Source organism: Coregonus clupeaformis, chromosome 12, assembly GCF_020615455.1.
Source record: "Coregonus clupeaformis isolate EN_2021a chromosome 12, ASM2061545v1, whole genome shotgun sequence".
In the NCBI taxonomy this organism is placed as follows: domain Eukaryota; kingdom Metazoa; phylum Chordata; class Actinopteri; order Salmoniformes; family Salmonidae; genus Coregonus; species Coregonus clupeaformis.
Window position 1 is genome coordinate 61,191,612 of NC_059203.1, and position 52,710 is coordinate 61,244,321.

Consider the following 52,710-nt stretch of genomic DNA (forward strand, 5'->3'; position numbering starts at 1 on the left):
TTTAAACATCTCTCACCACACAACCATTGATTCAAAATACAAGTTTATTGTGAAATGTAATGAGAACATTGGTTTAATCACCAAAACACAACTTAATGATATCTTTTCAATTTAGTCGTTTTAACTACCAGTTAATCCAATAGCAAACAATGCAAGACAGATGTTTTAAATCGCCCTTAGAAGTGCTGAAACTACAACACTGTCAATTACAGTAGATTAAACAGTTTTCACATTAGACAATACACTTACATTACCCAAAAAAATGGACAGAAAATCTATAACTTCCATAATATCTATCCAATGTGTAATCAAAGGTGTGATCAATGAAGACATCCTCTACAATCATTCATGCAAAAAAAACATAACATTTTTCACATATAATTGCAACATAGGTTTACTGTCTGTAATCAAATGTAAGAAATTAAATGAAAAACTTAAATGAATGACGCATTACAAGTAATTTGCATCAAGCCTGTATTGAGCATTTAGCCATAAATTCTCATCCACATCACAGTGAATGCCCTCATTGTTCATGCACTGCGGGAAAAACATTTTGGCATGGCGAATCCCAGCTTGACATTGGTCTGCATTGACGTCGTCGCATGCCTCATCCATGACCAGAAGGCGGATGGCGCGCTCATGGGGATGGTGATCAGACACCTTCCACTTACATGCTGAATTTTGTTAATCAATAGGGTTGAGGAAAGGAGAGTATGGGGGCAGGTATGGGGTCACGAGTCAGGGATGGGCCCGAAACCATGCTTGAACCACCTCTGCATGGTGAAACCTGACATTGTCCCACACAATGACATACAGTGGGGGAAAAAGTATTTAGTCAGCCACCAATTGTGCAAGTTCTCCCACTTAAAAAGATGAGAGAGGCCTGTAATTTTCATCATAGGTACACGTCAACCATGACAGACAAAATGAGGGAAAATAATCCAGAAAATCACATTGTAGGATTTTTAATGAATTTATTTGCAAATTATGGTGGAAAATAAGTATTTGGTCAATAACAAAAGTTTCTCAATACTTTGTTATATACCCTTTGTTGGCAATGACACAGGTCAAACGTTTTCTGTAAGTCTTCACAAGGTTTTCACACACTGTTGCTGGTATTTTGGCCCATTCCTCCATGCAGATCTCCTCTAGAGCAGTGATGTTTTGGGGCTGTCGCTGGGCAACACGGACTTTCAACTCCCTCCAAAGATTTTCTATGGGGTTGAGATCTGGAGACTGGCTAGGCCACTCCAGGACCTTGAAATGCTTCTTACGAAGCTACTCCTTCGTTGCCCGGGCGGTGTGTTTGGGATCATTGTCATGCTGAAAGACCCAGCCACGTTTCATCTTCAATGCCCTTGCTGATGGAAGGAGGTTTTCACTCAAAATCTCACGATACATGGCACCATTCATTCTTTCCTTTACACGGATCAGTCGTCCTGGTCCCTTTGCAGAAAAACAGCCCCAAAGCATGATGTTTCCACCCCCATGCTTCACAGTAGGTATGGTGTTCTTTGGATGCAACTCAGCATTCTTTGTCCTCCAAACACGACGAGTTGAGTTTTGACCAAAAAGTTCTATTTTGGTTTCATCTGACCATATGACATTCTCCCAATCCTCTTCTGGATCATCCAAATGCACTCTAGCAAACTTCAGACGGGCCTGGACATGTACTGGCTTAAGCAGGGGGACACGTCTTGCACTGCAGGATTTGAGTCCCTGGCGGCGTAGTGTGTTACTGATGGTAGGCTTTGTTACTTTGGTCCCAGCTCACTGCAGGTCATTCACTAGGTCCCCCCGTGTGGTTCTGGGATTTTTGTTCACCGTTCTTGTGATCATTTTGACCCCACGGGGTGAGATCTTGCGTGGAGCCCCAGATCGAGGGAGATTATCAGTGGTCTTGTATGTCTTCCATTTCCTAATAATTGCTCCCACAGTTGATTTCTTCAAACCAAGCTGCTTACCTATTGCAGATTTCCCAGCCTGGTGCAGGTCTACAATTTTGTTTCTGGTGTCCTTTGACAGCTCTTTGGTCTTGGCCATAGTGGAGTTTGGAGTGTGACTGTTTGAGGTTGTGGACAGCTGTCTTTTATACTGATAACAAGTTCAAACAGGTGCCATTAATACAGGTAACGAGTGGAGGACAGAGGAGCCTGTTAAAGAAGAAGTTACAGGTCTGTGAGAGCCAGAAATCTTGCTTGTTTGTAGGTGACCAAATACTTATTTTCCACCATAATTTGCTAATAAATTAATTAAAAATCCTACAATGTGATTTTCTGGATTTTTTTCCCTCAATTTGTCTGTCATAGTTGACGTGTACCTATGATGAAAATTACAGGCCTCTCTCATCTTTTTAAGTGGGAGAACTTGCACAATTGGTGGCTGACTAAATACTTTTTTCCCCCACTGTACCCATGTTACTTTTACTCTTTATTGTTATTCACTGTGTATTTATTCCTCATCACTATTTCAATTTTTTATTTTATTTCAATTCTTTATTTTAAATCTGCATTGTTGGAAAATGACCTATAAGTAAGCATTTCATTGTTTGTCTACACCTGTTGTTTACGAAACATTTGAATTGATTTGAATGTATGCACGCAGTTATGAAACCTTGAGATGGAGAGCGAGAGGGAGGATTTAGACAGAGAGAATGAGAGAGAGAGGGAGAGAGAGAGAGACAGAGAGAGGTGTGGTCATGAGTAAATCACAGAATATCATTTCTCCCTACAGAGTTCCAGTACTATTCCGCTCTCATTGTGTCTCTATTACACACAGGTATCGTTTTACAGACCCTATGGAGTGAGAGAGGTGATGAAACCACACACACTATGCCGTCAACTATTCATAGGAGAGGCCCAGCCCTGTCACACCTAGTCCCCTAGGGCCCACTGGAGTCTGCTGAGAGCCCAGAGATTGGAGAGATGGCTACTGTATCTGATGTCTGTTTTATAGCCTACTATACTAGAAGAAAGGGTAGGTATCATGGTGGTCATATTGTGTAACACCCAGTATTAATGTATGAGTGGATTATTAATGTATTATAAATTATAGCATTACGTAATGTATTATAATAGTTAGTACATTACTTAGTAATAATAATAATAATATGCCATTTAGTAGGCGCTTTTATCCAAAGCGACTTACAGTCATGCGTGCATACATTTTTAGGTATGGGTGGTCCCGGGGATCGAACCCACTACTATGGCGTTACAAGCGCCATGCTCTACCAATTGAGCTACATGTGATATTAATGATTAATGTAGTTCATTCATGGTTTTATACATTTAATATGTACAAAACTACCACCATCCATGATACCATTGGGACTACACTATACCTGTAGGCTACTGCAGTTAATTAAATCACAAGCAAGTAAAAACTATTTTGAAAAGTGAAATGATAAAAAAAAAAATTCAACGTGGCTATTTGTTTGTTTAAAATGATGACGATATACATAATTAAAAGTAATAAAAACAAAATAGTAAAGAATCCATAAGGTGCCATTTCAATCATTCAAAAAATCTATTAATTAATAGATACAGTCACACAGGCACTTCTAACTGGAGCCTTTCTCAAGTACCATAATCACTACCTCATTTAATTAGTCATGATTGTACAAGGACTTGCCTGAGTTGTATCTAGTAGCATCAATACCTTGTATAATAATCATTATACACTTCTTCTCAATGAGAAGAATAATGTGGAATATTTTCATTGACACTGCCATGTAAACGCCTGGAAACTTAGTGTCTCTGCAGCCATTACCCCAGGATACCACGCCATAGACACGCCCCTCACACACCAGCGGGCCGCCGGAATGCCCCTAGAACCAACCACAAGGTACACCACACCCTCACTCAGTTTCCATGAAAACATGTCTCCATCTTTGGGGCCACCTCAAGGTAGACTATTGTATACACTGTAATAATTTGGAGAAAATAGGACATTTTACATTCAAAAGTAATTGTTTGGTTTCATCAAGTTGGATAAGGCAGGGGTTTTCAAACCTCTCATCGGGGACCAAGATTATCTATCCACCTGACAGGTGTGACATACCAAGAAGCTGATTGAACAGCATGATCATTACACAGGTGCACCTGTGGACAATAAAAGGGCACTCTAAAATGTGCAGTTTTGTCACACAACACAATGCCATAGATGTCTTAAGTTTTGAGGGAGCGTGCAATTGGCATGCTGACTGTAGGAATGTCCACCAGAGCTGTTGGCAGAGAATTGAATTTTACATTTCTCTAACGTTGTTTTAGAGAATTTGGCAGTATGTCCAACCGTCCTCACAATCGCAGACCATGTGCATGGCGTCATGTGGGCGAGCGGTTTGTTGATGTCAACGTTGTGAACAGAGTGCCCCATGGTGGCGGTGGGGTTATTGTATGGACAGGCAATGAACACAATTGCATTTTATCTATGGCAAATTGAATGCACAGAGATACCGTGATGAGATCCTGAGGCCCATTGTTGTGCCATTCATCCTCCGCCATCACCTCATGTTTCAGCATGATAAAGCACGGCCCCATGTCGCAAGGATCTGTACACAATTCTTCGAAGCGGAAAATGTCCCAGTTCTCCAATGGTCCGCATACTCACCAGACATGTCACCCATTGAGCATGTTTGGGATGCTCTGGATCGACGCATATGACAGCGTGTTCCAGTTCCCGCCAATTTCCAGCAACTTCGCACAGCCATTGAAGAGGAGTGGGACAACATTCCACAGGCCACAATCAACAGCCTGATCAACTCTATGCGAAGGAGATGTGTCGCGCTGCATGAGGCAAATGGTGGTCATACCAGATACTGACTGGTTTTCTGATCCACGCCCCTACCTTTTTAAAAAAGGTTTCTGTGACCAACTGATGCATATCTGTTCTCCCAGTAATGTGAAATCCATAGATTAGGGCCTAATTCATTTATTTCAATTGGTTGATTTCTTGATATGAACAGTAACTCAGTAAAATCTTTGAAATTGTTGCATGTTGCATTTATATTTTGTTCAGTATATTTGAACTACTCTAGAGCTAGCATACCTGATTCAACTTATCAACTATTTATCAAGCCCTTGACTAGGTGAGATATACTGAACAAAAATATAAACGCAACATGCAAAAATGTAAAAGGTTTACTGAGTTACAGTTCATATAAGGAAATCAATCAATTTAATGACATTCATTAGGCCCTAAACTATGGATTTCACATGACTTGGCAGGGGTGCACTGGGGAGCCAGGCCCAGCCAATCAGAATGAGTTTATTACAGCAGAAATACTCCTCTCTCCAGCTCATGAAACATGGGACCAACACTTTACATGTTGCGTTTATAGTTTTGTTCAGTGTAGTTCAGGGCTACAACAAAATTGTGAAACATCTGAGGAGAGGTTTGAAAACCACGAGGTAAAGGGATGAGGCACCAGCAGAGGCCCCTCATACATAGGCCAAGTTCCATTTCGATCCCTACTAGCCCCTTCCATGCACCCCTACCAGTTCAATAACTTACTGTAGTTCTCTCTCATAAAAAATGGTGTCAGCTCTATCAGGTCCAGTACAGTGCCTTGCAAAAGTATTCATCTTGTCACACCCTGGCTCTGGGACTCATTATGTTGAGCCAGGGTGTGTTCATTCTATGTTTTCTGTTTCTATGTTGGGTGGTCTAGGTTGTTTATTTCTATGTTTGACTGAGTGACTCCCAATCAGAGGCAACGAGTGTCAGCTGTGTGCTGGTTGTCTCTGATTGGGAGCCATATTTAACTGTCTGTGTTTCACTCTGTGTTTGTGGGTTTTTGTTCCGTGTTCGGTCATTGTCACTGAGGACTTCACGAGTCGTTTATTGTTTTGTTATTTCGTGTGTATGCTTTAATTAAATAAAGCAAGTATGTTCGCTACTAACGCTGCGCTTTGGTCCACTCCTTCATACGACGTTCGTGACAGAAAAACCCACCATACCAGGACCAAGCAGCGTGTCCAGGAACACACGCAGGAGGTGACTCTTGTGGATGTCCTCCTCGGTTGGGGGCAGATTACTGAGGAGGAGGCCGTCCGGTACCGGAAGGCGATAAAGGGGGAGACCCAGGCAGGAGAGGAGCAGCGGCGCCAAACGGGTCAACGTCGGACAGGCGAGAGGCAACCCCAATAAATTTTTAGGGGGGGGCACACGGCATGGGCGACTGGGCAGCAGGAGGCTGCCACAGGGCGAAATGGGAGACGAGGAGAGAAGGCCACCGGGTTACGGGAGCCATTGGCGAGAGGAGGGAAGGAAGTTGTAGAGGCACAGCGAGAGGTACTGAGGTGTATTGCCAGTCCGGTCCGGCCCGTTCCTGATCCCCGTTTAAGGCCAGTGGTGTGTGTTCCCAGTACGGTCCGGCCTGTTCCTGCTCCACGCACCAAGCCTACGGTGTGCGTCGCCAGCCCTGCCCGGCCTGTCCCTGCTCCACGCACCAAGCCTACGGTGTGCGTCGCCAGCCCTATCCGGCCTGTCCCTGCTCCACGCACCAAACCTACGGTGTGCGTCGCCAGCCCAGCCCGGCCTGTTCCTGCTCCACGCACCAAACCTACGGTGTGCGTCGCCAGCCCAGCCCGGCCTGTTCCTGCTCCACGCACCAAGCCTACGGTGTGCGTCGACAGCCCAGCCCGGCCTGTCCCTGCTCCACGCACCAAACCTACGGTGTGCGTCGCCAGCCCTGCCCGGCCTGTCCCTGCTCCACGCACCAAGCCTACGGTGTGCGTCGCCAGCCCTGTCCGGCCTGTCCCTGCTCCACGCACCAAACCTACGGTGTGCGTCGCCAGCCCAGCCCGGCCTGTTCCTGCTCCACGCACCAAGCCTACGGTGTGCGTCGCCAGCCCTGCCCGGCCTGTTCCTGCTCCACGCACCAAGCCTACGGTGTGCGTCGACAGCCCAGCCCGGCCTGTTCCTGCTCCACGCACCAAGCCTACGGTGTGCGTCGACAGCCCAGCCCGGCCTGTCCCTGCTCCACGCACCAAACCTACGGTGTGCGTCGTCAGCCCAGCCCGGCCTGTCCCTGCTCCACGCACCAAGCCTACGGGTGCGTCGCCAGCCCGGCCCGGCCTGTCCCTGCTCCACGCACCAAGTCTACGGTGCGCGTCACCAGCCCGGTCCGGCCTGTTCCTGCCACTCGCACCAAGTCTACGGTGCGCGTCGCCAGCCCGGCCCGGCCCGTTCCTGCCACTCGCACCAAGCCAGGGGTGCGAGTTGTCAGTCCGGCACAACCCGTGCCTGGGTCATCGGTGCCAATTTAGGTACCGCTCTACTGCTCCACTAAGGAGCTGAAGCCTACCGCTCCTGCTACGTCCAGTCCAGCTCCAGCCAGCGGGGCCAGACCGGACCAGGGGCGCTATGGGGGGTTTGTTGGAGGGTGGTGGGCAAGCCCGGAGCCGGAGCCGCCGCCGAGGAGGAATGCCCACCCAGCCCTCCCCTGTTTTGCTCGTATTTAGGCGCGGTCGCAGTCCGCGCCTTTAGGGGGGTGTACTGTCACACCCTGGCTCTGGGACTCATTATGTTGAGCCAGGGTGTGTTCATTCTATGTTTTCTGTTTCTATGTTGGGTGGTCTAGGTTGTTTATTTCTATGTTTGACTGAGTGACTCCCAATCAGAGGCAACGAGTGTCAGCTGTGTGCTGGTTGTCTCTGATTGGGAGCCATATTTAACTGTCTGTGTTTCACTCTGTGTTTGTAGGTTTTTGTTCCGTGTTCGGTCATTGTCACTGAGGACTTCACGAGTCGTTTATTGTTTTGTTATTTCGTGTGTATGCTTTAATTAAATAAAGCAAGTATGTTCGCTACTAACGCTGCGCTTTGGTCCACTCCTTCATACGACGTTCGTGACACATCTCCCTTGACGTTTTTCCTATTTTGTTGCATTACAACCTGTAATTTAAATGGATTTTTATTTGGATTCCATGGAATGGACATACACAAAATAGTCCAAATTGGTGAAGTGAAATGGAAAAAATTACTTGTTTCAAAAAATAAAAAAAATAACGGAAAGGTGGTGCATGCATATGTACTCACCCCTTTTCTATGAAGCCCCTAAATAAGATCTGGTGCAACCAATTACCTTCAGACGTCACATAATTAGTTCAATAAAGTCCACCCGTGTGCAATCTAAGTGTCACAAGATCTGTCACATGATCTCAGTTTATATACACCTGTTATGGCACCACAACAAACCTGCCAAGAGAGGGCCGCCCACCAAAACTCACGGACCAGGCAAGGGGGGCATTAATCAGAGAGGCAACAAAGAGACCAAAGATAACCCTGAAGGAGATGCAAAGCTCCACAGTATCTGTCCATAGGACCACTTTAAGCCGTACACTCCACAGAGCTGGGCTTTACGGAAGAGTGGCCAGAAAAAAGCCATTGCTTAAAGAAGAAAATAAGCAAACACGTTTGGTGTTCTCCAAAAGTCATGTGGGAGACTCCCCAAACATATGGAAGAAGGTACTCTGAGCTTTTTGGCCATCAAGGAAAACACTATGTCTGGCGCAAACCCAACACCTCTCATCACCCCGAGAACACCATGATGTTTTTCATCGGCAGGGACTGGGAAACTGGTCAGAATTGAAGGAATGATGGATGGCGCTAAATACTGATAAATTCTTGAGGGAAACCTGTTTCAGTCTTCCAGAGATTTGAGACTGTGACGGAGGTTCACCTTCCAGCAGGACAATGACGCTAAGCATACTGCTAAAGCAACACTTGAGTGGTTTAAGGGGAAACATTTAAATGTCTTGGAATGGCCTAGTCAAAGCCCAGATCTCAATCCAATTGAGAATCTGTGGTATGACTTAAAGATTGCTGTACACCAGCGGAACCCATCCAACTTGAAGGAGCTGGAGCAGTTTTGCCTTGAATAATGGGCAACAATCCCAGTGGCTAGATGTGCCAAGCTTATAGAGACATACCCCAAGAGACTTGCAGCTGTAATTGCTGCAAAAGGTGGCTCTACAAAGTATAGTTATGCACGCTCAAGTTCTGTTTTTATGTCTTATTGCTTGTTTGTTTCACAAGAAAAAATATTTTGCATCTTCAAAGTGGTAGGCATGTTGTGTAAATCAAATGATACAACCCCCCCAAAAATCAAAATAGGAAAAATGCCAAGGGGGGTGAATACCTTTGCAAGCCACTGTACCTTGCATGCGTCCTTCCCCCCAGCATTGTAGCCGGCACAGATCATGTTGGAGGTGATTTTCCAGTTGAGCGACTTGCTGCTGTTGCACCTGGCCGACGACACCATGGGCAGTTTGACCGTACGCAGAGTAGGGGTGACCTCAGAGAGAGGGTTACCCCCACCCCGACACCTGCCCTGCCATCACCCCGTACCCTGTCGAGGGAAGGGGGTCAGGGACAAGTAGCTACCCATTGCCATGGGAACCCTCAGCTGCACAGGGAAGAAGAAACGAGATAGAGTGGGATAGAGGGTGGAGTTGAATTAATTGAGTTAAGTTTTGTTGAGTTGACTTGAATTTAACTGAATTGACATGCATGTACTTACTAAGTTATTACAAGGTAATTACACATTTACTACAAAGGTAGTTACTCTGATACAAGGTCTAGTTATTATTATCACATGGCCCAATGTCATAATACTGCTGTATCCAATTATGTATATAAACATGAATATGAAAGGTAGGTAAAGGCTGTATCCTTTACCTTAATAAGCATGTGTTGTTGGTGGTCTTCTTGTACAGTGAATGGGGGATGAGTCTGTGAGGTTTGGAGTACTGCTCTGTTCCCTCAAACGTACTCAGCGAGTAGTCCCCTGCCACGATCATCATCTGCCCTGTCCTGACAGGAGAGAGACAACAGAGATACGTTCAACTGCACAAAGGGTTGATAACGTTGTTTAGAAAAAAATGTATCATCATCTGCTCTGTCCTAAGAGGGGGAGAGGAATTAGAGCTTTGATTAATAAAATATCCCCATCTGCTCTATCCAAGGAAAAATAGGATGAAACGTAATCCTGAGGTGCATTCAATTTCGCCAACGTTTGCTTTGCTGCACTGAGGTACAGTGGGGAAAAAAAGTATTTAGTCAGCCACCAATTGTGCATGTTCTCCCACTTAAAAAGATGAGAGAGGCCTGTAATTTTCATCATAGGTACACGTCAACTATGACAGACAAAATGAGAAAAAAATTCCAGAAAATCACATTGTAGGATTTTTAATGAATTTATTTGCAAATTATGGTGGAAAATAAGTATTTGGTCAATAACAAAAGTTTCTCAATACTTTGTTATATACCCTTTGTTGGCAATGACACAGGTCAAACGTTTTCTGTAAGTCTTCACAAGGTTTTCACACACTGTTGCTGGTATTTTGGCCCATTCCCCCATGCAGATCTCCTCTAGAGCAGTGATGTTTTGGGGCTGTCACTGGGCAACACTGACTTTCAACTCCCTCCAAAGATTTTCTATGGGGTTGAGATCTGGAGACTGGCTAGGCCACTCCAGGACCTTGAAATGCTTCTTACGAAGCCACTCCTTCATTGCCCGGGTGGTGTGTTTGGGATCATTGTCATGCTGAAAGACCCAGCCACGTTTCATCTTCAATGCCCTTGCTGATGGAAGGAGGTTTTCACTCAAAATCTCACGATACATGGCCCCATTCATTCTTTCCTTTACACGGATCAATCGTCCTGGTCCCTTTGCAGAAAAACAGCCCCAAAGCATGATGTTTCCACCCCCATGCTTCACAGTAGGTATGGTGTTCTTTGGATGCAACTCAGCATTCTTTGTCCTCCAAACACGACGAGTTGAGTTTTTACCAAAAAGTTCTATTTTGGTTTCATCTGACCATATGACATTCTCCCAATCCTCTTCTGGATCATCCAAATGCACTCTAGCAAACTTCAGACGGGCCTGGACATGTACTGGCTTAAGCAGGGGGACACGTCTTGCACTGCAGGATTTGAGTCCCTGGCGGCGTAGTGTGTTACTGATGGTAGGCTTTGCTACTTTGGTCCCAGCTCACTGCAGGTCATTCACTAGGTCCCCCCGTGTGGTTCTGGGATTTTTGCTCACCGTTCTTGTGATCATTTTGACCCCACGGGGTGAGATCTTGCGTGGAGCCCCAGATCGAGGGAGATTATCAGTGGTCTTGTATGTCTTCCATTTCCTAATAATTGCTCCCACAGTTGATTTCTTCAAACCAAGCTGCTTACCTATTGCAGATTCAGTCTTCCCAGCCTGGTGCAGGTCTACAATTTTGTTTCTGGTTACCTTTGACAGCTCTTTGGTCTTGGCCATAGTGGAGTTTGGAGTGTGACTGTTTGAGGTTGTGGACAGCTGTCTTTTATACTGATAACAAGTTCAAACAGGTGCCATTAATACAGGTAACGAGTGGAGGACAGAGGAGCCTCTTAAAGAAGAAGTTACAGGTCTGTGAGAGCCAGAAATCTTGCTTGTTTGTAGGTGACCAAATACTTATTTTCCACCATAATTTGCAAATAAATTCATAAAAAATCCTACAATGTGATTTTCTGGATTTTTTTCCCTCAATTTGTCTGTCATAGTTGACGTGTACATATGATGAAAATTACAGGCCTCTCTCATCTTTTTAAGTGGGAGAACTTGCACAATTGGTGGCTGACTAAATACTTTTTTCCCCCACTGTATGTGTAGAAGTGGATACAATGCTTCTTTGTGTGAAACAGAGACAGTATAACTGTTATCCTTTCTACACTGATGTCTGACATGTTGACAGCTAGCCGTGTAACACACACTAATGCTTGCTCACAGCCCATAACTCTGCAACATCCATTCAAGTTACATAACGCTCATCATGATTTGGAGACACCTAGCTTTGAAGACATCTGTTTGGACATCTGCTTGTATGCATATTGATATACAATGTTAAGTCATGCTAAATAACTTTATGAAGAGACAAATTACTCTGTATAAAGAAGCCCAGACCTAAACTGTGTATTACTTTTTTGCTGCTAACATGATCATGTTGTATCACCAATGTCTCATCAGTATCGACTGGACTTACCGTGTGTTACAGTGTGTGGTTGTGAACACCCAGTACTTGTGTACTAGAGATCCGCCACAGAAGTGCTATCCCTTGGTGGTCTGTAGAGTAACAATGTATTTGATGGAGTTGGGAGTCGGAGCGTAGCCTCCCACTATACATTTTACATTTTAGTCATTTAGCAGACGCTCTTATCCAGAGCGACTTACAGTTAGTGAGTGCATAAATTTTTTCATACTGGTCCCCTGTGGGAATCGAACCCACAACCCTGCCGTTGCAAGCGCCATGCTCTACCAACTGAGCTACACAGGACTATACGGCCCTTTATGAGATGCTGACCTGCAGGGGAAACATGGAAACATAAACAGAGTGATTATACATACGGCAGGGGAAAAACTGGTAGTTTGACAGACAAGGAAAACCTGATTATACTGTATGGAAATGGAAAAACCCTGCTCCCGAGTCCTGCTGGAAAAGTATGAAAATAGCGTACAATACAGTTCAGTACATATACAGAAGGTGGGATAATACTCTCTTTCAATAACATTGAAACATTTAAACTTGCACGACCCAATTCGGAATAGAGACAAAACTAAAATATTTGATTTCACTCTCTAAATAAAAAGATTCCAGATTAAAAAGATGAGTATGTACAGTGAATTCCAACATATTGAATTTAAATCAATGTTTGTGCCCAGGTTTCGGCACAAACAACAACAAAAATCAACCAGTCATGTAAATGAATAAAATGTAGAATAAGTTGTTCTTGAGTAAATTAACCGAAACCCTATTACCATATGGTAGGTTTTCTACTTTTTCTAAGTGCTTGACTTCGGATGAAAGAGGTGCAGGAGCTGTCTTTTCCAAGTTGGTCCATTAGACTGTGTTCACCAAAATGCAATGATGTTATGCTATAGAGACCTCTGATTATTCACTGTTAAGGGTTCATACATATTTTGACAGGTGGAATTTCATGACTTTTCCATGACTTGGCACAAAATGTCCATGACCAATAATTGACGGTGTCTCTATGTATACATGAAAAAGTAAGCATAAATGTGGTATTGACACTGAAAGGCTGCTGGTCTTTGACCCCATGTACCATCTCCTGCCGTCGTGCCCTTGATCAAGGCACTTAACCCCCCACAAAGTTAGGCTACTGTATAAAACACGTGGTCAACCCTCCATCTGGAGAACTACTGGATGAGCATGCTTTTGATCGAGCCCTGGTCAAACACACCCGAGTCAGCTCGGTCCTGTTGAGCAGCTGATGTTTACAATGTGGTGTGTTCGAGCGGCCCTGGAACAAAAGCCTGCACACCCAGTAGCTCTCCAGGAGGATGGTTGGCCACTCTTGATATAAAATATTGCAACATTACAACCAAATACTTGCATATCTTTATAAAAGAATTCCCTCATTAAAAGAATCTCAAATGTAAATCAAATGTAGGCTACTTCAAAGCAAGGTAGCTAACTAGATTAGATTAGAAAACGTTATTGTCCATTTAGTTAACACAGAATGGAAAATAGTCTTTGGCGCTCTGGCTTACATTAAAAGGATAAAACAGTCAAAAAAACATACACCACACACATTGAGCATTTACATGTCAGTTCGTCAGAGTCTTATTTAGGATTGCCACTGCGGAGGGGATGACAGATTTCTTTAGTCCATTCTTCCATGCGAGTGGCACCTTAAGTCTCCGACTGGATGGCAGCATTTAGAAGGATGCATGCAGTGGGTGCGTGTTGTCATTGAAGACCTGGAGTGCTTTCTTTGTCATGTTCTGTGTGTACAGTTCTTGGAGTTGTGGCGGTTGGCTGACAACTATTTTGCTGGCCTGATGACAACTTGTGCCAGTTTACTCCTGTTCCTGACCGAAAGGTTCCCATAGCAGGTGGATATGTTGAAAGTGAGAACAGATTAGGGATCAGGGATCTGTACCCCATTGTTAGTGTGTGTTAGCTTGCATTAAAACTCCTAAGCTTCCTAAGTAGGAAGAGACACTGCCTTGCCTTCTTGAAGATGAGGTCAGTGTTTTCCTGGATGTTAGGTTTGTGGTTTAAAATTGTCCCCAGGAATTTAAAATATGTGACTTGCTCCACATCCTGTCCTTTCGTTCGAGAGAGGGGCTTCCGTTATTCACCAGTAGTGTGTGTGGCCAAAGACCTCTATTTTCATGTCATATGACCATAGCACCGGTTCCAATCCAAGTGGCCTTCGAAAGAACAATGCATATGCAGAAAATACCTAATCCCTTTGATGTTATGGATCTTTGATGTTATGGGGCTATTTTGCTTCCACTGGTCCTGGGGCTCTTGTTAAGGTCAACGGCATCATGAACTTTACCAAGTACCAGGACATTTATGCCAAAAAAACATGGTTGCCTCTGCCAGGAGGCTGAAACTCAGCCACAAGTGAATCTTTCACAACACAATCACCCCAAGCACACATAGCAATTCACAAAGAAATGGTTAATTGACCACAGAATAAACATTTTGCAATGGCCATCTCAGTCTCCGGTCTTGAACCCCATTGAAAAGGGCAGTCCATAAGTGCAGATGAAGGCTATCAAGGATCTGGTCTGGAAGGATTCTGTATGGAGGAATGGTCTAAGATCCCTCCCAATGTGTTCAATTTATAAAACATTTTAGAAAAAGACTCAGTGACTCTATCCTCGTAAGGGGATGTTGCTGGAGTATTGAAAACAGGGAATCCAATAATTTTGACCCCTTTCTTTTTAGATTTTTTTGTATTACTTGTTAAACAAAGTCTCTTTCTATGTATTAGTATAAATGGTTTATTGGCCATATACCACACCCCCTCGGGCATTATTACTTAATTATCCAGGGCCACTGGTTGGATTAGATTTACTGTCCTCACTCAAACTCATGCACTCTCCTCCCCCTAAGTCTCCCAGACTTTTATAAAAACTAACGCGTCATCCCCCTATTCCCAGGTGAGTCTGCCGGACCATGGAGCTCTAGAGCACCATGCCAAAACACCTGCCACCCTGTTGTCAGCTATCAGCAGACAGTTCCCTGAGGAAGGATTCAACTATCAAGGCTTTATATTGTCACATTTGGGGGATGACCACCAAATGCAATAATGTTTGGCATAAATCTTTTTTTTGTAGGTTATAAAAAAAAAAACTATCAGCCTGTTCTTATTTTTACTAACTACTCTGGTAACTTAAACATCTGACAACATGCATACTTTCTCCATCAAGACAACAATTCAAAAAAGTCTCATGTCCATACATTTGAATACATTTGTGTGCCAACTAGAATATATATCCCACGCAATACTGAATAATAGGACAAATAAGCTGCGTTTAGACAGGCAGCCCAAGTCTTTTTTTCACTAATTGATATTTTGACCAATCAGATCAGCTCTGAAAATGATCTGATGTAAAAATAAAATAAAATCTGATGTGATTGGTCTAAAGACCAATTAGTGGAAAAAATATGAGAGTTGGGCTGCCAGTCTACACAGCCAGGGACAAGTGAATATAAGTCAGTTCCTGTGTTCGTAGCAGTTTGTATGAATTTGAGTTGTTACATACGGTACATGTTAAATGGCTACGAGACAGAGATGAGGAGACTCTTGCTGTAATCAAAGGGGAAGGTACCACTGAAGGCCCCCATATACAGTCAGGCAGCTTGAAGCAGACGTGTGTCACCATCCACGCCATTGTCACTGCATGCAGTGGCCCGATAGGGAGATGACAAATTCATTATGTACCTTTCGTCACCAAAGCCGTGTTAGCATTTACTGCACGTTGCTGAACAATCCAACCATTTTGTTAGTATTATTGATCTAAATGGGCAATTCACATACAATATCCAATTCATAAGCATGTACTAATACCTCTAGGGTCGTGTGGTGGTCTGGCAGGATGCTGCTTTCTAGTTATCTTACTCCCTCCACCTGAAATGCAATAACAAACACATGAATAACAATATGCCTAGTCAGTAACGTGGCTATCTAGGCTAATTAAACACAATGTGCACATCAGCCAAATGATACCCAACCAATACAGCCTACTAGTCTATTTGCAGTGAAATTGGGAGGGGCATTTTTCTTGCCAACTTTTTCAGTCACCAATTAATTAATAAAAAGGCAGTGGAATGAAGTAGTTTGACAAAGTGTTCAAAGGTCAGTAACAAGTCTTTCAAATATACCTAGCAAATATAGCTATAGTTTTTATTTTCTGCAAACCTAGCTAACATTAGCTACACTGCAGTGATTTACATTTTACATTTACGTCATTTAGCAGACGCTCTTATTACATTTACATTTTACATTTACGTCATTTAGCAGACGCTCTTATCCAGAGCGACTTACAATTTGGTGCATTCAACTTATGATAGCCAGTGGGACAACAACTTTTTTCTTTATGGGGTGATGGGGGAGTGGGGGGTAGAAGGATTACTTTTATACTATTCCAGGTATTCCTTAAAAAGGTAGGGTTTCAAGTGTCTCCGGAAGGTGGTCAGTGACTCCGCTTTCCTGGCGTCGTGGGGGAGCTTGTTCCACCATTGGTGGATGAACGTAGTGCCCTCGTTTGGGTGTAGGGTCTGATGAGAGCCTGAAGGTAAGGAGGTGCCGTTCCCCTCACAGCTCGGTAGGCAAGCACCATGGTCTTGTAGTAGATGCAAGCCTCAACTGGAAGCCAGTGGAGTGTGCGGAGGAGCGGCATGACATGAGAGAACTTGGGAAGGTTGAACACCAGACGGGCTGCAGCATTCTGGATAAGTTGTAGGGGTTTAATGGCACAGGCAGAGAGCCCAGCCAACAGCGAGTTGCAGTAATCCAGACGGGAGATGACAAGTGCCTGGATTAGGACCTGTGGCGCTTTCTGTGTAAGGTAGGGTCGTACTCTGCGAATGTTGTAGAGCATGAACCTGCAGGATCGGGTCACCACTTTGATGTTAGCGGAGAATGACAGGGTGTTGTCCAGGGTCACGCCAAGGTTCTTTGCACTCTGGGAGGAGGACACAATGGAGTTGTCAACCGTGATGACAAGATCATGGAGCGGGCAGTCCTTCCCCGGGAGGAAGAGCAGCTCTGTCTTGCCGAGGTTCAGCTTGAGGTGGTGATCCGACATCCACACTGATATGTCTGCCAGACATGCAGAGATGCGATTCGCCACCTGGTTATCAGAAGGGGGAAAGGAGAAAATTAATTGTGTGTCGTCTGTGTAGCAATGATAGGAGAGACCATGTGAGGTGTATAGACTTGGTGTATAGAAAGAATAGGAGAGGGCCTAGAACTGAGCCCTGGGGGACACCAGTGGTGAGAGTACGTGGTGCGGAGACAGATTCTCGCCATGCCACCTGGTAGGAGCGACCTGTCAGGTAGGATGCAATCCAAGAGTGAGCAGCGCCGGAGATGCCCAACTCGGAGAGGGTGGAGAGGAGGATCTGATGGTTCACAGTGTCAAAGGCAGAAGATAGGTCTAGAAGGATAAGAGCAGAAGAGAGAGAGTTAGCTTTAGCAGTGCAGAGAGCCTCCGTGACACAGAGAAGAGCAGTCTCAGTTGAATGACCAGTCTTGAAACGTGACTGGTTTGGATCAAGAAGGTCATTCTGAGAGAGATAGCAGGAGAGTTGGCTAGAGACGGCACGCTCAAGAGTTTTGGAGAGAAAAGAAAGAAGGGATACTGGTCTGTAGTTGTTGACATCGGAGGGATCGAGTGTAGGTTTTTTGAGGAGGGGTGCAACTCTCGCTCTCTTGAAGACGGAAGGGACATGGCCAGCGGTCAAGGATGAGTTGATGAGCGAGGTAAGGTAAGGGAGAAGGTCTCCGGAAATGGTCTGGAGAAGAGAGGAGGGGATAGGGTCAAGTGGGCAGGTTGTTGGGCGGCCGGCCATCACAAGTCGCAAGATTTCATCTGGAGAGAGAGGGGAGAAAGAAGTCAAAGCATAGGGTAGGGCAGTGTGAGCAGGACCAGCGGTGTCATTTGACTTAATAAATGAGCATCGGATGTCGTCAACCTTCTTTTCAAAATGGATGACGAAGTCATCTACAGAGAGGGAGGAGGGGGGAGGGGGAGGAGGATTCAGCAGGGAGGAGAAGGTGGCAAAGAGCTTCCTAGGGTTAGAGGCAGATGCTTGAAATTTAGAGTGGTAGAAAGTGGCTTTAGCAGCAGAAACAGAGGAAGAGAATGTAGAGAGGAGGGAGTGAAAAGATGACAGGTCCGCAGGGAGTCTAGTTTTCCTCCATTTCTGCTCGGCTGCCCGGAGCCCTGTTCTGTGAGCTCGCAATGAGTCATCAAGCCACGGAGAAGGAGGGGAGGACCGAGCCGGCCGGGAGGAAAGGGGACATAGAGAGTCAAAAGATGCAGAAAGGGAGGAGAGGAGGGTTGAGGAGGCAGAATCAGGAGATCGGAGGGAGAAGGATTTAGCAGAGGGAAGAGATGATAGGATGGAAGAGGAGAGAGTAGCGGGCGGGAGAGAGAGAGCGAAGTGATGATGGTGAGAGTTAGCTAGCTACCTTTCCCCCAGCAGTTTCAATGTAGCTAGCTATCTAGCTAACGCTAATGGCATTTATGTAAACTATCAATGAGGGTTAACTAGAAAATATACAGTCTTAGTTTTCCCTTCGTATCTAAAGCTGCCTGATAAAGCTAGGATGAATGTCAGAGGCCAGATAACTAACATAACAGTGGCTGGAGGAGGAGGAGGAGTTCTTCTTCTTCTTCTTCTTCTATATCATGGCGGTCAGCAAACAATCCTTTAAGTGCATGCCCCCACCTACTGTGCTGGAATGTATGATCAATCAGGATCTGTCCAATTCTGTACTAACATGAAAATAAAAAATAAAAACAAATAAATCCCTACCAACTTCTACCACCAGCCCCAACATTAGGTCCACTTAGTAAAGGAGCAGCCATGGAAGCTCCATCATTCCACACTGTAGTTCCACCAATCTGTCTTACAGCCTCTGCATACGATACATCGTGACTAATTCTATATCTCTGAGCCTCTCTAGCCTGTATCTGCACCTGGCATCATCCACCAAATGCTGCACTATGTTCCCCCCCACAATTACAACACTTAACCTTCACATTGCTCCCACATTCAGCGTAATCATGTTCCCCTCCACACTTGGCAAATATTTTCTTTCCTTTACATTGATCAGCTACATGTACCATTCTTTGGCATTTAAAACACAGCAATGGGAATGGGACATAAAACTAAGGAATCCTATCTGTACTTTCCCAGGCATAACTTTCTCAAACCTCAGCAGCACTGATAGGCTTTTACTTCTTTACCTTCTTTCCTACTGATCAACCTTTTGGCCTCAAATCACTCTTCCTCCCTTCACATTTTCTTTAATATCGTCTATGGACATAGATATTGGGAACCCAGTGATGACTCCCCTCAATCTAGCATAAGCACCAATGGATTTTAATCTTCTTCCCATTTAGTTTTTCCATTTTCAGAATCTTCTCTTTCTGAGCCTGGCTACTACAAAATATTAACAATCTACCATTTCCAATGAACCGAGCTAATTTGACTTCACCTAACTCTTTCTCTACGGCATTAGTTAGTCGGATAGTGTGTAAATGACACATTATTACTCTTGCTTCCTACATTGGCCCTCTTTATGCTTTCTTTACTAGACGCTCCACTGCTTTCTGTATCATGATCTCTCTTCTTCCTATGTCTTTCCACTACCGACCATTCCAGTCCTTGACCCTCATCCTCCCGCTCCATACTATCAGAACTGACACACATATCGTTCGCATTCCAGCAAAGCTTTTTCTCCATTTCCTCCATTTTGTCCGCACTACTCGCTGCCATTTCCGACTCACTCGTCAATCAACCGACCTTTCTGGTCTGGAGTTCGTCCGAAATGTACCATTATATTTCACATGATAAGCAAACTACTGTCATGCCTTTTCACCCCAAAAATGGATGTACCCTGATAAAAGAGACGATTACCTTCAAGTACATTGTTCTGGTTTTCTTTACCTCTCTTGCTCATGTGGGTAACTTCTTCTTCTTCTATGATATAATGGCGGTCCGCAAACCAACGTTAAAGGAGCTTGCCGCCACCTATTGTGCTGGTGTGAGTGGTCAATCACGTTTTTACAACATTTCTAAATCCTCCTACCTAACTCAGTACTTCTGAGAAAATAGGAAAGAGCCCTACTAACTTCTAATAGACCCTCCCCCATCCCCCAAATCCCTTCCAAACCCCCCCAACCCCTTCCAACTTCAATGACCCTACACTTCAATCTATCCCTCTCTTCAACATACTTACAACAATAGAACAACACATGCCCAACCGTTTCATCGACCATACACTCCAGACACAAACCATTCACATGCTTGCCAACCAAATGTAATGACGAGTTCAATGTACAATGTCCTAAGCGCAATCGAGCAAACACTACCTCTTCCTTCCTAATCTGACCAGTTGTTGCCTTCTCACCAAGCTGCTTGCCTATTGTCCTGTAGCCCTTCCCAGCCTTTTGCAGGTCTACAATTTTATCCCTGATGTCCTTACACAGCTCTCTGGTCTTGGCCATTGTGGAGAGGTTGGAGTTTGTTTGATTGAGTGTGTGGACAGGTGTCTTTTATGTAGGTAACGACTTCAAACAGGTGCAGTTAATACAGGTAATGAGTGGAGAACAGGAGGGCTTCTTAAAGAAAAACTAACAGGTCTGTGAGAGACGGAATTCTTACTGGTTGGTAGGTGATCAAATACTTATGTCATGCAATAAAATGCAAATTAATTACTTAAAAATCATACAATGTGATTTTCTGGATTTTTGTTTTAGATTTCATCTCTCACAGTTGAAGTGTCCCTATGATCAAAATTACAGACCTCTACATGCTTTGTAAGTAGGAAAACCTGCAAAATCGGCAGTGTATCAAATACTTGTTCTCCCCACTGTAGATGCTGGCTCTTGTACTCAGAGTCCCATCTCTTCTGCCACACATCTATCAAAATGGCTCTGATCTTACATTTGGCCTCACCTCTACCCAGTGGAACATTAATATCAATTATATCTCGTTTCAAAGCTCTTTTGGCTAACTGGTCTACAATTTAATTCCCTTAAACACCTGAATGTGCTGGGACCCAGCAGAATGTCACTACTACACCCATTCTTTCAATTCTCCATAACATTAATACCTCCAATAGTAGGTCACTCCTATTAGATTTACCAGATGTTAAACTATTCAATACAGACAGAGAATCTGAGCATACTTTAATTCTAACAGGTTTTACGTCCTCCACCACCTGGAGGGCAACTATTATCGCCAACAGTTCAACTGAGTATACTGACAGTTCATCTGTTAGTGTTCTACATATCTGCACATCAAATTCAGGAACATAAACACCTGCTCCTGTGCGCCCACTATCTGGGTCCTTGGATCCATCTGTGAAAAGCGTTAAAAAAGCATAAAAACTTCTACCAATGTAATTGTCAACCAGTTTCCCTATATTACAGACTTCTGACCAATCTTTCAATTTCTCTACCAAGGTTAGATAATAATATAATAATAATATATAATATAATATGATCAACAACAAGATCTGGGAGTAACCATGGAGGAACATCCCCTATCATCACAGAAGGGCCAACCTCTAACTCTCTCAAACCACTCTCATCAGCAAGCTTTCCAACTGTCCAGCCAAAACCAATGCCTTGTCTACTAGTATATTCCTAACAGTCATCTAGAACAGTAGCAGTGGGATGCTCAACCGCACAGCTTCTCAACCTAACCCAATAAGCTAATGACAATTGTTTATGCTGTATATCCAAAGGCATTTCATGTTGGGTCCTGTGTAGCTCAGTTGGTAGAGCATGGCGCTGGCAACGCCAGGGTTGTAGGTTCGATTCCCACAGGGGGCCAGTATGACATTTTTTTTATGCACTCAGTCGCTCTGGATAAGAGTGTCTGCTAAATGACTCAAATGTAAAATCTCACCTGCCTCCACTAGTAAGGCACATACAGATCTTGATTTAAATGCACCAATACATTTCCTTAAAGCTATATACTGGATTCTGTCCAGCTTCTGAAGCCAAGTCTTCGCCGCTGTTCCATAAACTATACACTCGTAATCAATTGTCGTCCTGATCAGAGCTCTATAAATATCCATCAACAATTGTCTGTCAGCACCCCTTTCATAACTAACTTCTTGCACTTTGTTTCAACATTTATGACATGATCTTTCCATGTACAGTGGGGAAAAAAAGTATTTAGTCAGCCACCAATTGTGCAAGTTCTCCCACTTAAAAAGATGAGAGAGGCCTGTAATTTTCATCATAGGTACACGTCAACTATGACAGACAAATTGAGGAAAAAAATCCAGAAAATCACATTGTAGGATTTTTAATGAATTTATTTGCAAATTATGGTGGAAAATAAGTATTTGGTCACCTACAAACAAGCAAGATTTCTGGCTCTCACAGACCTGTAACTTCTTCTTTAAGAGGCTCCCCTCTGTCCTCCACTCGTTACCTGTATTAATGGCACCTGTTTGAACTTGTTATCAGTATAAAAGACACCTGTCCACAACCTCAAACAGTCACACTCCAAACTCCACTATGGCCAAGACCAAAGAGCTGTCAAAGGACACCAGAAACAAAATTGTAGACCTGCACCAGGCTGGGAAGACTGAATCTGCAATAGGTAAGCAGCTTGGTTTGAAGAAATCAACTGTGGGAGCAATTATTAGGAAATGGAAGACATACAAGACCACTTATAATCTCCCTCGATCTGGGGCTCCACGCAAGATCTCACCCCGTGGGGTCAAAATGATCACAAGAACGTTTGACCTGTGTCATTGCCAACAAAGGGTATATAACAAAGTATTGAGAAACTTTTGTTATTGATCAAATACTTAATTTCCACTATAATTTGCAAATAAATTCATTAAAAATCCTACAATGTGATTTTCTGGATTTTTTTTCTCATTTTGTCTGTCATAGTTGACGTGTACCTATGATAAAAATTACAGGCCTCTCTCATCTTTTTTAGTGGGAGAACTTGCACAATTGGTGGCTGACTAAATACTTGGTGGCTGACTAAATACTTTTTCCCCCCACTGTATTCCATTACAAATCAGCCGTTTCCAGCTACAATAGCCATTTACAACATTAACAATGTCTACACTGTATTTCTGATCAATTTGATGTTATTTTAACGGACAAAAAATGTGCTTTTCTTTTGAAAACAGTTGAAGTCGGAAGTTTACATACACTTTAGCCAAATACATTTAAACTCTGTTTTTCACAATTCCTGACATTTAATACTAGTAAAAATTCCCTGTCTTAGGTCAGTTAGTCTCACCACTTTATTTTAAGAATGTGAAATATCAGAATAATAATAGAGAGAATGATTTATTTCAGCTTTTATTTCTTTAATCAAATTCCCAGTGGGTTAGAAGTTTACATACACTCAATTAGTATTTGGTAGCACTGCCTTTAAATTGTTTAACTTGGGTCAAACATTTCAGGTAGCCTTCCACAAGCTTCCCACAATAAGTTGGGTGAATTCTGGCCCATTCCTCCTGACAGAGCTGGTGTAACTGAGTCAGGTTTGTAGGCCTCCTTGCTCGCACACGCTTTTTCAGTTCTGCCCACAAATGTTCTATAGGATTGAGGTCAGGGCTTTGTGATGGCCACTCCAATACCTTGACTTTGTTGTCCTTAAGCAATTTTGCCACAACTTTGGAAGTATGCTTGGGGTCATTGTCCATTTGGAAGACCCATTTGCGACCAAGCTTTAACTTCCTGACTGATGTCTTGAGATGTTGCTTCAGTATATCCACATAATTTTCCTTCCTCATGATGCCATCTATTTTGTGAAGTGCACCAGTCTCTCCTGCAGCAAAGCACCCCCACAGCATGACGCTACCACCCCCGTGCTTCAGGGTTGGGATGGTGTTCTTCGGCTTGCAAGTCACTCCCTTATTCCTCTAAACATAACGATGGTCATTATGGCCAAACAGTTCTATTTTTGTTTCATTAGACCAGAGGACATTTCTCTAAAAAGTACAATCTTTGTCCCCATGTGCAGTTGCAAACCATAGTCTGGCTTTTTTATGGCGGTTTTGGAGCAGTGGCTTCTTCCTTGCTGAGCAGCCTTTCAGGTTATATCGATATAGGACTCGTTTTACTGTGGATATAGATACTTTTGTACCTGTTTCCTCCAGCATCTTCACAAGGTCCTTTGCTGTTGTTCTGGGATTGATTTGCACTTTTTGCACTAAAGTACGTTCATCTCTAGGAGACAGAACGCGTCTCCTTCCTGAGCGGTATGACGGCTGCGTGGTCCCATGGTGTTTATACTTGCGTACTATTGTTTGTACAGATGAACGTGGTACCTTCAGGCGTTTGGAAATTACTCCCAAGGAAGAACCAGACTTGTGGAGGTCTACAGTTTTTTTTCTGAGGTCTTGGCTGATTTCTTTTGATTTTCCCATGATGTCAAGCAAAGAGGTACTGAGTTTGAAGGTAGGCCTTGAAATACATCTACAGGTACACCTCCAATTGACTCAAATGAGGTCAATCAGCCTATCAGAATCTTCTAAAGCCATGCTATCGTTTTCTGGAATTTTCCAAGCTGTTTAAAGGCACAGTCAACTTAATGTATGTAAACTTCTGACCCACTGGAATTGTAGGAGAACATAACACAATAGATCTGGTAAAAGATAAAACAAACATAAAACATGTTTTCTATTTTTATTTTTGTTGCTTGCATCATATTTGACATGAAAAAGAAAAGCCATATATTCAGATAGGAAGCTGGAGGTCATTTAGATGTTGTCTACAAGAGGACAACAGTGTATGTGCAAAGTTTCAGACTGATACCTTCAAGAATGAGGGAGTTACATAACACTTAGTTTGAAGTAACCCACGTGTCCCTCACGAGTTTGCCCAAATGTACCCAAGTGTCCTCCAAGTGGCCGAATTGGTAAATTGATACATTTTCAAGTACATAACTATAGAGAACATACGAAAATGCTATGGTAATAAAAAATAAAACTTTACACACTCCCAGGAATGTCATACACAATGGATAATTAGCTTCCTTACATAGAAGGTACTAACAGGAGATGCAACAAGAATGCTGTTCCAATGCCTCCCAACACAGAAGTTAACTATTTAAGATAAGGGCCAAGTTAGCAGCCAACACTGATCTAATGTCATAAGTGAACACACCACAAAAATATACACTACCAGTCAAAAGTTTGGACACACCTACTCATTCAAGGCTTTTTCTTTATTTTTTTACATTGTAGAATAATAGTGAAGACATCAAAACTATGAAATAACACATATGGAATCATGTAGTCACCAAAAAAGTGTTAAACAAATCAAAATATATTTGAGATTTGACATTCTTCAAATAGCCACGCTTTGCCTTGATGACAGCTTTGCACACTCTTGGCATTCTCTCAACCAGATTCATAAGGTAGTCACCTGGAATGCATTTCAATTAATAGGTGTGCCTTCTTAAAGTTAATTTCTGGAATGTATTTCCTTCTTAATGCGTTTGAGCCAATCAGTTGTGTTGTGACATGGTAGGGGGGTATACAGAAGATAGTCCTATTTGGTAAAAGACCAAGTCCATATTATGGCAAGAACAGCTCAAATAAGCAAAGAGAAATGACAGTCCATCATTACTTTAAGACATGAAGGTCAGTCAATACGGAACATTTCAAGAACTTTGAAAGTTTCTTAAAGTGCAGTCGCAAAAACCATCAAGCGCAATGATGAAACTGGTTCTCATGAGGACCCCCACAGAAATGGAAGAACCAGAGTTACCTCTGCTGCAGAGGATAAGTTAATTAGCGTTACCAGCCTCAGAAATTGCAGCCCAAATAAATGCTTCACAGAGTTCAAGTAACAGACACATCTCAACATCAACTGTTCAGAGGGGACTGAGTGAATCAGGCCTTCATGGTCGAATTGCTGCAAAGAAACCACAACTAAAGTACACCAATAACAAGAAGAGACCTACTTGGGCCACGAAACACGAGCAATGGACATTACACCGGTGGAAAATTGTCCTTTGGGCTGGAGTCGAAATTGCACACAGGTGGACTTTATTTAACTAATTATGTGACTTCTGAAGGTAATTGGTTACACCAGATCTTATTTAGGGGCTTCATAGCAAAGGGGGTGAATACATATGCACGCACCACTTTTCTATTATTAATTTTTTACAATTATTTTAAACAAGCAATTTTTTTCATTTCACGTCACCATTTTTGAGTATTTTGTGTATGTCCATTACATGAAATCCAAATAAAATCAATTTAAATTACAGGTTGTAATGTAACAAAATAGGAAAAACGCCAAGGGGGATGAATACTTTTGCAAGGCACTGTATATTCACTAAGTCCTCATCTACTGGTTCTGTGACACTTTCCCGGTCTATTTCTGCTATAATCTCGTCCAAATCTGTATACCTGGACTTTGATTTAGCTTTTCCAGTATTAGTAGCCATATTGTACTTTCAAAATTTGCAGATAACTTTTTTACTAAATCGAGCTGTGCATAACGCGATGCGCCACTTCCTTGTTTAGATTTCCAATGGACACTAAACTGCGTTGCGCGTGTGCTGAATACACAGGCTTTTCCTCAGACAAAGGACCATAGCATACTCATGTAAAGCCCGGCTCATTGGCTATCTAGCCAGCTATGTTTCAAAACGATAGGTGGTCATTGGACCAAGATACAGTCAATCAAGTGAACACCGCCCGTCTCATCAGCACGTAATGATGTCGTGTCTTTGTGGCAAAAAAAATTTTTGTATTGGATATACCCAGTGGCGGCTCCTGAAAAAATTCTCAGGAGGGGCAATTTTTCTGATGATTTAGGTGACCTACACACATTTTTAAAAAGATATGTCCAGCAACAACATGAAGACAGGGGCAGCATATAAGTCAATACCAGAATCATTTATTGACTGATCTCAGGGAGTGCTCCTAATCTCAGCTTGTTACCTGTATAAAAGACACCTGTCCACAGAAGCAATCAATCAATCAGATTCCAAACTCTCCACCATGGCCAAGACCAAAGAGCTCTCCAAGGATGTCAGGGACAAGATTGGAGACCTACACAAGGCTGGAATAATAATAATAATAATAATAATATGCCATTTAGCAGACGCTTTTATCCAAAGCGACTTACAGTCATGCGTGCATACATTTTTGTGTATGGGTGGTCCCGGGATCGAACCCACTACCTTGCGTCAAAGCGCCGTGCTCTACCAGCTGAGCTACAGAAAGTGGATACTCATGGATGCGCACCGCAATTGTAAAATGTAAACACAATTGGAGACACCACGTCATTTTTGGAGACATGTTATTGACAGTAAACTATTGTAGATGCGACTGCTAACTAAATAAAACATTTTAGCTGGCTAGCTAATCATCTTAGCTAAATGTGGGGCAAACAATTCAGTTATTTACCGTTAATTTGAGGGATTGGGGTGAAAGAAATCGAAGTTACATAGTGATACTTTACGATATACTGTATTGACAATATCGCAATATAACCATATCCACCCTGTCCAAAGTCTCTACTTGGTCTCAGTTCTCCAGTAAACTTGTGATTATCAACACTAACCTCATCGTTGTGGCGGCGGACAGCTAGCCTGTATCCCTCATCCAGTTGAGTGGCAATGTTATTTTTCGTTCAGTACCATTTTTTGGAAAATCCTCGGTGTAGGACTTCCCCCTTTAGTAGAAACCTGTTGAATTAAATTTGGTCTGGGAGGTCCTAATTGTTTCGTTGCCAATTTATCTTCATTTGTTCGCCGACAAAAAGGAAATTCTTTCAAAGACACAATCGAGTTGCACTGAAGCCTAGCCATGTTGATAGTAGTAGTGAATTGATTGGAGCTGCTACCCTCTTTTCTTAGTTACGTTCATGTGACGAAAGCGCGTAAGTGCAAGCCCACAGACACCCATTGAGATTGTATTGAAGGCTCTGAAATTTGAAAAAATAGATTTTACATGGGAGTCTATGACAGAAGTTCTGGGCGATTTTCAATCTGACTGAAATCGCCCCAAAAGGGGGTGGAGCCATTTGAAGCACGACTTTAGCCTGATTCGACATTTAGTGGCAGTGTGGCACTGTGGCAGATCAGACGTATAGATTACAACACTGATAACTACTGTTGCCGTGATATAATTGATTAGAAAAAAAATCCCTTCCTTTTCCCGTTTGGCAGTGCGTCGCCCATATCGCCCTATTGAACAGGCCGTCCCTGGATATACCTAATGCAGAATGTTGAAGGAAAGGCTGGTTACCTTCTGGAGTGTCTGAGGAATAAATAGGAACCTAACTTGACTGGCTGAAACAAGGTTTAGCTTTCAATTTTCACAGATGTATTTCTTTGCAAGTTTAACGAGTGAAAATACAACATGGATCGTGCATACAACATGGATCGTGTTAGGATATAAAAATGGATTTTATCAAACAAATATATGCTATATTTTATCTCTGGGACCCTCAGGATGACAAATCAGAGCAAGATCATCGAATGTAAGTACATTCTTGACCTTCAGATGTGAACCTGTAGGAAACTTTATGCTGAAGCACTGAAATTCCCACCTAAGAAACTATGGTTCTCAGAATGTTATGTGCTAGCTGGGTAATCTGCACCATTCCCAGAATGTTGTGGGAAGGTTGTATGCAAAATAACCATAGGACAACCACGCTCTCACCAAGCTCTAAGAAACATATGGTTCTCAGAAAGTTATGTGCTAGTTGGGTGTGATGCAAGTCGGACTACAGTTCTGAAGGTAAAGAATGTACTTACATTCAGTGATCTTGCTCTGATTTGTCATCTTGAGAGTCCCAGAGGTAACATATAGCATAGGTACACTACTTGGCCACTGGCCACACTATCCCCTCGGATTCCTATAACAGGAATGAGGACATCTCATCGGACAGAGACTGTCCTCAGGTTTCTAAAAGTTTTGATTTCAGTCACCACGGCCACACTGTCCAGATACAATATAGGATTGAGAGAGACAGAGGGAGAGAGAGGGAGAAGAGAAGCCCTTATATTACGCTGTCTCCACAGCAACACACTGTACTCATCTCAAAGGTCAAATAGGGGGTGCATATATTTGTTCTATTTCACTGCATGTAGAAGTGGGTACCCTGTACGAGTGTGAGGTGTGAAATGGAAATGTGTTTTTTGCATATCCCAACTCCCCCTGAGACACCCTCAGAGAGTGGGGTCACTAACATCTATATCTCATGTCCCGTGTCATCAGTGGTATGGACGTTGTCATTAGACCACTGTGTCAGTGGAGGCTGCTGAGGGGAGGACGGCTCATCATAATGGCCGGAGCGGCGTAAATGCAAACCATGTGTTTGATGTATTTGATACCAGTCCACATATTCCGCTCCAGCCATTACCACGAGCCTGTCCTCCCCAATTAAGGTGGCACCAACCTCTTGTGCACTGTGTGTATAGAAAACGTGGACTGAATAAGGTGGTTTTGACATGTTCAGAGTGCCACCATGACAGGTCGATAAGAATGCAGATGAAATGAGGAGATGAAGCAGGAATCCAAATAATGGGATTTTATTGCACACAAACACTGCAGCACATGGGGAAAGGTTGCAGGATAATGCTGTGGTATACTAGGTAAATACAAAAGGGAGATACAAACACATGTTAACATACAAGCATGACTGACAAGTGCAAAAGGGATGAATAACTGAGCTGCATCTTACATGCTGGACTGACAGGAAATTGTTCTAAGTAATTTGGCAGCAGCATATAAACTAACAGCAACTAAATATATCTTAATATGAATATACATTTATACATATTCTTCAATAATGAAAGGCACTCACTTGTCAGTCACAAACAACATGGAAAGGAAAACATAAGTTGACTGCCCCATGCATTCACCATGCATTCATAAAAAAGACTGTAGGGAGAAACTGCTGCTTAAATAGTCAAGGGTGCTAATGAGAAAGGTGGAGACAGGTGAGGTGCAGTGGTGTGTGTTCATGGATGCCAACGGAAGCCTGGCTTCCCAATTTTTTTACAAGAACACCCCCCCCCCAAAAAAAAACATATAAAATAATGTATCTTTAGTGTCTCTGTGTTTCATAATTTCCCTTCAATTCACAAGAGGTTGAATGTATCTCACTGGAGAAAGCATCAGAGCGAGTGAAACAGCGCCCCTCTGTCTCTCTACGTGTAGCACATGTATCTGATGCTGTCTGGTCAAAAAGAGTACGATATTGTTGCCACCAATAGCATTGAATGCAAGAGAAGCCTGTGAGCATTTGGCCTCCTTGATAAAACAAATATAAAATAATAGCCAATTAGCATTGAGCTAAACTGAGTGAGCTCAACTGTGAATGGTCCTGGCGCACCAAAAAAAAAAGTGTCAAGGGAAGCCAGTTTGGATTTGGCTTCACACCAATCACATCATATCAAATGTCAAATTGTAGAGCCACCTTTTGCAGCAATTACAGCAGCAAGTCTCTTGGGGTATGTCTCTGTAAACTTGGCTCATCTAGCCACTGCGATTTTTGCCCATTCTTCAAGGCAAAACTGCTCCAGCTCCTTCAAGTTGGATGGGTTCCGCTGGTGTACAGCAATCTTTAAGTCATACCACAGATTCTCAATTGGATTGAGGTCCGGGCTTTGACTAGGCCATTCCAAGACATTTAAATGTTTCCCCTTAAACCACTCGAGTGTTGCTTTAGCAGTATGCATAGGGTCATTGACCTGCTGGAAGTTGAACCTCCGTCCCAGTCTCAAATCTCTGCAAGACTGAAACAGGTTTCCTGCAAGAATTTCCTTGTATTTAGCGTCATCCATCATTTCTTCAATTCTGACCAGTTTCCCAGTCCCTGCTGATGAAAAACATCCCCACAGCATGATGCTGCCACCACCATGCTTCACTGTGGGTATGGTGTTCTCGGGTGATGAGAGGTGTTGGGTTTGCGCCAGACATAGCATTTTTCTTGATGGCCAAAAAGCTCAATTTTAGTCTCATCTGACCAGAGCACCTTTTTCCATATGTTTGGGGAGTCTCCCACATGGCTATTGGTGAACACCAAACGTGTTTGCTTATTTTCTTCTTTAAACAATGGCTTTTTTTCTGGCCACTCCTCCATAAAGCCCAGCTCTGTGGAGTGTACGGCTTAAAGTGGTCCTATGGACAGATACTCCAATCTCCGATGTGGAGCTTTGCAGCTCCTTCAGGGTTATCTTTGGGCTCTTTGTTGCCTCTCTGATTAATGCCCTCCTTGCCTGGTCCGTGAGTTTTGGTGGGCGGCCCTCTCTTGGCAGGTTTGTTGTGGTGCCATATTCTTTCCATTTTTAAAAATGGATTTAATGGTGCTCCGTGGGATGTTCAAAGTTTTGGATAATTTTTTATAACCCAACCCTGATCTGCACTTCTCCACAACTTTGTCCCTGACCTGTTTGGAGAGCTCCTTGGTCTTCATGGTGCCGTTTGGTGGTGCCCCTTGCATATAAATTAGATGTATACTTTATTTTAAAATGTATATCCCTCATCTGCACAAAACTGAAAGCTCTCTCTCACACCCCTGCTCACAGACACACATTGGTTCTGGGATACGCAACCATTTCCTTTCTCACTCACTTAACGCCACACTTTTCCAAACACAAAAACGCACACCACACCTTCCCTGTGTAGCTCAGTTGGTAGAGGATGGCGCTTACAACGCCAGGGTTGTGGGTTTGTTTCCCACGGGGGGCCAGTATGATATTTTTTTTTTTTTATAAATGTACAGTGGGGAAAAAAAGTATTTAGTCAGCCACCAATTGTGCAAGTTCTCCCACTTAAAAAGATGAGAGAGGCCTGTAATTTTCATCATAGGTACACGTCAACTATGACAGACAAATTGAGAAAAAAAAAATCCAGAAAATCACATTGTAGGATTTTTAATGAATATATTTGCAAATTATGGTGGAAAATAAGTATTTGGTCACCTACAAACAAGCAAGATTTCTGGCTCTCACAGACCTGTAACTTCTTCTTTAAGAGGCTCCTCTGTCCTCCACTCGTTACCTGTATTAATGGCACCTGTTTGAACTTGTTATCAGTATAAAAGACACCTGTCCACAACCTCAAACAGTCACACTCCAAACTCCACTATGGCCAAGACCAAAGAGCTGTCAAAGGACACCAGAAACAAAATTGTAGACCTGCACCAGGCTGGGAAGACTGAATCTGCAATAGGTAAGCAGCTTGGTTTGAAGAAATCAACTGTGGGAGCAATTATTAGGAAATGGAAGACATACAAGACCACTGATAATCTCCCTCGATCTGGGGCTCCACGCAAGATCTCACCCCGTGGGGTCAAAATGATCACAAGAACGGTGAGCAAAAATCCCAGAACCACACGGGGGGACCTAGTGAATGACCTGCAAAGAGCTGGGACCAAAGTAACAAAGCCTACCATCAGTAACACACTCCGCCGCCAGGGACTCAAATCCTGCAGTGCAAGACGTGTCCCCCTGCTTAAGCCAGTACATGTCCAGGCCCGTCTGAAGTTTGCTAGAGTGCATTTGGATGATCCAGAAGAGGATTGGGAGAATGTCATATGGTCAGATGAAACCAAAATAGAACTTTTTGGTAAAAACTCAACTCGTCGTGTTTGGAAGACAAAGAATGCTGAGTTGCATCCAAAGAACACCATACCTACTGTGAAGCATGGGGGTGGAAACATCATGCTTTGGGGCTGTTTTTCTGCATAGGGATCAGGACGACTGATCCGTGTAAAGGAAAGAATGAATGGGGCCATGTATCGTGAGATTTTGAGTGAAAACCTCCTTCCATCAGCAAGGGCATTGAAGATGAAACGTGGCTGGGTCTTTCAGCATGACAATGATCCCAAACACACCACCCGGGCAACGAAGGAGTGGCTTCGTAAGAAGCATTTCAAGGTCCTGGAGTGGCCTAGCCAGTCTCCAGATCTCAACCCCATAGAATATCTTTGGAGGGAGTTGAAAGTCCGTGTTGCCCAGCGACAGCCCCAAATCATCACTGCTCTAGAGGAGATCTGCATGGAGGAATGGGCCAAAATACCAGCAACAGTGTGTGAAAACCTTGTGAAGACTTACAGAAAACGTTTGACCTGTGTCATTGCCAACAAAGGGTATATAACAAAGTATTAAGAAACTTTTGTTATTGACCAAATACTTATTTTCCACCATAATTTGCAAATAAATTCATTAAAAAATCCTACAATGAGATTTTCTGGATTTTTTTTCTCATTTTGTCTGTCATAGTTGACGTGTACCTATGATGAAAATTACAGGCCTCTCTCATCTTTTTAAGTGGGAGAACTTGCACAATTGGTGGCTGACTAAATACTTTTTTCCCCACTGTATGGACTCACTAACTGTAAGTCGCTCTGGATAAGACCGTCTTCTAAATGACTAGATGTACAGCACTAGTGTCAGCATGACTATCCTTCTTCTCAGGAGCACAATATTCATTCATTCATGGTTTTCTCCCTGAGAGTCTGGCCCACACATCTCTCTCAACCTCTACGTGGCGGGATGTCACACGCTGTGGAGGTGGAATCATCTCAAGGACTTCATCAAACTGATACCAGTGGATGTCGTCTCGAGAAGGCCAGAAAAATCTGTTTGATCCTACACGGTACATACATTTCACTTGTACACTCATTTCATCCGTGCCGAGGATGATGCCTGGATAAAGCTCATCATCATATTCCACTACACACCACTGCCCAAGAAGACCTGGATTTCGTCCACAGGTTGTGGATTTTCCTCATTGGCTGGCTGTTCTGGAGGAGCCAGGACCTTCTGCCTGAAACTGAAGTGCTGTGTGTTAAAGCATGTACAGTTTAGGTCCTTCTTTGTTGAACAAAGGCAGCTGACATCACCAGACATCAGCTCACCAGGAGCAAGGGTGATGACCTGGTGTATTCTCATGGTGGAGGGCACCGCTTCTATCGGGCTTGGCATCATCTCCATCGCACGTTCAACATCGGCACTCTTCACAAAGAACAGCTTCACTGACGTGTTTGTCTCACGGAGGGCTTTGTAAAGCTCCTGTGCATCACTGATATCACGGCCCTTAGCCACCAACCTGTCCGCCGTTCTCTTCAATGTTCCTCCTACACCATCAGGAGCCCCTTTTACATGGCTTGACTCAAAAAAGTTCCATGTACCAGCTTTGAATCCACGTTTGTGTAATTCTGTTGTGAAAAGCAGGAAGTTGCCTCTGCTTATACTGTGTGCAAGAGCCATCACTAAAAAAGTGCAATACAGACACTTGTGAAAATGAAAATGAAAATGTATGCACTCACTAACTAAGTCGCTCTGGATAAGAGCGTCTGCTAAATGACTAAAATGTAAATGTTGTGGATGTGTGGCCTGAAGGTGGTCTAGCACTGGATCAAGGTGTTTCCATATAGCAGGGGGCCTTTGTGCCTAGAGGGGGAGATCGTTGTGAAGCATATAGGCTCCTGTTGGCCAGCATACAGTACCCCAGTATGTAGTGGCCTGCTGGTGGGAGGCCCCAAGGTGAACAGCTTGGACCTCCAGTGTGTATTTGCAGACATAGTTCTATGAAAAGTCCACATGGATCAAGGCCTCCACCATTGGCATGTTACGGGGTTGAGTGTGACAGGGTTTAGTTTTTTAGCTCAAAATGGCCTCTGCTCCTCATGTGGTGAAGGACAGGAGACCACATGGTGTGCATGAAATTAATAGATTGTATATTTTTATGGGTTAAAGAACAAAGCCATACGTTTCCTGACCGGTAAAATATAATGTTTTTTAAACGTTCTGAGAAGAGAAGTGAACATTTCACCTGTAATGGGAAATTACATTTTTAGGTTGCAGGGAGGTTCTGAGAACATTTTACTAAGGATCCCTGAAAGTTTTCCTGCCAGGTTTTATTAACTTTCTGAGAACAAAAATTATACGTTATTTGAAGATAATTAAATAACATTCTGAAAACATGTTTCTATAAGACTTTCAATAACGCTGTTAGTTTAACTGTTTTGAACTGCAACCTAAAAATGAACGTTCCCAGAACAGGCAAAATTATCACTTCCGTTCTCACAATGTATAAAAAATGTTCAGTTTTACCGGTCCTCGAAATGTATGGCTTCTTTCCCAGAACCAATGGGAAACCAAAAATGAACGTTCCCACAACTTCCAAGGTACCAAATGTGCTAGCTGGGAAACATGTTGTGTTGCCATGAGCAAGCGGATACTGAAGCAGATTCAGTCTAGCCCTACTCGTGATCAATGTATATAAACATGTGAATATATTATATATGTCAATGCTTGTGATGGAGAATAACAATGTCCCTGAGGCACATTTCTGGCTTCTCACATTCGTGCTTAACTTTACGCTCGTGGAAATTGGCCTATATGGATAGGGCTAAATTGAAATGTTTCTTACAGAAGAAATATGGAAATGCATAACCATGGTAGCAATTAAAAGGGAACAGTTTGGGGATAATGGGAAAATTATTAGACTAAAGGTGAGGACATAACAGTTCACATGACTGAATGCAAACATTACACTTGATTTGATGTGCATTTTACATTCACTGTACTTTTCGCTGCATTTGTAGATAACAAAATCAGAAAATACTGTGTATACATTCAGTAACATGATAATATTCTTGGACATTTGTGGTAGGTGCAACATAAGACAGAAAAATGACAAGGGTTTGAGTGTGACTTCTGTTTCCAAGTGGCCACACACCTCTCTAAAGTGTGCACAGTTCCTAAGTAATGTCAATGCACTTTTATGACTCAAAGATGAGTCTTCAAGAATAGGGTGGTTTTTTAGCTCTCCTTAGCTGTGCCGTTGTGGAACTAGAGCAAGCACACTTGTAGTTGTTTTGTTTAGAACACAGCCCTGAATCCCCGCCTCTACATAATTACTGCTGTTGTTTACGCAATCCAAAAACGGTCCGTTATAAATCTCAATCTGGGTCTGGTGGGCATAATTTGAAAGCTTGTTCTATTGCCAACATAACTAGCTATACTGAACAAAAATATAAATGCAACATGCAACAATTTCAACGATTTTACTGAGTTACAGTTCATATAAGGAAATCAGTCAATTGAAATTAATTCATTAGGCCCTAATCTATAGATTTCACATGACTGGGCAGGGGCATAGGCCCACCCACTTGAGAGCCAGGCCCACCCACTGGGGAGCCAGGCCCAGTCAATCAGAATGAGTTTTTCCCCACAAAAAGGGCTTTTTTACAGACAGAAATACTCCTCAGTTTCATCAGCTGTCCGGGTGGATGGTCTCAGATGGTCCCGCAGGTAAAGAAGCTGGATGTGGAGGTCTTGAGCTGCCGTTGTTACACGTGGTCTTCCGTTGTGAGGACGGTTGGACGTACTGCCAAATTCTCTAAAACAACGTTTGAGGCAGCTTATGGTAGACAAATGAACATTCAGTTCTCTGGCAACAGCTCTGGTGGACATTTCGGCAGCATGCCAATTGCATCTCCCTCAAACCTTGAGACATATGTGGCATTGTGTTGTGTGACAAAACTGCACATTTTAGAGTGGCCTTTTATTGTCCCCAGCACTATTTAATCAGCTTCTTGATATGTCACACCTGTCAGGTGGATTGATTCTCTTGGCAAAGGAGAAATGCTCACTAACAGGGATGTAAACAAATGTGTGCAAAGAATTGGAGAGAAATAAGGTTTTTGTGCGTATGGAACATTTCTGGGATCTTTTATTTCAGCTCATGAAACATGGGACCAACACTTTACATGTTGCGTTTATATTTTTGTTCAGTATAAATGATAAAATACAATCTTACAGTGTTAGGCTTTCACAAGGCAATTCAGAGAAGCAGATTGTAATTTTGATGCGCATAGAATGTAGTCATGCGTGGTCCACGGCAAATGTTCTTCATAATAGAACAAACATAGGCTCATTCTGTTCAGGGCAATCCAGGGAATAGCGCCATGTCATCTTGTAACTGTACATCAACCATACTGTTCATAACCGTTGACACTGTATATGACATGAGTTTTATGATATGGAAATGTGAAGTACACAATTGGACTCAGGGGTGTTTGGCTTGTATGACATCAAAGCGGTATTTCATTATAATCCTCAACGTCTCATCTTTCAAAATACATCGAGTCCTCATACTTTACAGCATTTCCCTCACTCCGACAACAAAAAATGTGCAAAGGTTGCTCAATTAGCAGGAGGGATCGGGGCAACTTCTTGTCACGCGCTGTGCTCAAGTTCAGAACATCTGTCAGTCAAAACCCATTCAGAGCTGTGAAGCTGAGACCCTGAGCTCTGATGTCATGTATAGCCACAGCGTTCCAATTTAGGAGCTTATCAGTGTCGAAATCTGCAATTTTCAACCCGTTTATGGGTTTGAGTGTAAAGGGCTACATAGCGTGAGTGAAAACTAGACCATATCTACAAAGGGAATATAGTGTGTATGAATTACTCTACATAGAGTATGGCTTTGAATGAACCCACACTCGCAACAAACAAACAAACAAACACATTTCAGTGAGACTTTATTCTCATAGGCGTATATCAGCCAGTGACTAACAGGGTAGGACAAGGTAGGGTAGGATAGGCCTTGGTCAGGAAATACCTCACCGTGGGAAGCAGTAAAGAGGAACCATATTATTTTGGGTGAGATACACACACACACACACACACACACACACACACACACAAAGGCTCATGGCAGAAACCAGGGCTGCGTTCAGTATGTTTTTACATTCTGGAACATTAAATTGAATGGAAACGGCGCTGTACTGAACAACCAGTTGAAAGATGGGGAGGGGTTGGGTTTTGGGTTGGGGAACGCTGTCAGTATGGCCACTGCCCTTTAAATACGTCACTCATTGCTTCAAGCCACACCTTGCCACACCCACCAAACGGGAGCAAACATACCTCAAAGTCTGTTCAAGAACGTACAAGAACGTTTTGGGTAAATGTGTCGTTCAGTACAAACCGTCCCGCAATGTAGCAAACGTTCAAGTGAACTGAACACGCCTCAGGTTTTCCCTCTATTCTGGCCACGCCCATTCCTTGCCCTCACCTCACCAGTAGCGGTGCATGGGTAAAAGCATTGGGGAAGCCAAGCCAGGAAAAAAAAGCCATATTACAACCTGTGTTGTGATAATTGCGTTGTTTGCTCTATACCCTGTTAGTTCATATGCCTTGCCACTATGATATACAGTATAGGCCTAAGGCAAAGACAAAAAAAATACACAGTGGCAGAATTCAACCACACCTGTGTTTCATCACAAAACCGGAGAGCAACATCTGTCCGGTGGCCACAAAGCATATTGCATGTAACAAACAGTTACATGACCTACAGCATGTTCATGTTTCGGACATTTTCGGACTACTAAACAACTATTGATTCAGAACACCGGAGAGTTACTGCAAGTCACAAAGAAAACAGGAGCTGCCTCCACTATTCCAGCACCACTTCAACGTCAACATTTCAACATCATCAAATCACCTCTGCTTAGTCTAACACAGTGACCACTAAAAGATACCAAAAACTATTTAGTCCAATCAACGTCATCTAAATATGATGTGGCTGTCCATGGTACTGATTTATGTGTGTGTGTGCGTGCATAAGAAGAAAAAAACATGTTGACTCACCCTACTTGTAGAGAAACGCCAATGCCATCCTCTCTTTCATGTTGCTCAAACGGTCTATGACTCTGTCATACAGTAGCTACATGCTTTTAGTTTTTGTTGTCCTAGGCTACCTGGCTAAAATGCTTGCTCGCTAGCCCTCACTTCCTTTCATGGGCAATGATGAGCCAGCTAGTTAACATTAGCCTACTACATGTAGCTACATATTGAACTTCCATCCTGTCAGGCCAGGGACACAATGTATGAATTTATGGTTTGGATCAGAATCACCATTATAATCCTTGGTCAGTACGGAGAATAAAGTAAAGTCAAAATCCACAGCTAGTTTAGGAAAGGGCCAATTTTAGCAAGCTAGCTACCCACCGGAGGACAACAACAACACAACGAGATGCAACAATTGACGTTGTTTCTGTCAATGACATTTGGCGTTTGATGTGATGTGATTGGTGTGAAGCCAAATCCAAACTGGCTTCCCTTGACACTTTTTTTTGGTGCGCCAGGACCATTCACAGTTGAGCTCACTCAGTTTAGCTCAACGCTGATTGGCTATTATTTTATATTTGTTTTATCAAGGAGGCCAAATGCTCACAGGCTTCTCTTGCATTCAATGCTATTGGTGGCAACAATATCGTACTCTTTTTGACCAGACAGCATCAGATACATGTGCTACACGTAGAGAGACAGAGGGGCGCTGTTTCACTTGCTCTGATTATTTCTCCAGTGAGATACATTCAACCTCTTGCGAATTGAAGGAAGATTATGAAACATTGAGAGACTAAAGATACATTTTTTTTTTTTTTTTATTTTTGGGGGGGGTCTTGTAAAAAAAATTGGCAAGCCTGGCTTCCGTTGGCATACATGAATACACACCACTGCACCTCACCTGTCTCCACCTATCTCATTAGCACCCTTGACTATTTAAGCAGCAGTTTCTCCCTACAGTCTTTCTTATGAATGCATGGTGAATGAATGGGGCAGTCAACTTATGTTTTCCTTTCTATGTTGAGTGCCTTTCATTATTGAAGAATATGTATAAATGTATATTCATATTAAGATATGTTGAGCATAGTTTATATGCTGCTGCCAAATTACTTAGAACAATTTCCTGTCAGTCCAGCATGTAAGATGCAGCTCAGTTATTCATCCCTTTTGCACTTGTCAGTCATGCTTGTATGTTAACATGTGTTTGTATCTCCCTTTTGTATTTACCTAGTAAACCACAGCATTATCCTGCAACCTTTCCCCATGTGCTGCAGTGTTTGTGTGCAATAAATCCCATTATTTGGATTCCTGCTTCATCTCCTCATTTAATCTGCGTTCTTATCGACCTGTCATGGTGGCACTCTGAACATGTCAAATCCACCTTATACAGTCCACGTTTTCTATACACACAGTGCACAAGAGGTTGGTGCCACCTTAATTAGCGAGGACAGGCTAGTGGTAATGACTGGAGCGGAATATGTGGACTGGTATCAAATACATTAAACACATGGTTTCCATTTACGCCACTCCGGCCATTATGATGAGCCGTCCTCCCCTCAGCAGCCTCCACTGACACAGTGGTCTAATGACAACGTCCATACCACTGATGACACGGGACATGAGATATAGATGTTAGTGACCCCACTCTCTGAGGGTGTCTAAGGGGGAGTTGGGATATGCAAAAAACACATTTCCATTTCACACCTCACACTCGTACAGGGTACCCACTTCTAAATGCAGTGAAACAGAACAAATATAAGCACCCCCTATTTGACCTTTGAGATGAGTACAGTGTGTTGCTGTGGAGACAGGGTAATATAAGAGCCTCTCTTCTCTCTCTCTCTCCCTCTGTCTCTCTCAATCCTATATTGTATCTGGACAGTGTGGCCATGGTGACTGAAATCAAAACCTTTAGAAACCTGAGGACAGTCTCTGTCCGATGAGATGTCCTCATTCCTGTTATACGAATAAGAGGGGATAGTGTGGCCAGTGGCCAAGTAGTGTACCTATGCTATATGTTACCTCTGGGACTCTCAAGATGACAAATCAGAGCAAGATCACTGAATGTAAGTACATTCTTTACCTTCAGAACTGTAGTCCGACTGGCATCACACCCAACTAGCAATTAACTTTCAGAGAACCATATGTTTCTTAGAGCTTGGTGAGAGCGTGGTTGTCCTATGGTTATTTTGCATACAACCTTCCCACAACATTCTGGGAATGGTGCAGGATACCCAGCTAGCACATAACATTCTGAGAACCATAGTTTCTTAGGTGGGAATTTCAGTACTTCAGCATAAAGTATCCTACAGGTTTCCTCATGGTTCTATTTAAAGTAATGTTCTCAAATTTTTCAGAGAACGTTAACTTCTACTGGATGGGTGTCCCGTGAACGGGACAGTTGTTGCTCAATATGCATAATGTGACTACAACAACGTTGTAAACAACAGCCAATTTTCCGGGACATATACAGTGGGGGAAAAAAGTATTTAGTCAGCCACCAATTGTGCAAGTTCTCCCACTTAAAAATATGAGAGAGGCCTGTAATTTTCATCATAGGTACACGTCAACTATGACAGACAAAATGAGAAGAAAAAAAATCCAGAAAATCACATAGTAGGATTTTTTATGAATTTATTTGCAAATTATGGTGGAAAATAAGTATTTGGTATAACAAAAGTTTCTCAATACTTTGTTATATACTCTTTGTTGGCAATGACACAGGTCAAACGTTTTCTGTAAGTCTTCACAAGGTTTTCACACACCGTTTCTGGTATTTTGGCCCATTCCTCCATGCAGATCTCCTCTAGAGCAGTGATGTTTTGGGGCTGTCGCTGGGCAACACAGACTTTCAACTCCCTCCAAAGATTTTCTATGGGGTTGAGATCTGGAGACTGGCTAGGCCACTACAGGACCTTGAAATGCTTCTTATGAAGCCACTCCTTCGTTGCCCGGGCGGTGTGTTTGGGATCATTGTCATGCTGAAAGACCCAGCCACACAAGTTCAAACAGGTGCCATTAATACAGGTAACGAGTGGAGGACAGAGGAGCCTCTTAAAGAAGAAGTTACAGGTCTGTGAGAGCCAGAAATCTTGCTTGTTTGTAGGTGACCAAATACTTATTTTCCATCCTAATTTGCATATAAATTCATTAAAAATCCTACAATGTGATTTTCTGGAGAAAAAAATTCTCAATTTGTCTGTCATAGTTTGATGTGTACCTATGATGAAAATTACAGGCCTCTCTCATCTTTTTAAGTGGGAGAACTTGCACAATTGGTGGCTGACTAAATACTTTTTTTCCCCACTGTACGTGTCTTATATGGGCAGAAAGCTTACATTATTGTTAATCTAACTGCAGTGTCCCCAAAAAAAGACCACGCTATTGTTTGAGGATAGTGCAAAACACTTATCAAGGCGACAGGTTTGATACATTCACATCTGAAGGTCAAGAATGTACTTACATTCGGTGATCTTGCTCAGATTTGTCATCCTGAGGGTCCCAGAGATAAAATATAGCATATTTTTGTTTGATAAAATCCATTTTTATATCCTAACACGATCCATGTTGTATGCACGATCCATGTTCTATTTTCACTCGTTAAACTTGCAAAGAAATACATCTGTGAAAATTGACAGCTAAACCTTGTTTCAGCCAGTCAAGTTACAGTGAGGGAAAAAAGTATTTGATCCCCAGCTGATTTTGTACGTTTGCCCACTGACAAAGAAATGATCAGTCTATCATTTTAATGGTAGGTTTATTTAAACAGTGAGAGACAGAATAACAACAAAAAAATCCAAACAAACGCATGTCAAAAATGTTATAAATTGATTTGCATTTTAATGAGGGAAATAAGTATTTGATCCCTCTGCAAAACATGACCAAGTACTTGGTGGCAAAACCCTTGTTGGCAATCACAGAGGTCAGACGTTTCTTGTAGTTGGCCACCAGGTTTGCACACATCTCAGGAGGGATTTTGTCCCACTCCTCTTTGCAGATCTTCTCCAAGTCATTAAGATTTCGAGCCTGACGTTTGGTAACTCAAACCTTCAGCTCCCTCCACAGATGTTCTACGGGATTAAGGTCTGGAGACTGGCTAGGCCACTCCAGGACCTCAATGTGCTTCTTCTTGAGCCACTCCTTTGTTGCCTTGGCCGTGTGTTTTGGGTCATTGTCATGCTGGAATACCCATCCACAACCCATTTTCAATGCCCTGGCTGAGGGAAGGAGGTTCTCACCCAAGCTTTGACGGTACATGGCCCCGTCCATTGTCCCTTTGATGCGGTGAAGTTGTCCTGTCCCCTTAGCAAAAAAACACCCCCAAAGCATAATGTTTCCACCTCCATGTTTGACGGTGGGGATGGTGTTCTTGGGGTCATAGGCAGCATTCCTCCTCCTCCAAACACGGCGAGTTGAGTTGATGCCAAAGAGCTCCATTTTGGTCTCATCTGACCACAACACTTTCACCCAGTTCTCCTCTGAATCATTCAGATGTTCATTGGCAAACTTCAGACGGCCCTGTATATGTGCTTTCTTGAGCAGGGGGACCTTGCGGGCGCTGCAGGATTTCAGTCCTTCACGGCGTAGTGTGTTACCCATTGTTTTCTTGGTGACTATGGTCCCAGCTGCTTTGAGATCATTGACAAGATCCTCCCATGTACTTCTGGGATTCCTCACCGTTCTCATGATCATTGCAACTCCACGAGGTGAGATCTTGCATGGAGCCCCAGGCCGAGGGAGATTGACAGTTATTTTGTGTTTCTTCCATTTGCGAATAATCGCACCAACTGTTGTCACCTTCTCACCAAGCTGCTTGGCGATGGTCTTGTAGCCCATTCCAGCCTTGTATAGGTCTACAATCTTGTCCCTGACATCCTTGGAGAGCTCTTTGGTCTTGGCCATGGTGGAGAGTTTGGAATCTGATTGATTGATTGCTTCTGTGGACAGGTGTCTTTTATACAGGTAACAAGCTGAGATTAGGAGCACTCCCTTTAAGAGTGTGCTCCTCGTTACCTGTATAAAAGACACCTGGGAGCCAGAAATCTTTCTGATTGAGAGGGGGTCAAATACCTATTTCCCTCATTAAAATGTAAAAATCAATTTATAAAATTTTTGACATGCAATTTTTTTTTTTTTTGACATGCTTTTTTTTGTTGTTATTCTGTCTCTCACTGTTCAAATAAACCTACCATTAAAATTATAGACTGATCATTTCTTTGTCAGTGGGCAAATGTACAAAATCAGCTGGGGATCAAATACTTTTTTTCCTCACTGTAGGTTCCTATTTATTCCTCAGACACTCCAGAAGGTTAACCAGCCTTTCCTTCATCATTCTGCATTAGGTATATCCGATACAAAAAAAATTTTTGCCACGAAGACACGACATCATTACGTGCTGATGAGAAGGGCGGTGTTCACTTGATTGACTGTATCTTGGTCCAATGACCACCTATCGTTTTGAAACATAGCTGGCTAGATAGCCAATGAGCCGGGCTTTACATGAGTATGCTATGGTCCTTTGTCTGAGGAAAAGCCTGTGTATTCAGCACACGCGCAATGCAGTTTAGTGTCCATTGGAAATCTAAACAAGAAAGTGGCGCATCGCGTTACGCACAAAGTAGTCTGCAAATTTTGAAAGTACAATATGTTCACTAATACTGGAAAAGCTAAATCAAAGTCCAGGTATACAGATTTGTACGAGATTATAGCCAAAATAGACCGGGAAAGTGTCAAATAACCAGTAGATTGCCTTGCAAAAGTATTCATCCCGCTTGGCGTTTTTCCTATTTTGTTGCATTAAACCTGTATTTAAATGGATTTTTATTTGGATTTCATTTAATGGACATACACAAAATACTCAAAAATGGTTAAGTGAAATGAAAAAAATTACTTGTTTCAAAAAATTCAAAAAAAATAATAATAGAAAAGTTGTGCATGCATATGTATTCACCCCCTTTGCTATGAAGCCCCAAAATAAGATCTGGTGTAACCAGTTACCTTCAGAAGTCACATAATTAGTTAAATAAAGTCCACCTGTGTGCAATCTGTGTCACATGATCTCAGTATATATACACCTGTTCTGAAAGGCCCCAGAGTCTGCAACACCACTAAGCAAGGGGCACAACCAAGCAGGCGGCACCATGAAGACCAAGGAGCTCTCCAAACAGGTCAGGGACAAAGTTGTGGAGAAGTACAGATCAGGGTTGGGTTATAAGAAAATATCAGAAACTTTGAACATCCCACGGAGCACCATAAAATCCATTATTAAAAAATGGAAAGAATATGGCACCACAACAAACATGCCAAGAGAGGGCCGACCACCAAAGCTCACGGACCAGGCAAGGAGGGCATTAATCAGAGAGGCAACAAAGAGACCAAAGATAACCCTGAAGGAGCTGCAAAGCTCCACATCGGAGATTGGAGTATCTGTCCATAGGACGACTTTAAGCCGTACACTCCACAGAGCTGGGCTTTATGGAGGAGTGGCCAGAAAAAAGCCATTGCTTAAAGAAGAAAATAAGCAAACACATTTGGTGTTCACCAAAAGCCATGTGGGAGACTCCCCATACATATGGAAGAAGGTGCTCTGGTCAGAGGAGACTAAAATTGAGCTTTTTGGCCATCAAGGAAAACGCTATGTCTGGCGCAAACCCAACACCTCTCATCACCCCGAGAACACCATCCTCACAGTGAAGCATGGTGGTGGCAGCATCATGCTGTGGGGATGTTTTTCATCAGCAGGGACTGGGAAACTGGTCAGAATTGAAGAAATGATGGATGACGCTAAATTCAAGGAAATTCTTGCAGGAAACCTGTTTCAGTCTTCCAGAGATTTGAGACTGGGACGGAGGTTCAACTTCCAGCATACTGCTAAAGCAACACTTGAGTGGTTTAAGGGGAAACATTTAAATATATTGGAATGGCCTAAAAAAATATTTTGCATCTTCAAAGTGGTTGTCACGCCCTGGCTCTGGGGACTCTTAAATGTTCAGCCAGGACGGGTTGTGTCAGCTCTCCGCTCCAGACCTCCAGTCCGCCTCCACAGTCCAGCCCGGCCCGTTCCGGCTCCCCGCACCAAGTCAGTGGTGCGTGTTCCCAGTCCAGCCCGGCCCGTTCCTGCTCCCCGCACCAAGCCAGTGGTGCGTGTTCCCAGTCCAGCCCGGCCTGTTCCTGTCCCTCGCACCAAGCCAGTGGTGCGCGTCGCCAGCCCGGTCCGGCCTGTTCCTGACCCTCGCACCAAGCCAGTGGTGCGCGTCGCCAGCCCGGTCCGGCCTGTTCCTGTCCCTCGCACCAAGCCTGTGGTGCGCGTCGCCAGCCCGGTCCGGTCTGTTCCTGCCCCTCGCACCAAGCCAGTGGTGTGCGTCGCCAGCCCGGTCCGGCCTGTTCCTGCCCCCCGCACCAAGCCAGTGGTGCGCGTCATCAGCCCGGTCTGGCCCGTTCCTGCTCCCCGCACCAAGCCAGTGGTGCGCGTCGTCAGCCCGGTCCGGCCCGTTCCTGCTCCCCGCACCAAGCCATTGGTGCGCGTCGCCAGCCCGGTCCGCCTGGTCTGGCACCGGTCAGCTGCTCCACTCCGGAGTCAGAGCAATCCGCTCCACCGGGGTCCGGTCCAACTCCAGTCAGCGGATCCACTCCGGAGCCAGAGCAATCCGCTCCACCGGTGTCCAGTCCAGCTCCGGCCAGCGGCTCCAGTCCGGAGCCGGTAAGGTTTGGTCCACCGTCGTCGGGTCCAGCTCCAGTCAGCGGGACCAGACCAGGGGCGCAACGGGGAGGTGGAGAAAAGGTGGTGGTCACGCCCGGAGCCGGATCCGCCTCCGAGGCAGAATGCCCACCCGGCCCCTACCCTGTTGTGTTTGTGTGGCGCGGTCGCAGTCCGCGCCTTTGGGGGGGGTACTGTCACGCCCTGGCTCTGGGGACTCTTAAATGTTGAGCCAGGGTGTGGATTTTCTATGTTTAGTTTTCTATGTTTTTGTTCTAGATCGTGTTGATCTTTGTTGGCCAGGGTGGTTCCCAATCAGAGACAGCTGTAGCTCGTTGTCTCTGATTGTGGACCATACTTAGGCAGCCTGTTGGCACCAGTTAGGTTGTGGGATCTTGTTCCGTAAAGGTTTGTGTTGTTGTAACCTCAGGACTTCACGTATCGTTCGTTTTGTTGTTTTGTTCGTGTGTTGTGTACTTCAATAAAATGTACGCTTATCACGCTGCGCCTTGGTCCGTCTCATCGTTAAACGATCGTGACAGTGGTAGGCATGTTGTGTAAATCAAATTATACAAACCCCCCCAAAAACAGTTTTAATTCCAGGTTGTAAGGCAACAAAATAGGAAAAATGCTAAGGGGGGTAAATACTTTCGCAGGCCACTGTATCCTAGACACCCACCTGAGTGACCCATACACCAAAGAGTCCCCATCTGTTTTATGGCCCTGCTGTAAGTTGCCTATATGCAGCCAAAACAGAAAGATAAATGCGGTCAGAGTCCTACTAGAGCAGCACCGCCCCCTCAAGATTCTGAGCATGCCTGGCAGGGTTGGTCCTACAAAGCCAGAGCCCCCTGATGGGAGAGCATAATATACAAGGAATTTCTCAAAGCTGCTAATGAGAACCTTGACGACCTTGTACCTAGCCGGTGGGGATTCCGGTGGGGTACCCCCCCCCTGGTAGTGGCAGTGCTGGCAACACTGGCTGCAGTAACCCATCGGGAGGGGGTCACACTCTGACAATCAGAGAGGGGGCATATTATTGTGGCCCTGGTGGCACAAAATAATCAAAGGCCTGACTGCACAGAGATGCTTTGGAAAATGGTTACAACGGGGGACCAGAGTGTTTGTGTTTCAGGGGAAGAGGATGGATCTGATCTCCATCACCTAGGATTTGACATAGGTTAATCAAATCTCAAATGTTTGTCACTATTTTCTCAATTTTGCATGCTTTCTCAAACAGCTTTAACTGTATATGCATTCATAAATCAGGTCATTTCTTGAGTTGGGCTCTGGGATGTAACAACCGTTGAGCATCTGAGCTTATGGTTGATTGTGGAGGAAAGGGGTTGAGTGTGTAAGAGTATGTGTGTATGTGTGTGTGTGTGTGTGTGTGTGTATGTATCCCACATCTGTTGCAAAGGGGTAAGGATGTTAGGGAGAATATAGGATGAACCACAATAATTGTTTGCTAAAAGAATAATTGCTTGACAAAAATGTAATGTAATACAATAGCAATCCGGGTTATAGGTAACAATGCTTCGCATGAACTGCCGACATTATTACGCATATTAATTGCTAATGATAAATTTAAGATATGCAAGATATTTGAATAGATATTTTTAATAGCTATATACACAGTGGGGAGAACAAGTATTTGATACACTGCCGATTTTACAACGCATGTAGAGGTCTGTAATTTTTATCATAGGTACACTTCAACTGTGAGAGACAGAATCTAAAACAAAAATCCAGAAAAACACATTGTATGATTTTTAAGTAATTAATTTGCATTTTATTGCATGACATAAGTATTTGATACATCAGAAAAGCAGAACTTAATATTTGGTACAGAAACCTTTGTTTGCAATTACAGAGATCATACGTTTCCTGTAGGTCTTGACCAGGTTTGCACACACTGCAGCAGGGATTTTGGCCCACTCCTCCATACAGACCTTCTCCAGATCCTTCAGGTTTCGGGGCTGTCGCTGGGCAATACGGACTTTCAGCTCCCTCCAAATATTTTCTATTGGGTTCAGGTCTGGAGACTGGCTAGGCCACTCTAGGACCTTGAGATGCTTCTTACGGAGCCACTCCTTAGTTGCCCTGGCTGTGTGTTTCGGGTCATTGTCATGCTGGAAGACCCAGCCACGACCCATCTTCAATGCTCTTACTGAGGGAAGGAGGTTGTTGGCCAAGATCTCGCGATACATGGCCCCATCCATCCTCCCCTCAATACGGTGCAGTCGTCCTGTCCCCTTTGCAGAAAAGCATCCCCAAAGAATGATGTTTCCACCTCCATGCTTCACGGTTGGGATGGTGTTCTTGGGGTTGTACTCATCCTTCTTCTTCCTCCAAACACGGCGAGTGGAGTTTAGACCAAAAAGCTCTATTTTTGTCTCATCAGACCACATTACCTTCTCCCATTCCTCCTCTGGATCACCCAGATGGTCATTGGCAAACTTCAGACGGGCCTGGATATGCGCTGGCTTGAGCAGGGGGACCTTGCGTGCGCTGCAGGATTTTAATCCATGACGGCGTAGTGTGTTACTAATGGTTTTCTTTGAGACTGTGGTCCCAGCTCTCTTCAGGTCACAAAAAATCATACAATGTGATTTTCTGGATTTTTCTACATGCTTTGTAAGTAGGAAAACCTGCAAAATCGGCAGTGTATCAAATACTTGTTCTCCCCACTGTATATACATTTGTGAGAGAAAAAAAACATATGGGGGATTGGAAGTGATGCAAACAATTACATTGATGGAATTTACAATCTATCTGTAAAATTAAAGCTGATCTACCCCCTAAAATAAAAGAAAGAAAGAAATGTTTAACGCTTTTATTTGAAAGAAAATTGAGAAATAATGTCACATATTTGCCTGGACTAAGTGTCTTGTGTGGTGTTCGTATACAATTTCAACCATAACACTATCACCCTTACCAGGCCCGGCGGCAGGATTAACTTGGCAAAGGGGCATCAGAAATGACTAAGGGGGCACAACTATTTTCGCTTGCTGATAACACAGGATGGATGTACTCCTGAGTGGCACAGTGGTCTAAGGCGCCGCATCGCAGTGCAAACTGTGCCACTAGAGATCCTGGTTCGAATCCAGGCTCTGTCGCAGCCGGCCGCGACCGGGAGACTCATGGGCGGCGCACAATTGGCCCAGCGTCGTCCAGGGTAGGGGAGGGAATGGCCGGCAGGGATGTAGCTCAGTTGATAGAGCATGGTGCTTGCAACGCCAGGGTTGTGGGTTCGATTCCCACGGGGGGCCAGTATAAAAATAAATAAAAATATGTATTCACTAACTGTAAGTCGCTCTGGATAAGAGCGTCTGCTAAATGACTAAAATGTAAATGTAATAATAATCGATAGTACAATTACACACAATGTATTTGCAGCCACCCACGGCTGTCTTGCCGCAAGAATACAGGCTACTGTACTGCACCGCTTTACAAACATGGACAATTCATAACCGGCTCGAGAAATTGCAAGTTATGACAACGCTACACAGCTACATGCACAATACCCATCAATCCAATGCAAAACAGTTGCTAATTACCGTAATAACACTTCCCCATGCCAATACAATGCATTTCCAATTGCGGAAAGCAAACAATAATGCACTACCACGACTTATCGGTATAATGCAGCTTGGACGCAAGCTCTCTTCCCACAAGAGTGCGGTACTACGCTGCGTACGATAACAGAGAAATTAGTATTCCATAGCAACGAGTTGTTTATGGCAACACTATAGCGACATCGTTACTCAACCATTTGTCAAGGTCTGCCCACCCACATCAATGTAATGCAAAGCACCTCTTTTACCATAGAAAACATTAAAAACAATCCGATTATAATATAAACCAAACATTTCCAATCCAATCACAGAAATCAAGCAGTAGACTTGGCAGCAACGGCAATGAAGAAAAATCACGTCTACGCCCATTTCTGACATTTGCCACGCATTTCCAAAAGCTAGCAAATAACAAAATAATACAAGCCCAGCCAGGCTGCCTGTTCTTACCAAGATTCAAAAGAGTTGCAGCCGCCTTGATGCTGTGTTGAACCTCCTCAGCAGTCTCTCGTTCCACTCCCCACCGAATTTGCTTGTAAAATCCCTCTCAAATGCCAGTTGAATCAGCTGCGCTTTCCTCCTGTACAACATGCGCCGTCTGTGCTCACTGAATACGTTTTTCAATGTTGAAAAATAGTTCTTACTAATTGCTGTGGATGCTCCAAATGTTAATCCCAGCTTCAATGCCATCATCAAAGTAGACACTGCTGTTAGAGGCCCGGAGTATCTATCCAAAATGCTCTGCGTTGTCAATTTTTCTTCTTCAGATCGGCGATTTCAGTCTGTAGAAACTGGCGTGCGACAGTAAACTCAGTTTCATTCTCTGGGTGCAAGGCACACAGGGCCTCAACAAGTTGGCTGTTTCGTTCGTTAAATCTTGCTGACATTTCTCCCAGTACAGCATCCAGAGTGCTGAAAAACTGTATTTTTGTCACGATCGTCGGGAACAGAGGACCAATGCGCAGCGTTGAATGCAAACATATTTATTTAATCTGAAAGATAACACCAACAAAACGATAACGTGACGTCCTTAGCTCAAACACAACCTACTAGGAACACGGAACAAGATCCCACAACTACTGTGGGAAAACAGCCTGTTTAAATGTGGTTCCCAATCAGAGACAACCAGCAACAGCTGACACTCGTTGCCTCTGATTGAGAACCACACTGGCCAACATAGAAATGAAACAACTAGAACTACAACACAGAACACAAACACATAGAATCTACACACCCTGGCTCAACATAACAGTGTCCCCAGAGCCAGGGCGTGACAATTTTGCACATATTCTTTCAGATTACTACTCACTACTCTTTGCCGTTTGCTTGAGTGGGGGTGTCCGGGTGCTTGTATTTCTCCTATAACTCGTCAAACTGCATCTGCCTGGCAGGAATATTCCAGTCACTCTCTGCCTTTGAACCACGCGCTACAAAATGCCAGTTTCCTCCCACAGTACAGGCGGGTTGGGTATTTCCCCAGACAAACCTACGCTGGCTCCTCATCACCGAGGTCGCCAAACACTAACGGAGGCGTCGGCGCTTGTAATATACTGGTGGTGCTGCTGCTAGGTTCGGTCTTGGCGGCTGCAGGTCCCTCCTTGGGTTGGTTACCTCCTATGTCACCAGGCCGCAAGACGGTTACGCAGGTGCATTTGCTGCTGGACTCGGTGGCCTTGGCCTCGGTGATTAGCGTCGGCCCAGCAGCCTTGGCCTCTATGGCAGGCTTCTCCCCCTCCCCGCCGCTTTGATCCGATGCTGCCGTTGTGCCCTGGCGAAGCCACTTTCTAATATCCATCATACTATCAGCTACCTACCTAACTGTTAACATTAGCTAAATTCCATCCAGCTGCGCGGATGTTCATAGTACGTAACTTTGAAAGTAAACCTAAACGGTAAAATGTGTATGACGTACGTATGATGCGTGCAAGGGAGTTGCATGAATGAAGCATACACAACAAATCGGTTGGGCATGACGGGGGGGGCAGATTGTGGGACAGAATAGGGATACAAAACTGAGGGGGCACAATATTCCAACTAAGGGGGCCTGACCATTACCTTTCAGATCATAGGCAATCTAAGAAAGGATGAAAAGAAGGAAGAAAATACAGAGGGTGGAATGGATTGAGCGAAGGAGGGACTAAAAGACAGGATGTGGAAGATTGAGAAGGCAATACAAATAGTTCTGGTGGTCACTCTCCACCTCTTTCAGATTTGTGACAACTCAACCTCCATCTTGGATCAAAATTAGGGGTGTGCAAACGTGATAAAGAACACCAATTAATTAATCCAATAATGCCACTGTCCTTTTCCCCTCCTCTCTCTCACTGACACTCATACATCCAACCAAACAACACAATAACCAACAAGCCTGGAGACTCTTCTGTCCCCAGAAGACGTATTTAGTTCCACCTCCCTAAAGAATCTATTTTCCTCCTCACTAACAGCAGACAATGAATGCCAGAACACAAATAATCACAAATAGTCCCTAAGAAGGACAGGGAGGGATAATAAAAGAGAATATGGCTGTCTTTGTGATGTACTAGGTCAGTCTCAGTTTTGTGCCTGTCACATAACCATCTCAGACCCAGGGGCATTTTCATTAGGCACCAAACGGAAGAAAACAGACTGAAACAGGGAGGAACTACCTGCATTTGTCTAATAGGAAACAAAAATGTTTGTTTATCGTTGCAAAACATTTTGCTACGGTATGCCCTGATGAATAGGACACTGGTAGACAATAGCACTAACAAGAGGGGGGGAGGGGGGGAGGGGGGGAGGAGGTATGGTTACAATATAAAAGGTGGTGG

The 52,710-nt window shown here is 43.6% G+C and overlaps 1 non-coding gene and 1 pseudogene across 1 annotated transcript; one reads left to right on the forward strand and one right to left on the reverse strand.

Annotated features, from left to right (window-relative positions):
• Nucleotides 1-2,881: 2,881 nt before the first annotated feature.
• Nucleotides 2,882-33,988, reverse strand: LOC121578485 (annotated as a pseudogene).
• Nucleotides 21,796-21,871, forward strand: trnaa-ggc. The gene has a single exon. It is a non-coding gene; the product is annotated as a tRNA-Ala (tRNA).
• Nucleotides 33,989-52,710: the final 18,722 nt, after the last annotated feature.